The 72089-nt window shown below is 42.6% G+C and overlaps 1 protein-coding gene across 1 annotated transcript; it reads right to left on the bottom strand.

Annotated features, from left to right (window-relative positions):
• Positions 1-28457: 28457 nt before the first annotated feature.
• LOC149452766 (galanin peptides-like) lies at positions 28458-41266 on the bottom strand. Its single transcript, XM_089688992.1, has 6 exons — positions 41112-41266; positions 38770-38850; positions 35694-35748; positions 33048-33137; positions 31994-32068; positions 28458-28641 (listed from the first exon to the last, which is right to left on the bottom strand). The coding sequence occupies exons 2-6, from the start codon at positions 38848-38850 to the stop codon at positions 28583-28585; spliced, it is 360 nt and encodes a 119-aa protein (XP_089545118.1). The 5' UTR covers positions 41112-41266; the 3' UTR covers positions 28458-28582.
• Between the last annotated feature and the right edge of the window lie 30823 nt (positions 41267-72089).

Below are 72089 nucleotides of genomic sequence, written 5' to 3'. Positions count from 1 at the left end.
TACGTGACATTTTAAGGATGTCTTGCAGTGGGATGGTGGATTTTAGGAACCGCTTGACAACCAGATTGAACACGTGAGCCATGCATGGCGCATGGCACAACCTTCCTTGACGCAGAGCAGAAACCATGTTCTTTCCGTTGTCAGTCAACATGGTTCCGATTTTCAGTTTGCGCGGAGACAGCCATCTGTCGATTTCTCTGTTCATTACACTCAGAAGTTCCTCCCCTGTGTGACTACGTTCGCCTGGACCTGGCAGCAGCATGAGGAGGCGGTATAGGGGCCCATGGCAGATTAGGGGCCTGGCAGCAGCTATAGGAGGCCCGTAATCTGCCAGCACCCTATGTCAAAAAATTCAACACACCAGCAGTGTGAGGAGACCTGAAAGTGGCACATGGCATGAGAGACTGTGGACCTGGCAGCAGCATGAGGAGGCGGTATAGGGGCCCATGGCAGATTAGGGGCCTGGCAGCAGCTATGGGAGGCCCGTAATCTGCCAGCACCCTATGTCAAAAAATTCAACACACCAGCAGTGTGTGAGGAGACCTGAAAGTGGCACATGGCAGAGTGTGGCGATGGAGACAGCAGCAATGGGAGGCCGTACAGGGACCCATGACAGACTCTGGACCTGGCAGCAGCATGAGGAGGCGGTATATAGGGGCCCATGGCAGATTAGGGGCCTGGCAGCAGCTATGGGAGGCCCGTAATCTGCCAGCACCCTATGTCAAAAAATTCTACACACCAGCAGTGTGAGGAGACCTGAAAGTGGCACATGGCATGAGAGACTGTGGACCTGGCAGCAGCATGAGGAGGCGGTATAGGGGCCCATGGCAGATTAGGGGCCTGGCAGCAGCTATGGGAGGCCCGTAATCTGCCAGCACCCTATGTCAAAAAATTCAACACACCAGCAGTGTGTGAGGAGACCTGAAAGTGGCACATGGCAGAGTGTGGCGATGGAGACAGCAGCAATGGGAGGCCGAACAGGGACCCATGACAGACTCTGGACCTGGCAGCAGCATGAGGAGGCGGTATATAGGGGCCCATGGCAGATTAGGGGCCTGGCAGCAGCTATGGGAGGCCCGTAATCTGCCAGCACCCTATGTCAAAAAATTCAACACACCAGCAGTGTGAGGAGACCTGAAAGTGGCACATGGCATGAGAGACTGTGGACCTGGCAGCAGCATGAGGAGGCGGTATAGGGGCCCATGGCAGATTAGGGGCCTGGCAGCAGCTATGGGAGGCCCGTAATCTGCCAGCACCCTATGTCAAAAAATTCAACACACCAGCAGTGTGTGAGGAGACCTGAAAGTGGCACATGGCAGAGTGTGGCGATGGAGACAGCAGCAATGGGAGGCCGTACAGGGACCCATGAGAGACTTTGGACTTGGCAGCAGCATGAGGAGGCGGTATATAGGGGCCCATGGCAGATTAGGGGCCTGGCAGCAGCTATGGGAGGCCCGTAATCTGCCAGCACCCTATGTCAAAAAATTCAACACACCAGCAGTGTGAGGAGACCTGAAAGTGGCACATGGCATGAGAGACTGTGGACCTGGCAGCAGCATGAGGAGGCGGTATAGGGGCCCATGGCAGATTAGGGGCCTGGCAGCAGCTATGGGAGGCCCGTAATCTGCCAGCACCCTATGTCAAAAAATTCTACACACCAGCAGTGTGTGAGGAGACCTGAAAGTGGCACATGGCAGAGTGTGGCGATGGAGACAACCCACCGACTGTTTTGCTCGCTGCCAAGCTGCCACCCTCTTCTCCTGATGATGCGGAAGCAATAGCCTGATGACGATGAGGCTGCCAAGTGCGATCAGCCTCATCATCATCAATTAGGGTCTCCGCCTCACTACTAGCCCCCTCGGCTGCGTGTGGGTCAGGAGACAGACCTGTCTCTACACCGGCTACCGAGCCACTCTCCTCGCCACTACTTCTTCGCCTGGCTGCTGAAGAGGCGGATGTCTCCCCCCGTTCCTGACCGCCCTCTGTTAGCTCTTCCTCACTGTACTGGATGACACCGGGAGCACTAGCCTCTGGCTGCGAATAGTGCTGCCTCGACCCCTTCCTCTGCTGCCACGTCTGCTCGCTCCTAAAACATTGCCTCCTCTGCCACTCCTCTGCATGTTGTCTGACATACTCTTTAATTAAACGATTCTGTGTCCCTGAGTAACAATTCTGTGGCCCTAAGTAACGGTTCTGTGGCCCTCAGTAACAGTTCTGTGTCCCTGAGTAACAATTCTGTGTCTGTGCGAGTAACAATTCTGTGGCCCTAAGTAACAGTTCTGTGGCCCTCAGTAACAATTATGTGTCCCTAAGTAACGGTTCTGTGGCCCTCAGTAACAATTCTGTGTCCCTGTGTAACAATTCTGTGTCTGTGCGAGTAACAATTCTGTGGCCCTAAGTAACAGTTCTGTGGCCCTCAGTAACAGTTCTGTGTCCCTGAGTAACAATTCTGTGTCTGTGCGAGTAACAATTCTGTGGCCCTAAGTAACAGTTCTGTGGCCCTCAGTAACAGTTCTGTGTCCCTGAGTAACAATTCTGTGTCTGTGCGAGTAACAATTCTGTGGCCCTAAGTAACAGTTCTGTGGCCCTCAGTAACAATTCTGTGTCCCTAAGTAACAATTCTGTGGCCCTAAGTAACGGTTCTGTGGCCCTCAGTAATAATTCTGTGTCCCTGTGTAACAATTCTGTGTCTGTGCGAGTAACAATTCTGTGGCCCTAAGTAACAGTTCTGTGGCCCTCAGTAACAGTTCTGTGTCCCTGAGTAACAATTCTGTGTCTGTGCGAGTAACAATTCTGTGGCCCTAAGTAACAGTTCTGTGGCCCTCAGTAACAGTTCTGTGTCCCTGAGTAACAATTCTGTGTCTGTGCGAGTAACAATTCTGTGGCCCTAAGTAACAGTTCTGTTGCCCTCAGTAACAATTCTGTGGCCCTAAGTAACGGTTCTGTGGCCCTCAGTAACAATTCTGTGTCCCTGTGTAACAATTCTGTGTCTGTGCGAGTAACAATTCTGTGGCCCTAAGTAACAGTTCTGTGGCCCTCAGTAACAGTTCTGTGTCCCTGAGTAACAATTCTGTGTCTGTGCGAGTAAGAATTCTGTGTCTGTGCGAGTAACAATTCTGTGGCCCTAAGTAACGGTTCTGTGGCCCTCAGTAACAGTTCTGTGTCCCTGTGTAACAATTCTGTGTCTGTGCGAGTAACAATTCTGTGGCCCTAAGTAACAGTTCTGTGGCCCTCAGTAACAATTCTGTGTCCCTGATTAACGTTTCTGTGGCCCCAAGTAACAGTTCTGTGGCCCTCAGTAACAATTCTGTGTCTGTGCGAGTAACAATTCTGTGTCTGTGCGAGTAACAATTCTGTGGCCCTAACAGTTCTGTGGCCCTCAGTAACAATTCTGTGTCCCTGATTAACGTTTCTGTGTCCCCAAGTAACAGTTCTGTGGCCCTCAGTAACAGTTCTGTGTCTGTGCGAGTAACAATTCTGTGTCTGTGCGAGTAACAATTCTGTGGCCCTAAGTAACAGTTCTGTGGCCCTCAGTAACAATTCTGTGTCCCTGATTAACGTTTCTGTGGCCCCAAGTAACAGTTCTGTGGCCCTCAGTAACAATTCTGTGTCTGTGCGAGTAACAATTCTGTGTCTGTGCGAGTAACAATTCTGTGGCCCTAAGTAACAGTTCTGTGGCCCTCAGTAACAGTTCTGTGTCCCTGAGTAACAATTCTGTGTCTGTGCGAGTAACAATTCTGTGTCTGTGCGAGTAACAATTCTGTGGCCCTAAGTAACAGTTCTGTGGCCCTCAGTAACAGTTCTGTGTCCCTGAGTAACAATTCTGTGTCTGTGCGAGTAACAATTCTGTGGCCCTAAGTAACAGTTCTGTGGCCCTCAGTAACAGTTCTGTGTCCCTGAGTAACAATTCTGTGTCTGTGCGAGTAACAATTCTGTGTCTGTGCGAGTAACAATTCTGTGTCTGTGCGAGTAACAATTCTGTGTCTGTGCGAGTAACAATTCTGTGGCCCTAAGTAACGGTTCTGTGGCCCTCAGTAACAGTTCTGTGTCCCTGTGTAACAATTCTGTGTCTGTGCGAGTAACAATTCTGTGGCCCTAAGTAACAGTTCTGTGGCCCTCAGTAACAATTCTGTGTCTGTGCGAGTAACAATTCTGTGTCTGTGCGAGTAACAATTCTGTGGCCCTAAGTAACAGTTCTGTGGCCCTCAGTAACAATTCTGTGTCTGTCCCTGAGTAACAATTCTGTGGCCCTAACTAAAGTTTCTGTGGCCCTAAGTAACAATTCTCTGGCACTCAGTAACAATTCTGTCTGTCCCTGAGTAACAATTCTGTGGCCCTAATAACGTTTCTGTGGCCCTAAGTAACAATTCTCTGGCACTCAGTAACAATTCTGTCTGTCCCTGAGTATGAATTCTGTGGCCCTAACTAGCGTTTCTTTGTCCCTAAGTAACGATTCTGTGGCCCTAATTAACAATTCTGTGTCCCTGAGTAATAGTTCTCTGTCCCTAAGTATCGTTTCTCTGTCCCCAAGTATCGTTTCTGTGGCCCTAACTCTGTCCCTGTCCCTAATACAGAGCGGTCTGCCTCTGTTCAATGACTGCAGGCAAATGAAGAATTCCAAAATGGCCGCTATTTATAGCTCGACCATTACACAGTGCTAGCTGGCTGGCTGCTGATTGGCTGATGCGATCACATGTCGTTGAGGAATGCATTATGGGTCAGCGCGCCTTGTCTGCGCGCCTTCCCAGACATCCCCGCTCCGTCGCCGCACATGTCAGCCGCCATTTTCAGAAAAATTTCGATTCGCGCGTCCGAATTAGGCTATTTTTCGGATTCGGCGCGAATCGAAATTTTTCCGATATTCGACTCGAATTCCATTTCGGCTACTTCGATTCGCTCATCTCTATCTATAATATGATGACCAAACCCTCCTTATTATCACCATGGCATTAAAACACCATACAGAATCATTGGAACCACAGGACTGATGCATTGTGTTGTGTTTTTTATGTCTATATTTGTAGTTATGAAGAAATAGACATCCCGTGACCCCCATAACAGACAAACAAATGCTATTTAATTCATTTTTATTTTGCAAAGCAAACTCATCCATCCATCCATGTCTCCATGCTTTAGTTTGCTGAGAAATCACTTTGAAAAACATCCCCCTAGCATTTCTGGATATGGCTATCTTAAGTAAGGGCAGATGATTCATGTGGCATTTACTTCCTGGAATCCATCTGCCCTTATCTCTGGCATGCAGGCAGGAGGGCATGCTTATCTGAAAAAAAAATCCTCGTCCCCACCAGAAGTCCCCCAGAAGTATGACATCATTTGCCTAGGCAGGAAACCAGGAAGTTACTGAAGAAACATAAAAAAATAGTTTAAAACAAGTAAATATAATATTCTTTCCTATATATTTACAAATTCTATCAGCATAAGGATTAGAAATAGTCAATCCTGATTGAGAGGGTGAAACTCCACTTTAAACTTCAATATATTGCTTTTACATCTGATATGTTCACTTCATCCTTCAGGCATTCCACAGCTTCTTTAATTTATGGTTTTATCCAAAGTCCCTTAGTGCATTAATATTTGTGACCTTTTACTTTCTTAAAAAAATCAATTTAAAATAATAAAATGCATTTTAAAAAATTAAAATATTTTTCTCTTTTTTTTATAAGTGATTGCATGAACTCTGTTCTCAGCTGCATAACGGGCTTAGGGAGACTGCAAGGTGAGTGTCAGCAAGAGAGAGAGAAACAGCAATATGCTGATCTTCTCCATAATTAGGTGTGGGGGGGGGGCTCATCAGCAGAGGTCTGACCATTGGAATGCAGGCAGGCTGAGTTCCTAAGCAGAAGGCAAACAAGTAAACTGACCACACTGGGATGAATGTGCTTATATGCTTAGTGTGGTCAGTTTGATGTAGAAAAGCAGGGGAACTGTAGCAAAATGTAGCAATTGTACCCACAGAGATGGACGCGGTTCAACCATTTTGCTCCAACCCTCCATCTTGTAGATCTCTCTCCCCCTCTTTGCTCATCCCCCTCCCTCTCTGTTGAGTGACATGTGGTCGGTGTGTGTTTGCAGAGATCACAGGCACCAAACTCAGTGGGAGGGTTTCCTGGCTATAAAACCTCACTAGCTGGGTGCCTCTCTGTCTAAGAAACTGTGCAATCTGGGATATCGTAAAAACGTAAACCAAGCCCTTCACTGAGTTCAAAGACATTCCAGAGCAGTAATAAACTAGACACCACATTCAAAATCCATTTTCCCCTTATGATTTCATATCTTGAAATATGAGGGACTTACACAAAAAAACAGGCATATCTTCAGATTGGTCAAATTGTTTGGTATATTGCATTCCCTAGCTGAGATCAACTGGAGAGTAGAAAATAAAATCTCCTTAATCATCCCAGCAGATATGTTATATTTCATATGTAGATCTTCAGCAGACGATTCTGCATATTAATCTACCTGTTGGTGGAATGTTACATGTACCTAGGAAAAGTTATGGGCCAAAATATAAGCTATGAGAGTTTCCGAAAAACCTTTTTTTCTCACACCCAATATGCAATAAATATCCAAAGTAAGTCCAAAAAAAAGGTCCACAACTCAAATAGTCCAAAATTTCGGTTTTCCATCTTCCACATCGTGAGAATATCCCGAATACCTCAAAATAAAGAAAACTACATATAGTGCATTACCCTTAATTGTAAAAATACATACAAATTTACTCGTGAAAGAAAGAAAGAAAGAAAGAAAGAAAGAAAGAAAGAAAGAAAGAAAGAAGAAAAAAAAATCCCTTCTCTCCTTCCTTTTTTTTCCCCTTACAAATTAAATTAAAATTAAATTATATTTATATAAATAATAAATCAAATGCACTCCTATATAAAGTGATCAAAAATTACACCGCACTCAGTGAAATAACCAAAACTTCATTATAAAATTAATCAATCTGTGACTTTTCCACTCATGACAAAACAAATCACAGCAAAAATACACTCTGTGAAATTGTGTTCAAACCAGTGGCTCCACACTTTAGTAGGATAACATACAATTACCCTCTCTCAGTTGTTACCAGCAATATAAACACTCCAAGGTAATATTCCCTTCCTCCCTGTAGATGTATTCGCTTTTCAATCTCTTCCGTTCCTCATAAGGTAGAAAGGATAACTCAGTGTAGTATATAAAGGTAATACATACATTTTATTAGCACTTAGACAAAGGAACCGTCCATCTTCCAGTATAAACACAGCCAAAATCAGAACAAAAGATGGCCGCGCGCTCCTTCCGGTATTGCGTCTGACGTCGCAACCCTTTATTATTTATATAAATATAATTTAATTTAATTTGTAAGGGGAAAAAAAAGGAAGGAGAGAAAGGATTTATTTTTTTTCTTCTTTCTTTCACGAGTAAATTTGTATGTATTTTTACAATTCAGGGTAATGCACTATATGTAGTTTTCTTTATTTTGAGGTATTCTGGATATTCTCATGATTTGGAAGATGGAAAACTGAAATTTTGGACTATTTGAGCTGTGGACCTTTTTTTGGACTTACTTTGGATATTTATTGTTGCATATTGGGTGTGAAAACAAAAGGTTTTTTGTGATTTATACTTTCAAGGGTGAAAGTTTTACCTTTTTTAAGGGGATTATTGTTAGAGTATTGTGTATTATGAGAGTTTCCAGTTTTAACTTAGGTCTCCGCATACACCTCCCTCCCCAAATAAGGCAATTGGTTCTCTGTTGTAAGGAGACACCCTGCTGAGATCCTAGAAAAGGGCTGTTATGCTTGGAGTTGGTTGTGTGAGAGAAAAAAGAGTCTCCTGTTTTTAACATCGAAATTGACAGTGAGCGAAAGAAGAGTCTCCCGTTTAACATCGAAACTGACAGTGCGAGACAAGAAATCCTTTTTGGGCTCATAAGACTTGAAACTGCTTAAACCAAGGCTGATTGGCAAGTACTTTAACCAGTGGTATATTTTGGTTTTGTTCTGACCTAGGCAAGACTAAAATCGGGCCCCCCCCGCATCTAAATTTGTCCCACCCTTTCATCTGCAAACCCCACCCCTTCCTCTTTAGGCTCCACCTCTTCATATTAGAGCTCTGACCACTGACAACGATGGGCGCTATTCCTTCTACTGACACTAATGATGGGGCATGATTCCTCCCACTGACACAAATGATGGGGCACTATTCCTCACACTGACACCAATGATTGGGCACGATTCCTCCCACTGACACTAATGATGGGGCACTATTCCTCACACTGACACTAATGTTGGGGAACTATTCCTCCCACTAATACCAATGATGGGGTACTATTCCTCCACTGATACCAATGATGGGGCACTATTCCTCCCACTGACACCAATGATGGGGTACTATTCCTCACACTGACACCAATGATGGGGTACTATTCCTCACACTGACACCAATGATGGGGCACGATTCCTCACACTGACGCCAATGATGGTGCATTATTCCTCCCACTGATACCAATGATGGTGCCCTATCATTAGTGTCAGTGTGTGAGTGACTACCCCAAAGTTTATGTTGCAGGCAGGAGGGGGGAAAACTTTGCAATGGCTCACTGGAGCAGTATTTTTAGGTTTTACTAAATTGGTGAAAACATATTGGAAAGGAAACAAGCAGAATAGGGTGGCACAGTGGCTTAGTGGTTAGCACATCTGCCTTGCAGTAAATAAGTCATGGGTTCCATTCCCGAGCATGGTGCCTCCTGCCTGGAGTTTGCATGTTCATCCTGTGCTTGTGTGGGTTTCCTCTGGGTGCTCCGGTTTCCTCCCACACTCCAAAGACATGCTAATAGGTTAATTGGATCCTGTCTAAATTGGCCCTAATATGTGTATGTATGAATGTAAGTTAGGGACCTTAGATTTTACACCCCTTGAGGGTTAGGGACTGATGTGAATGTTCAATACATATATATATGTAAAGCGCTGTGTAAATTGACAGCGCTATATAAGTACCTGAAATAAATAAATTTCAGGACATCTTTAATTTTTCATTCCCTTCTACTCTGCACATCTCCTGTTTTCCCGTACTTTTTTATGATCACAATCAGGAAAAAGGATGCCTACTATAGTGAGCAACAGTAGTTCACCATGAATGCCCAAGGTGGTCAACTATGATACAATGTGTGTTTAATCTTCTGGGAATATCTACATAGGAGGAAACCACAGGACCAAGAAAGTTTTGCCTGCATAGTGATTGGTTGTAAACAGATTGTTATATTGTAACAAATCTTTTCATACACTACCCTAAGATCAAAACTGAAAGATGTTTTCAATTACATGCTGGAAAACCTTTTCTTTTACAAGCAAGAACAATGAGCAAAACAAAAAAAAAATTAACAAAACAGTTAGGTTCATGAGAGGATCGAATAGACAATGAATTCTGCTATTAAAAAATTAAGTATTTTATAAGGGTCTTTTGCATCAAACACTTGAGTGCAGTAAGTGCTGAGCACCTCCTTACGTTGAAGTATGAGAAATACTAGGTGCCATCTTATTGTTGTGTGCATCATGCTACTCTTTTATTGTCCCTATAAAAGGAACTGGGAAAAACAAGCCTCTTGGACTTCAGCTTTCTTGTCTGACACTAAACTCATCCAGAAGAACCTTGAATCCTCCACTATATTCTACACCGTGGTCTTAGCCATACAGCAGACGCAGACCTGCAATCATTTAAATGTGAGTATTGGCAGATCCAAAACAGCATACTTATATTTTAGGATGTCATAACCTATCTGCACTGCATAACTCATTTCCATAATGCTGCTGTATATTATAGGTCTGATGTATACTATATGCAATTTTGTCTATTAAAAAAATGTTGATTTCAATTAATTTAAAAAATAATATGAATTCTGCTACCAAACACATTGAAATAGGTTTAAAAGACAGATATATGGAAAAATGCATAGATAAAAAAATTGTATAAATCTCATTCTTTCTTTTCTTTTACCTTCCTCTCTTCTCCTGATATACTTTAGATATATTTTAGAAGCTTTTCTAGTTATAGTGTATTTGCTATTTTGCAAAACAATATGAAAGTGTACATAAGCAATAATAATAAAAAATAATAATACAAATTATAAACTGAAATAGATTCACTACTATTTTGCATATTTCTTGAAGTCGGCAAACAAAGATGAATGTGCAAATCTCAAATTTTTCTCTTCCGTCTTTCTGTCCTCATTGCAAGGCAAAGCAACACATTCACTTTCATGCTAGCCCTTTTAGCGGTTTATACTAAACCTTTCCTTCGCAACTCCCCTGTTTTGTTTGCCACCAAAAGCATATACTTGGAACTTCCGGTTATAGGGGTTATAGGGGAACATGTGACTCATTCACCTAGCACTCTTGTGATAACACTGGACCTGGGCAAATGGCAACTTAGGGACCAGCACTGTCACTTGAAAAATAATCCTGTATAAACTCCTTCTGGGATGGTCAAGGACAGGACTTATTCTTCTAACTCCCGGAGATGAACAAAGTGGTGGAAAAGCCAGGAATAGGTACATTTAAGCTGTTGCAGGGGCGAGCTTTAAAATAATTTTGTTGCTTCACCTTTCACTTTAAATCCTTTCTCAATATATTGCTGCATTTTTTTAAAAAAATTAGTTACAAACATTTGGTGTTTGCTATGCAGTGGGAAACTGTACATAAGCAGCTCTCTCACAGCCATGTAACTACAATTAATAACATTTTACAACATCCCTCTACAACAGTTGGAAAAGAATCAATGTGGTTTTTCAGTCAGTAGTACTTCCATATGGGATAGATATATAATCTTCCTTGTCAAAACTGTTGTTTAACTAAAACAAAAAAGCTGATTCTTTGAATAATAATAACTGTGAAAATGTTCAAAACAATACATTGATTTCCAAAAATGTATAATAGGATGGATGGGAAATATCAACAAGAACAATAATGCATTTAATGAGCAATTCAGGCAAAAACTTAAAATCAGCAAACTGATGCCATCCAGAAAACACGGTGACTGCGTTTAAGTCGCAAAGTTCTTCCAGTTTGCCTTAACCTGAGTTTTGTAATCCACTCGAGACAGAATCCAGACTGCTGATAACAGAATCACTTTAAGTGTACAGCCAATAGCCTTTGCTATGGAACCTCTTTCTTTGCTTCCCGTATCCCCAATTAAGTCTAAAACTTTCAAGGCAGGTTCAAACCTGAACTGACTGGGGACATTTTTAGGAAAAGAAATCCATCCATAAATTGCAAGACTTTTGGGGGGGATATTTTTTTATTCAAATAATTTTTTTAATTTAATAACCAACTTTCATTTCCATGAATACAATAAACACATTATAATATACACATAAACTATTTTCGCTACCCCCCCCTAAAAAAAAAAAAACTATAAGACAAATATCCTCAAATACAAAACACTATTATTACCACTAGCATTGTTATTACTATTACCATTACTAAACACAGAAACATTATCTTATAAAACCATTTTCGGATACCAGTGTAGGGGCATTCACCCATAGTTTTCACCTTTCAAATTTTCCCACACACCCCCTACACACGTAAGCAAGTTTTTTTCTTATCAACATGCTATCAACTACTTTCAACCAAGTTACATGGGAGGGTAGCAGGGGGGCATCCATTTTTGAGCAATTAGCTTCCTAGCTTGATAGAGACACCTCAACACCACTTGAGTAAGAAAGGGGGCCAGTTGGCAATACATATAACCCAATACACCTTTATTTTGGTTCTACTGGAAAATAAATTCCAAATATCATACTTATTGTACCCACCCCATCTTTTCAATACCATTACAATTTTGGGCATCTCCAAAGCATATGAAAGAAGCCTCCAGATGGATGTTCACACTTTGGGCATGATGCATCTGTTGTCTCTCAAACAAGAATAATTTCCTGGGATATTTTTACAAGAAGAACAGTAATAGTTGCTTTAGGCTATTTCTTCAATTATGTGAGTTTTCCACAGTGATACCCAAAGGGATAAGAACCGATGTTCACTTGAATGTATAGTCTTTTCAGTTACCCATATACAAGAATTTGGCTTGATATAAATATTCTGATCAATCTGTGTTAATAATGCATATTTATATATTTCATGTATATAGTTTGCAAGTATATGCAGAATGTACAGAGTTACATAGGCAGGTAGAGAAAAAGACACAAGTCCATCTATTTCAACCAATAGAATAACGTACAAATAGAAAATTTCCATATACACAATCCTATACGAACAATTGATCCAGATGAAGGCAAAACAAATGCAATAAAGCACAATCCAATTTGCTCCAGCAGGGGAAAAAAATTCTTCTTGATCCCCCAAGAGGCAATCATATATTCCCTGGAATATCTATAAATATTTAGCAATATTACCTAAAAATGTTAATGTCCAGTTATATTTTGTGCATTCAGAAATGCATCCAGTGCTTTTTATAACAATCTAGTGAGCTGGCCAGAATTAGTTCTTGAGATAGTCTATTCCACAGTTTCACAGCTCTTGCTGCGAAGAAGTCTTTCATAGTTTGATGTAGCAAACATATCCTGAGATTTAACTCTACACTACATGGAGTTTTCTAGGTTTGCTACTGAAATAAAATATATTTTTATAAGATGTATTTCTTTTGTTCCCTTAAAGTCCCAATGTTGTACTTTTCGGTATGATTTAAAGACACATATATGTGTAGGGATGTCTGTACTAATCATATCTGTAGGGATATCTGTTGCTTAAACTAAAGGTACTTCCTGTACATCTGACATATTCAGGATGATTTACTAAAGGATTTGAGAATGTTCACACAATAAATTGTGCAAATACATACTTTAATTATACAGTCATGTGCACATGAATTGGGAAAATAGGGATTTTCTTTTCACATAACTGGATAATTCAATTTCCATGCGTAAACATTATTTGCACATTAAGCAGGGAGGTAGACATTTGAACATGGCTAATCTATTCTGTGGCTCTTGCGGCTAATACAATAATCTACATTTAATACAATAACAAAAAATGTAAAAGTCTTGTCAGATAATACTTTAAAGCTCAACATAAAGGAAAACAAAAAAAAAAAATCCCCCCATGCTACAAGGGTTAAATTCTAATTTATGTCTAAGACTTTGAAGAAAAACATGCTGCAGGAAAACAATAATGCAATAAACTTAATGTCCAATATAAAAGTAAAAAAAACAAGAAAAATGTGCTATATAAAAGCATACAAAGTGTCCTTGTGAAAATAATGTGCAAAGTGCTGCATGCTCAAACATGGGTACAGGGGCGGACTGACAACTCATGGGTCCCCCGGGCAATAGGGGATCATGGGGCCCCTGTGTCCTTGCCCAAACTCAAAAAAGCCTATGAAAATGGTACCAGGGGCTCTCATGGGGCCCCCTACTGACCCCGGGCCCTCGGGCAGTGCCCGAGTTTCCAAATGGTCAGTCCGCCCCTGCATGGGTAAGAGCCTCATAAAAGATCCATTTCACAAGTGTCCATACAGTGGTGCTATCTTGTCAAAAAGTAAAGGTATAAAGTGTTCAAAATTCTTAATCCTTTCATACTTCCATAAGTGAAGAATGATTATATATTGTGTCGTCATTAACATGAGAGTGGTGGAGGCTGGGGGGAGGCAGAGCCATGGTCACGTTCCACCTTTCAGCTCCCCGCGGTCGATCAGCTGATCGCGATCAAAGGCTTGCCAACCTCGGTATTAGGCTGTCTGTCTGGAGTTCAGCTTTAACTTAAAAATGTACTTGTTTTTAAACCTAAGAAAAAAAATATAATATAATTGTGTCTAGCAGTCCTTAGATGCAGTGGCTGCACGTATTTCCCTTTTTTCTGGCATTTTTTACATGGGCGGGAGGCAGCATAGTGCTGGATGGAGAGTAAGGTGATTGGCAGTCCTAGCAACCAATCAGCAGCTTGTTATTATGAACTCCATGCTGTCTCTTGATCTCCATTCTGTACACACACTGTCAGGTAGGAAGTGCTACCTACACAGCGCTGTGCGCATGTGGGGAGGGGGGGGGAGATGTGAAGGGGAGACACTGTTGGAGGGGGGACAGAGGACACTACTGTGGGGGGCTGGATGAGAAATGGACAGAGGACAATGATTTGGGGGATGGGGAGGCAGAGGACACTGCTATGGGGGGGATGGAGGGCAGAGTACACTACTGTGGGGTGGACAGGGGCAGAGGACACTACATTGGGGGGGGTGATGTGAAGAAGACAGAGGAAACTGTTTTTTGGGGTACAGGACACTACTGTGGGGGTTGGGGGACAGAGGACACTGTTATGGGGGGCAGAAGACACTACAGTGGGGGGGGGCAGACGACACTACAATGGGGTGTGATGTGAAGGAGACAGAGAACACTGCATTGGGGGGGTACAGAACACCACTATGTGGGTAGGGGGTAAAGGACACTGCTTTGGGGAGTACAAGACACTACTGTGGGGGGGGGGCATAGAGCACTGCTATCGGGGGCAGAGGACACTACATTGGGGGGTGATGTGAAGGGGGTAGAGGAAACTGTTTTTGGGGGTACAGGACATTACTGTCGGGGTTGGGGGACAGAGGACACTGTTTTGGGGAGCACAGGACACTATAGTGGGAGGGTTGATGTGAAGGGGAGACAGGGGACGCTGCAGGACACTACTGTGGGGAGAAGGTGGCAGAGAATACTACACTGAGGGTGTTGATGTAAAGGGGGGAGAGGAGATTGCTTTGGAAGTTACAGGACACTACTGTGGGAGGAGAGGGGCAGACGACACTGCTTTGGGGGTTAGACGACACTACAGTGGGGTGTGATGTGAAGGGGGCAGAGAACACTGTGTTGGGGTGGTACAGAACACAACTGTGGGGGGAGGGGGCAGAGGACACTTCTATGGGGTACAGAGGACACTACTCTGGGGGGGTAATGTGAAGGGGGGCAGAAGACACTACTGTGATGGATGATGTGAAGAGGGGCAGAGGACACTATTGTGGGGGGGTGAGTTGAAGGGGGGCAGAGTACACTACTGTGAGGGATGATGTGAAGGAGGGCAGAGGACACTACTGTGAGGGATGATGTGAAGAGGGGCAGAGGACACTATTGTGGGGGGGTGAGTTGAAGGGGGACAGAGTACACTACTGTGAGGGATGATGTGAAGGAGGGCAGAGGACACTACTGTGAGGGATGATGTGAAGGAGGGCAGAGGACACTACTGTGAGGAATGATGTGAAGGAGGGCAGAGGACACTACTGTGAGGGATGATGTGAAGGAGGGCAGAGGATACTACTGTGAGGGATGATGTGAAGGAGGGCAGAGGGCACTACTGTGAGGGATGATGTGAAGGAGGGCAGAGGATACTACTGTGAGGGATGATGTGAAGGAGGGCAGAGGATACTACTGTGAGGGATGATGTGAAGGGGGTAGTGGGTACTGCTGTGACACACTATGTGTTTATTGTGCCATCTTCTTATTGGTAGCTTAATAGTTTGTTTGTTTGGTTGTTTTATTGGTGCCGCCTAGTACCCACCCTCCCCAGGAAACTTTGCTTTCTTCCATGTTGTCCTGGTAGATCTCAACCTCTGAAAGGTTGCCTACATCTGACCTAATACATAGTTTAAATGTACATACGTACTGTATGTGTTCTGTCAAACGATTAATTAAAGCATTATTGTGACTCATATAGTTCTGCCAGACAGAATAGGCAGGAAAGACTACATTACTTTCTGTATCAGTTAGGAGTCCCATCACCATTCACATCTATGCAAACATTGCTGCTCATTTTTCACTGCAAGGGATGATTGGAGGCTGATCTCAATGATGATTCAGGTAATGTACTTATACTATCTGTATTTAAAATACATCTAATCATTTTTAAAGGAATGTACACCTATAATAAATGTTATTTTAATGCTTTTAAGTTCAGTGTTCATATTTTGCAAATTCATTGGCTATTTATTTTTTCTTTTCACTCAACAGTAAGCATGAGAATAATATGTCTGACGTTAATCGCTCTTCTTTCATTGCTTTGTTCTGCAAATGTCATACCATTTGTACCTGGAGCTGACCTGAAGACTGCAGGTAAACAATGTTCACAAGAACTGGAACAGAATAAACTGATACTAAATGTTACTTTGGGAAGAATATAAAAGAAGATCTCTAATGAGAACCTCTTTACATTTCCTTGGCAATGAGCAAGCAAAAAATTTCGAGTGCAAAGCTCATGGTACTCAAGCACACAAATATCTGCTTAGAAAAATGTAATTGAAGGCTATCTCTACTAATTGTTTACAACCAATCCCTATATATTTAGAAATAACCAGCAGTAGTGCCTTTGTGATATTTTTATGGGTAACATATATGGTTTTCTATGATCTTACCTCTAAATAGGACCTAGGACCTAGATATCTAGGTTTTTCAAATGGCTTGCTTCAAATATAAAAGTATTCAGCAATATGTTGTGTGGGCTTCTTTGACCTTTTGGGACCCAAATCTCTCTGCTTTCCAAAATTACTACATTTTTTTAGGCCTAACATAATATCTGTGTAGTGCTCAGCCCCAAAAGGGCATGCTGATTTGGTCCAGGGGATCTTTTCCCAATAAGTGCACTAGCAGCCAGGCACACGGTCTCTGACACTCTTCCAGGTCAATGATTAATCTAGGGATATCCTTTTTAATGTTTTATTGAAAACTTGAACATGTAACTGTGGGATACTCCTATAATCTAGGAACACTTATCTTCCTCCTAAAGAATCTCAGTTCTTGCAGCAGGCAAATAATGGGCTGAGTTTTACTGAGACACCATAAATAATGTCCACTTTTAAGTACAAGCTGCCAGTAATGCAAGAGTCACTGGGATCTCACACACCAGTCTCTCCCTGGATAGATTTTGGGCTGCCAAAGAACTACTCATGCACCTGATTCTATACATAATGTTGATCCAAATGTTGCAATCTAGCTCCTGGCTTTTTTTCTCAGTAAATTATTTATGCTCCCTCCTAGCCACTTACTGGGCACCGTTCTCCAGAGATTGGCTGGGGCCACATAAATATTCGTACTGTAGATTTGACTCTCCCAGCCCACTACTTCCCAGAACCATCCAGGATGCAGGGAAACAGTCAAACCCACAGCCTATGAAACTCACAGCAGACGAGAGTAATCACAAGCAGTTCCACTGCTCCACTGATTACAGGAGAGCTAAAGAACAACATTTACCTATCCTAGCACCTATATAGGATGGTGCTACATCTGCATACCTAAACGTTTTATGACCATTTTTAATTGTATACAATGGCAGTGACCATGTTTTATTCTCCTTTTTATCTCTCCATTGTTATATGTTTCTTCATAATGTAGAAAGAAAAAACAGTTTTGTCAGTTATAGTAACCAGGTATATATATATATATATATAAATATATATTATAACCAAAAATGTAATTGGGGCCAGTCACTGGTATCTGGTTTCGACACACCTAAACGTGTATAAACGTGTAATAACTCTAGGCGTGTCAAGCACTTGAGCATTAGTTAATTTCAGTGGCCAGAAAAAATTATTAATAATGGTTGGCACGAAACTCATTTACACACTACTAGTGTTCATTTCTGCCAAAATGCTGCTGCCAGGAGGAAAGGTTTAGCAGAGCCAGGCAAATGCCCTGTGTGCATAGGGTCTTAGGAAATATATGTAACACTTGCAGACCGGAAGGTAACAGAGTTTAAAATATTGTAACTTTCCTCAATGAGGCAAGGATTCTTTAAAGCAGAATTCCAGGCACAAAATTGCAACATCACTGCATGGGTTAGCTGTTCGTTTTCATCTAGGGATGAGAAGAGCAGCAATATACTTACCTAATCCTCCCAGCAAGACCAGCCCATGCTCTTGCCCCCCCCCCCCCCCAGTCCAGTGGTCTCGTGTGGTGGACTGATCCTGATGTCATCACACCCATAGACCAGCTCTGGACATGAGGATGCCAGGAACAGTCCACCACTGAACGAGGGGGGAGTGCCGTTTTCCAGGGGATTGAAGGATGCCGTGAGTACACCGTGTTCCAAATTATTATGCAAATTATATTTTTCTCATTTACCTAGATAATTGATGTAAATAACAGTCAGCATAATTCTCATGTTATCAACTATTAAGAGTACAATTCACATTTTATTGAACAAACCTCCTAATGATAACAGTATTTTTTTAAACATAAAACTCTTACAATGCACTGTTCCAAATTATTGTGCACAGTAAGTTTCAAAACACTTTATAGGTTGTAAAGAACTGAAAATTGTCATTTGTTGTGTTTGCAGCATATTTACTGAAATCAAAAGCTATTTCAATCAAACTTTTAACAACATTTTAACTTTTTAAACATTTTAACAGATCACATTAATTGTAACATAGGACCCCTTATTTGATAGCAGCTTCACAAGTCTTGCATCCATTGAACTTGTGAGTTTTTGGACAGCTTATGCTTGAATTTGTTTGCAAGATGTCAGAATAGCCTCCCAGAGCTGCTGTTTGGATGTAAACTTCCTCCCACCCTCATAGATCTTTTGCTTGAGGATGCTCTAAAGGTTCTCAATAGGATTGAGGTCAGGGGAGGATGGAGGCCACACCATGACCTTCTCTCCTTTTATCCCCATAGCAGCCATTGATGCAGAGGTATTCTTTGCAGCATGAGATGGTGCTGTAACGGACCACCTGACAGCACCTCTATCAGTCCCCTGATAGAGCCTCCCCAGAGTGCGGAGTCTAAGTAGCGGAACACTTGTTCACCAGGGCCCCTGATGGTGGGGATGGACTTGGAGCGTTTCGGGACCAGGTCGCAGCTACCGGGTATCTCTACCAGAGGTAGAGGAGTCTGCCAGAGGCTCCTGTGGGTTAAGAGTCTGATGTGAGGGAGCCCGGGGATCCCTGAGGGATGGATGGATGAGCAAGATCAGAGTCAAACAGGCCGTGTCGGTAACTAGCGGGTCGGTGCGGTACAAGACGGTAGGCAAGGGATAGTCGGGTCACACGTAGGGTCAATACCAGAAGATCAGATCTATAAGGGAGCATCCAGGAGCAGAGTCAGGCAAGCCAAGGGGTCAGGACAGGAGAAGGCAACAAGGTCAGACAATCCAGATCAGAGTACTCACAACACAGGCAACAGGATACGCAAAGACCATTGGGCAACAAGTGTCTGTGCAGGGCTGGTTTAAGTAGCCCGCCCTGCACCTGACAGGCACAGCCTAGGTCCTAGTGCCTGCCCAGTACTGTCATAGACGACAGGTGCGCCTGGGTCCTAGTGCCCTGCTTCCTGCATGTCTTGACAGAGACCTACGCATGTGTAGACCCATGCATCGCGATGGTCCCTGACAGGTGCATTGTCATGCATGAAGATGATTTTATTACGGAAAGCATAGTTCTTCCTTCTGTACCAGGGAAGAAAGTGGTCAGTCATAAACTCCACATACTTTGCAGAGGTCATCTTTACACCTTCGGGGGCTCTAAAGGAGCCGACCCGCTCTGTTCCCATGATTCCGGCCCAAAACATGACTCCACCACCGCCTTGCTGACGTCGCAGCCTAGTTGGAACAGGGTGGCCGTCCACCAACCATCCACTACTCTTAGTCTAGTCTTCATGTATTTTTCTGCCCAATGCAGCCGTTTCTGCTTGTGAGCATTGGTTAGTGGTGGCCGAATAGAAGGTTTATGCACAGTTGCAAGACTCTGGAGGACTCTACACCTTGATGTCCGTGGGACTCCAGAGGCACCAGCAGCTTCAAATATCTGTTTGCTGCTATGTAACGGTATTTTAGAAGATGCTCTCTTGATCCGATGCATGGATCTGGCAGAAATCTTCCTCAATGTGCCTTTATCTGCACAAACCCGGCTGTGCTCTGAATCAGCCACAAATCTCTTAATAGTGCGATGATCACACTTAAGTTTTTGTGAAATATCTAATGTTTTCATACCTCGTCCAGGAAGTGGATAGAGCAAGGGGGGGGGGGGTTATAGCCCCTGTCAGATTTCCTTTCACCATCTGTGTCTCATTGCAGAGATTTCCCTTCACTTCCTGTCCCAAAGCCAAACAGGAAGTGAGAGGAAATCCCTGCAAATTAAGGGAATTCCTTGGGGACCCGCAGGTCACCAGAATTATTGTCCACATTGGAAGATTTCCCCTCTGTTACTTTTTTGGGGACAACCTAAAATTAGGATTTTCTTTCAACTCTAATGGTAAACTGAACAAATAGAGAGTGTGAAACTCCCTAGAGGGGGCACAGACAGCATTAAAAACTAACAGGGGTTTGAATCCCTCTCCACTCTATCCAAAACTAAAAAAATGTGTTGCTTTTAGTTATACTTTAATATGTGTGTTCTGTTGCAAATGCCACTTTGTACATTGACATACTTCCATAGATCCAGTTGGTCTAGAAAGCAAGGTCACCTGCTGACTTGGCACCATCCATAGGCAGGCATAAGTTGAATCCGGCACAATTTTACTTTAGATAACTGCAGTACAGAGGATGTTTTTTTGGTCTTTTGAAGAGTGAAATGACAATGACCTTCCTAAACCCTGTCTCTGCAAAGAACTAACACTGACTGTGGCAACATGGAAGACACAGGAAGAGTCTAGCTAGGAGTAAGCTACCTAGGATAGGAGGACAGAGGAAGATACCAAATAACATGTATAAACAAGCCGCCAGATGCCAGCATGCATCAAACAATAGTAACCTTATGCAGAAAAAATACATTTAGGTGAGACAGAACACATGTGCTTGGCTCATTATAATATACAGTAGATTTTTAAAAATGTTGTTGGTGCATTGGTCCTTTAACTGTTATTTTTTCAGAGTAATTGTTGCAGGTAATGCTGTACTTTCTTTTTCTTACAGTAAACACACTGTTTGATGATGACATGGGCCAGTCAATGGATATGTGTGAGCTTTTCGAAGTTGTTAGAAGATCTTTAGACCTGGAATTTCAAAACCCCAAGTATGACACAGATTTCAGCTCTATCAGAGCAAAAAAATTGAAGAGATTTATAGGAGAACTGCTGACCAATTATCCCAGCGGTCGCCAAGCAAGGCAAGCTCAAGTCGGCTATAATATTAACTCTTTTGGTTTACGATTTGGCAGACGAGCAGCCAACTTGAATATGGACACCTTCTGGCAGCAATTAGACAGAAATCCAGAACTTTCCGCTCCTCTCAGGGTCTTGCAAGAGACATTCTGCTCCGACTATCCTCAGATAGAAGAAATTGATCGCAGTTTTTGAATAGTGGACATTAACAAGGAAATTGCTATCATTCCCTTGTGTATGATTATCTTCAGTCAGCATATTTCAATTCATGTTAATTGCTAACACTTGTTGCTTAGCAACATTTTTGCAGGCATATGTTCCCTTGAAGAAACAATGAGCCACTTTCATCATAGTATCTCAAGAACTGTCTGTGTTGCTCATAGCAACCATTCAGGTTCCAGTGGTGTCAAGAGATTTGAAGATGAAATCAGCCCTTCTTTCAGGGCTGTCTCAACAAAATTTGGAGCTTCTTTAATTGCATTCTATATTGCTGTACTTTGGTGTCTTTAAAAAATAAAACTTATAATGCCAGCCTTTGGGCTCATGTGCATGGACGTTTGAGAACTGTTGCCCTTTAGTGTCTGTAAAAAAAGTATAACACCAGCTCTTGTTGTCAGTAAATGTATAATGCCAACTTCTGATATCTGGAAGCAGAGTACGCCAGTACTGCTAACTGTAGCAAATATACACCAACCTCTGATGCTTGTACATTCTAATTCTAATTTTTTCAATTACGTATATAAAATGCCAACTTTGTTATCAGCTAATGTTACAGTCTTTATTGAATCAAAGGTTCTACCAATTTGAAGTCTAATTCTGCTCTTCAGCAGGGATTATATGACCAAATACCTAGGATTTTGGCATTGGAAGGTACATAGAACAGCTTTTTCCCCTACATGGAGAAATGGTTGTTTTACGTTAAAGTGGATCTTCACCCCCCAAGAAATAATTGTTTGTATCTGGTTTCATGCCCACTCCCTCTCCCACAGTTGGATATTTTTATTTTCTTTTAATTTATTTTTACTTTTTCTTTGTATGCAGGGCAGCACTTCCACCCTTCTTGCCTAGGCGAGATCTATGCATGCACAGATGTGCTAAAGGGTTTTGTCCAGCCTTCAATACTCGGCAGAGACCTTTGGACATCTGCAAACTCAATGCAGTTAGAAAGGTATAGGACTTTGTGTTTGGTCTCCACACACGCCAAAGAATAGACACCTGCGCAGACTGAACAAAATGTTCTCTAACTTCCTAGTAACTGCACATGTGCAGATCTGCCACAGTGCTCTGTCAGGTCCCAAAGGACAGGCGGGTGCTTCTGTACATCTGCGCATGTGCCAAACATCATAGATGATGGTGCAAGAAGCAGTGGTTTTGCTAGGAGGGGGCAGACCGCACCTGGGTGACACCGGCCAGAGGGCAGGCAGCAGGGGCAGACACGGACCGACCATTCGGCGACAGTGAGGGGAGCGAAGCATGAGGCGGCAGAAGCCTCTGATCCCGGAAGTAGAGCCCCAGGATGTGATCGTGCCTCACTACCAACACTACAAAGCTGGAGATGGAACCAGTGGGCTTTGGGAAGGTGAACCTTAATAATATAAGTGCAAGACTGGACATTGACTCCATCACCACAGCTGATGGTGTGAACCCTTCTGATAGAATTATACTGATAACAGTATACATTTTTTTTGGGGGGAGGAGTCTCCTGGTGTAATATGTGGGGGCCTCTCTCTCCCACTATCTCTCTCACCCCCCTTTTTCTCACCCCCTTTGTCTTTCTCACCCACCTCTCTCAACCTCCTCTATTACTCACCCTACCCTTATCTCTCACATACCCCTCTCTCTGTCAACCCCTCTCTCTCTCACCCCCCTTTCCCCCATGGTGACACCGTGTTTTGCTGCACCAGGTGATGCTACTGGCTAGCAGTAAGGGGACTGAAGTTCCTCTTTAAGGTTTAAATGGAGGTCCACTTTTAAACAAGCTTGTCCTTACTGTACATCATCCTAGTAAACTGATAGCAGTTTTGTACGGTAGGTACACACACATTATTGTGTGTATTTTTGTGTGAACATCCCAAAAATCTTTTATGATGCAAATACTAAAAATACTAAATTCAGTTTTTAAAATTGAGTTCTGCCCACCTGGTTCCACCTTCCATTCTTCACCCACTGGAGCCCCACCAACATCACTGTGTAAGTTCTGACCAAGGTCTGGCTTGAAGCAAAAGACCACTACCCCCCTCACATGACAGCAGTCTGGATTAAAGAATGGTCACTTAGGCATGAAACATTGCTATTTTTTCAGACACAATGAGAACGTATGCACAATGGAGTTGATGTATAACAATAAGATAGACACTAAGGGGGATTTACTAAAACTGGAGCATCCAGAATCTGGTGTAGCTGTGCATGGTAGCCAATCAGCTTATAACTTCAGCTTGTTCAATTAAACGTTGACAATAAAACCTCAAACTGATAGGTTTCTATGCAGAGCTGCACCAGATTTTGCACCCTCCAGTTTTAGTAAATCCCCCTTAAGTGAATATACTGTCTTTAGCAATCAGGTTTTTAGGTTTTACTTTTTTGTGCAGATGAGAACATAAAAGACAACTCTTGACTGGTTATTTCCTTTCATGGAGATTTGTTTTAGGAACGTGCTCCAACATCTCTAAATTACACTGTATGAGTGTTATAATAGCATAGGTAGATATAAAGTTAGCAAATGTATTCCAATTTTGTGGCTGTTTAATACAATATCTATAATATCTGTTTCCACATGCAACAATAAAAATGCTTATTTCACAGTTATCTCCTGGTCACATGTTTTTGGATGTTTCTAAAATACCATTTCTTCAGGAATATGGCATCAATCAGAAATTCTCTATTAACCACTTCAATACTGGGCACTTTAACCCCCCTCCCTCAACTTTCAGCACTGTAGCACTTTAAACGACAATTGTGCGGTCATGCAACACTGTACCCAAATTGTATTTTTATCATTTGTTGAGACAGATAGAGCTTTCTTTGGTGATATGTAGTCACCACCGGATGTTTTTTATTTTTTGCTAAATCGTCAAAAAAAGTTTCTGTTATAAACATTTGCAAATAAGTACATTTTCTTCACTGATGTGCGCTGAGGAGGCTGCACTGATGGGCACTGTGAAGCTGCACTGATGAGCACTGATAGGCTGCATTGATGAGCACTGATGCTGCTGCATTGATGGGCACTGACTAGGCTGCATTGATAGGCACTGATGGGCACCAATGAGGCTGAACTGATGGGTACTGATGAGGCTGCACTGCTGGGCACTGATATGCTGCACTGATTAGGCTGCACTGATGATCAGTGCCGTGATTACCAGTGTAAACATTCCCTGTCACAAGAAAGCCGATTAGGAATTTGTTTACATGTTATCAACTATGATTGGACACAGCTGCTCACATGGTAAAGAGCCAACATCATTGGCTCTTTACCCTGATCTGTGATGAGCTGTGTCCGAGGCGCAGTGCACCAATAGCAGATTGATGGTCGGGCAGACCTTTCCTCCCTCTGGGTGGACATCATATGACATCCTCATGGTCACCCGCTCTGGCGCACCCCTATGTGTGTTCACCACAGCGATCTGTGGTGAGCTGTGTCCCTAGGGAACTGTGTTGTCATTTTCCTGTTTCAACCTTTTTTTATAGGGAAAACCAAGCATACAAGACTGTTTCTTGGGCTACATGTGGCCTCCCACTCCTTTATAACCATTTGGTTTAAGTATTTAATTTGAATGAGGCCACAGTTATTCTGCCTTGATTAAAGTACACTGCCATTAAGTCCTGCTAGATCACTTCAGGCTGCCCCTTTTGCAGGTATAGCTTTGTAAAATAATAAAAATAAGTGGCTGTACTGTTTAAAGTCCAGCAATATACTGTCTCACACTGCTCTGCATATGCTCAGTTGCTCTCTATTTTTGGTACTTTGCTCAAAATGTAGAGGCCAATCTGCTGACAGCCTAAAGATTTACTGCTGCTCAGGGGCTCTGGGCTTCAGCAAAATGGCAGCCTCCAGCAAGAAGAAGCAGGAACAATGTTAGAGGCAATTTTCAGCACACACTGATTTTGTTAGCAGAATTATTCATGTGGAATGTATGATCCTTGCTAAAGAATATATATATAATAATAACTTATTAAGTTATTATGAGTAAAGTTCAGCTTTAATTATTATATAACTATATACTACAGGAAAAGTTTTATGGTCACCTTTTCAGGGAAAAATGCATGCCAACCAAGACCAGGGAATGTATTAAAACTAAAGCTAGCCATACACATAAAATGTTCTCATTTAGTCCAAGGGCTGAATGAGAGAACTTTAATAGACACCTCTATCCATACTAAACATTGTGGGATGAAGGAATTTCCTCTGCTGGCTATTGTATTCTGAACTGCAGTCAATGGTCCAAGATGGACCAAAGGAACTAAAAAAAAATCACTATACCAGAACTTTAACCATTTGATGCCCTGAGCCTTTTTTGCCCTTATAACCCCCTTCAGTCCCAGCACATTTGTTTATATTAAGAAGATGTTTCGGTTCCTCTCTTTATACCTTTTAGTTTTACTGATTATCCTAATATATTATGCTTATTTGTTTCAGGACAGATATTGCTTTAATTTGGTGCAGACTTGGATACATATATTTTTATTTCTAAGGTTTTAATTAGGAACAATTCTGAAAAATTAGAAAAAAATGCAATATCCTGTCATTTTTTTCCCCAATGCAATGTCTTTTGCAGTGTTAGAGATTTATGCCAAATTGTAATGGACAGTTTCTTCTAAATAAAAGTATAACAGATAAGTGGGGTTTCTACGTGGCATAACAGTGAACTTTTCAAAGTGAACAATGTAAATGTTTTCATTTTAGTGCAAAAACGAAAGAAAAACAAAAATTTGAGAACTAGCCTCGCCCCTCTCCTAACTTTGTAAAATCCATCCACATGAGTTAACTGCTACAGGAATGGCATCAACTGAGCGGGTCCATTTAAGCGTCATTGTCACGGTAAAACGCGTTACTGTTGCAGTGCCATTCATTTTAAATGGAGCCTCAACACACTTAGGGCTTGTTTACACTAGTGGTTGGGGGGGGGGGCAGTAAAAGCATGTAGCTGCCTTAACTGTATCTCTTTTAGCTGGAAAGGCAAGGGCTAGGGGTGTACACATGCCACAGCCATGGTGCATTGCAGCCTTGGCAGGAATTATACCTCTGTTCCATTTGGCAGACACTACTGCCTGCTGAATGGGGCCGTGCCACAACCGTTCCACATCAGTGCATTGCGATGCAGTAGTTGGGCATTTTTGGGGGTTAAAATATGCAGTGAGTAGGCAATACTACACCTTCTCTTCACCTGTTCTCTCAAAGTGGTTCTAAAGGCTAAAGGTTTTTTACTTTCACGCATACTATGCAGTAAGGTAAAAAACTTTCAGTGTGCATATCCCCGCTCAGCCCCCCTCTAATACTTACCTGCGCCTGATCTCGATTCAGTGATGTGCATGAAAGCAGCAGCTCTCCTAGATCTCTCCCTCCTCATTGGCTGAGACACAGCAGCAGGAACCATTGCCTCCTGCTGCTGTCAATCACAGCCTGTGAGGAGGGAGCGGGGATGGGGATGAGCCACCCTCTGTGTGTCTTATAGACACAGAGAGGTGGCTCAGAGAGAGCATGCACGAATGCCCCCAGAGCAAACAGCTTGCTCTGGGGTCACTCAACAAGAGAAGTAAGGAGCGCCAGTGGGGTACCTGAGAAGAGGTGGAAAGGGGCTGCTCTGTGCAAAACCATTGCACAGAGAAGGTACTGTAACTATGACATGTTATTAAAAAGAAAAATATTAACCTTTAGTATCACCGTAAGAGCAATCTCAGCACAAATCACTCTTCATAGAGCAATGCAAGTGTAAATAAGACTTAAGGCACCTGCATTGTACAGCACCACAATGCAAGAAAACAAATGTTAGCGCACTGTGGTGCATCGTTTTACAAAACAAAGGGTCACATCTGATTTATAGCACATTAGTGTGTGTTGGCAGATTGTTCGTTTCAATGGGCTGCCTTAGACCCATTTTAGATGGGCGATCCGATCAGTTCCGCCTGTCAGCTGTTCAGGTGGACCTAATTAGAAGGTCCATTCATGCCTATGGACAGGCGGGTTGTGTCCTCATGTATTTAGGCGGAGAGGATAGGAGGTAGCCGAGTGTAAAACGAACAGTGGAGTACATTTACTGAATGTACAGAATGTGCTCTGCCCATGTCTGCTCTGTAGATACTGATTGGACATGAATTCACCCCCTTTGCTCCAACCAGCAAAGAATCTGAGAGCGGATCCCCTGCTGATCAGAATGGAATCCACCACATGTGAAAAGGGGCCTTAATGATACGCATGTTAAAGTGGTTTTAAATCCAAAACCAAATATTTATTGTATTGCAACTTACCAATTCTTAGATGAGATGGCTGCATTAGTTTTCTTTTTAATTTTTTTTTTCTTTGTTTTCACCTGGTAATCCAGCCAGTAAGTCTGTTCTTTTTCAACAGACCAACTCTCCAGTAAATACACTGTATCAATTAGAGGGATGAGACAAACCTTATACCACTGACAGGGGTACTTACAATGATCAGTTTTTATTTATTAATGTATAACCTTTGTCCTGAAACTGTTGCTGTAACTGATTGTGTGACTACAGTGTGAATTGGAATTTGGCTTCAATTTGTTTGTGTGCCTAAATCTTCTAGTGCATCTAACACCCCCCCCCCCCACACCTAGACTGACAATGCTGCTCTCCAAAGGTGCTCCTTCATCCAGAGTGTGGACACTCTAATACAGGAGGTGTGTTACTGGCCAAATCAACAGGTGAAAACAGAGGAAAAAAGAATAAAAAAGAAAACTAATGCAGCCACCACATCTAATGATTTTATGGAATAATTTTTGGTTTTGGGTTTATTACAGCTTTAATGTGTGACAAAACTTAACACACCGCAAAGTGCATGTGGCGTAAGTGATTTTCAGGCAGTATTTTTTTTTGCACCTACAATATGTGATAACTTTACATGTAAAACATGTTTAGAGAAAACACTGTAGCTTAGTTAAAGAAACATATAGGCTGCCATTGCTGACTTTCCTTCTTAGCACTTTCTGGGGGACGGCAGCAATTATAGCTCCTAGATTTCTCCTATGAAAGGTGTACTTTAACCTGATCCAAAATATGGATTTGCTATTGCTGTAGCACGCATCTGAAATACTTCAACATCGTTTAATCTGCTCTAAAACACCGATCATTTGTCACATGTGACAGATTTATTTTAAATTGCCACTAAACAAGAGAAAGCTAATCAATTGATATCTTTAAACGCTTATGGACCAGCTTGAATTTTACTTTATTTTTTCATTGTTTTGAATATTGGACCGTAAAATAAAGGACAGAAGAAATCTCATTGTTTTCTATGCACAGGCCAAGCTCCTGGGATGCTCAGGGACACTAAGCTTGTGTTGACTCTTCCGAGACGAGCAGAGCCATATGATCCAGCGCTCCTGTTTCTGAAACAAGGAAAGTTTATTAGATATTCTGCAAATACGTACTATTAGTCATTGAGAACGTGTTAGGCAGGGAGAGTAAAGCAGCTAGGACATACAAGTAGGCCAGCTCTCTGTCCTAAAACCAGCAGAGCAATAATGTTTATGATTTGCACTTTTGGTGACTCAGAGCTGTTGAAGGGTAGGATGAATATATGCTGCACTAAAGAGTGTTCTTATTCACTGAACCACCTGAGGAAACACTCCACGGCTACCCCCTGCTTCCTAACACTTAGCCCAATGGAGCAATAATGTACAGTAAATGAATTGTTACCTTTGATGACTCAGTATTGTTAAAGGGCCATAAGGCTACACATACAGTCATGGCCGAAATTGTTGGCACCCTTGATATTTCTCCAGGAAATCATGTATTTCTCACGAAACGTATTGCATTAACACATGTTTTGCTATACACATGTTTATTCCCTTTGTGTGTATTGGGACAAAACAAAAAAAGGGAGGAAAGAAAGCAAATTCGACATAATGTCACACAAACCTCCAAAAATGGGCTGGACAAAAGTATTGGCACCCTTTCACAACTGCGGATAAATAAGAATGTTACAAGCATGTGATGCTCCTGTAAACTCACCTGGGGCAAGTAACAGGTGTGGGCAATATAGAAATCACACCTGAAAGCAGATAAAAAGGAGAGACGTTCACTTAACCTTTGCATTGTGTGTCTGTCTGTGCCACACTAAGCATGGACAACAGAAAGAGGAGACGAGAACTGTCTGAGGACCTGAGAACCAAAATTGTGGCAAAATATCAACAATCTCAAGGTTACAAGTCCATCTCCAGAGAACTAGATTTGCCTTTGTCCACAGTGCGCAACATTATCAAGAAGTTTGCAACCCATGGCACTGTAGCTAATCTCCCTGGTCGTGGACGGATGAGGAAAATTGATGAAAGATTGCAACGCAGAATAGTCCGGATGGTGGATAAGCAGCCCCAAACATGTTCCAAAGACATTCAAGCTGTCCTGCAGGCTCAGGGAGCATCAGTGTCAGCGCGAACTATCCGTCGACATTTAAATGAAATGAAACGCTATGGCAGGAGACCCAGGAGGACCCCACTGCTGACACAGAGACATAAAAAAGCAAGACTACAGTTTGCCAAAATGTACTTGAGTAAGCCAAAAGCCTTCTGGGAAAACGTCTTGTGGACAGATGAGACCAAGATAGAGCTTTTCGGTAAAGCACATCATTCTACTGTTTACCGAAAACGGAATGAGGCCTACAAAGAACAAAACACAGTACCTACGGTAAAATATGGTGGAGGTTCAATGATGTTTTGGGGTTGTTTTGCTGCCTCTGGCACTGGGTGCCTTGACTGTGTGCAAGGCATCATGAAATCTGAGGATTACCAAAGGATTTTGGGTCGCACTGTAGGGCCCAGTGTCAGAAAGCTGGGTTTGCGTCCAAGATCCTGGGTCTTCCAGCAGGACAATGACCCCAAACATACGTCAAAAAGCACTCAGAAATGGATGGCAAAGAAGCGCTGGAGAGTTCTGAAGTGGCCAGCAATGAGCCCAGATCTAAATCCCATTGAACACCTGTGGAGAGATCTTAAAATTGCTGTTGGGAAAAGGTGTCCTTCCAATAAGAGAGACCTGGAGCTGTTTGCAAAGGAAGAGTGGTCCAAAATTCCGGGTGAGAGGTGTCAGAAGCTTATTGATGGTTATAGGAAGCGACTGATTTCAGTTATGTTTTCCAAAGGGTGTGCAACCAAATATTAAGTTAAGGGTGCCAATACTTTTGTCCAGCCCATTTTTGGGGTTTTGTGTGACATTATGTCATATTTGCTTTTCTGCCTCTGTTTTATATTTGTTCCAATACATACAAAGGGAATAAACATGTGTATAGCAAAACATGTGTTAATGCAATACCTTTTTTGTGTGAAATACTTGATTTTCAGGAAAAATATCAAGGGTGCCAACAATTTCGGCCATGACTGTATAAGAATTCCTAATTATAGCATGACCTTAAACACTCAAGAGCTACCACTTGCTTCTTATTGCTTAGCACAGCCATCCATCAATTAACCCTTTTATCTGCAATCCTAGCCAATCCTAACCTATACACACTAAGGAAACCACACAGATCAGAACATCTTTTTATATGAACAAACATACAGTATATATAGAATATGCCATACAGTCAACTTGCTAACCAATTCAAAGCCCCCCCAAAAAATTATGTAGCTAATCTTGTGTTATTTGTAGTTTATAATGTTGCATAAAACATAAAAGCAGTACTTTAAAGTGGTTGTAATCCTTTGAAATGAAAAATGATCAAAGCAATCTCTCTATAGTGTGTACTTGCCTCAAACCAAAGTGTGGTTTCTGTCTGCGATCTGCTTCCCCTGCTATCTGCATGAATCACGTCTGATAGGTCAGGCAGACTTCAAGTGATTTAGAGGGATAGAGTAGGGGAGCTCCAGGACACAGCCTATGATTGACAGCATCAGCTGTGCATGTTTCTCTCTGAGACAGTGTGGGGGGGGGGGATTCCCCCCACTCAAGTCCCAGATTAAATTTGGCTGTCTGCTCTATGCTTTGCAGTGTGTGACATCAGATCTTTGCCCTCTGCCATCAGAAATGCTGTATAAACGGTATACTTTGAATGGCTGTGGATAAGATATGGCTACAGGTAAACAGGTACAACTTATGTAGGAAGATATGTTTCATCTCTGTGTATCACCTGAGGCTAGTCCCTTCATGAGGTATAGGTAAGGGTTTACAAGCGCAATCAGTGAAGTTAACATTGAGGATTCTATGTATACTTTATATGAGTTTTAGGAATATAATATGGCCAAGTCTTTTAATAGCAACCATTTCTATTGTACTAGATGCTTGTAATTTCCTTCCCCTGCACCAGATTTACAGCACACCAGTGAGAGAGGCAGGAAAATAATTTCATCGCTATCAAAGAAATTGGATGTATTATGATTTATTTCTAACACTTAGAAGTTTCAATTTGGATCATATACATTATGTATTTGAACAGTGTATCTATTGCCTATATTTTACTTCCTTTACTGTAACAGTTCTAGAATCCTTCTCTAGGGTGCTAATTCACCTTTTCTTTTTTTCTGAAAAGGTGATCTTACACTTTAAGAGGAAAAAAACTGCGGAAATGGCATGCAATTCACAGAAAATATGCTTTTACATATGCTTTAAACCAGGTAGATATCACTTTAGCCAAATATCCTACGGTGGGCCTGGTTTAATAATATTAGTAGGCAGCAGCCAATACATTATTATTGCTTAGGCAAAATAAAACAACTTGCATATTCCTGCAGTTCAGTATAAAATTACCTTTGAGGCGCAGATATGCCAGGAATTCAAGGACAGTCTGAATGGTACTCTCATCCAATGAATGTAGCAGTGTCCCTGTAGAAATAAGAAATATTTAACTTTTATTTTTAAAATTGATCAGTTTCTTTTAAACCATTCAGTGCCTAAGAGATAGGAACATTTTTCACTAATATGGTAATATAATGCAAAGCATATTGAAAAAAGCAAACTGCTGTGTGTGTCCTTGACAAATTTGAAGCCTTTTGACATAAATGTTCTAATAGTAAATGCTGCAGGAATTTACCGTATGAAGATAGGAAGATGATGATACCGTAGGAAGATGATGAAAGAGTTATGCGGTGAGAAAGTAGCGTAAAGAGAATAGATCCACTAGGTCCCTATAGAAGCCATTCTCCTTAAAGTGGGTTAAAGTTTAATCTCAGCCAGGGTTATAATAATATTATTTTTTTTATTTCCCATATTGTTCCTTCAAGGGTGTTAAATGCCACAGTTTCAATATGTGGATGATGAGGGGAGGAAAGGCATTATGCAGATGCAATGTTTGGCGTCTGCTTATTAAGGGGGTTGCTACCCTATGATAAGCCTTGCTGTCTGCAATTGCCCCTTAGACATTAGATGATCATTTGATGTAGCCAAACACAGTTGAATCTGGAGACTAAGAGTGATATAGAGACTGACATTTCTGACCTGCTTCGGAAAATGCTAGCTTCCTGGATATTATACGAACTCCCTGTCTTCAGCACTTTTTAAGCCACTGACCCAAAACAAGTATGCAGATCAGAAAAGTCAGAGGAAAGCCTGGATCTTTGTTTACATACTTATTCTTAGATTCATAATCCCTATTTGTCATGTTTATCATCAAGAGTGATAGAAAATCCAAAATTTTGGGTTGTCCCCAGAACATTAATAGAGGGGAAGCCTTCCAATAGGGAAACTAATTCTACTGACCCTAACTGTTGCCTTTACAGTAGTTCTACTTTAACAATGGTGGCCTCTCCCATGAAAGATTTCTGAAAGAAGGGAAGGAAAATGATTAATAGATAGATGGACTTACCATACATGTCTTTTCCACTCTTGAACAAGTCTTCCGCTATCTCCCTTTTACCAGGTATACCACCTTTATCAGGCAAAGTCCGATGAGCATCTGTTGGAAAAAGATAACAGCCATATACCGGTAGTTAAATTATTATTATTAATAGCAAATGTGTTGAAATTTCTCTAGGCTAGCTAGCAAGATCATCACAGCACACAGAGCTATATTCGGACATTACAACACCATTTTTCCAACAACATCCCACATAAAGCTGCACCAGTGCAGTTGGTGCACATTCCTTCCAGCTCTACTTCAAGCAAGGTAATATTTCAGTTATAGGTGAAGGATGATGGGCTAAGTCAACCTTAGTCTCTATTGGTCTTAAATTTCCCAGCTGAGATAGATACCAACTGTTTCTGTTCCCCTAGAAAGTTTGTTTTTTATCAACCGCCTTTCCATACATCTCCTTATACTACATTCTCTATGAGGAATAATACATAAAAGTCCAACAGGAAGTGTTACCCTCCCTCATTTTGGGCAGCAGGTGTGTAAACCTAGGATCTCGCCAATACACTCATGAGATATAAACACTATCAGACTGACTCTCCAGCATATACCGGAAACTAAAATATATGTTTTTGGTGTACTGACACTTTAGGAAAATAACTCTCTCCAGGTCATTTGTATTTATCACATAGATTTTAGCAAACTTCATTACAGATCTTTACCGGATTCTATTCTGTAGATATTGCAGTGCACTTGCTGAGCTCTTTGCAATTTGGCGATAACTGTGAGTGTCCGCTTTTAAATTTAGTTTATTCTTGAAGTTTATCTAAAGACGTTCTCTTTCATGTTGGATAGAGGGGAATGGTTAAAACCCTGACAGATTTTTTTATTATTTTTTGCCATCAGTATCCCATTGGGAAGAATTCTGTGGACACAACAGAAGTGAGAGGAAATGTGATGACGTCACCATTTGTTTCTTGTATGGGTATCAATATCATCACTCCACAGAAGGCTACGTATGATAAATCTTCTATTGTAAGCTGCTTCTGCATGGGTTTTAATTCACTAACCGCAGGGAACCTTTAAATTAAATTTGTCATGAGACTGACATTGCTGACCTCTCCCTTTGAAAAAGCTAGCTACATGACTTTCATTCTGATCATTTTGCTTCAATACTTTGAATCGCTGACCTGGAATAAGTATGCAGATAAGATATTTCTCCAACTTTCCTCTTCTACATTCTTGTTCCTGTTCAGTGAATCATAATTACTGAAACCAATGGCTCAGCATAACAGCAAGAAAATTTATATTTTTCAGGAAAAGGCCAGAACCTGTAACTCTGTCATGACAAGTTTTTATTTTTAAATACAAAGGTCATAAATAGAAAGTAAAGGGTTATGAATATAAAAATAATAAAACAAGTAAAAAATTATAATTATAAGAGTCAAAGGATATATACAAATTTGCATATATTATGTTTTTTACAGTGAATACCAGCATCAAAGATAATAATATTTTACATACAGACACCAGAGATCACAATACTTCATTAGCAAACAGTGAAACTAATAGAATGATAGGTAATATAATAAAAAACAGGACAATATTATATTCAACATACAGTATATTAAACTAGATTTGTCATTCAGTGCTTTTTCATAAGTACATGATCAGTGCTGTAATAAGGTGATCAGTCTAAGTTCAAGGGCATTACAGTGGAATAGTGTGCATTACTGTGCAGAATTTTGGGAGTGGCACTATGACAGGAGCAGATGAAGGGATGAGGGTTCAATGAAAACTTGTCTACAGAGTAGTGTTGCTTTGGTTGGAAGGAACAGACATTCAAATGTTTCTAAGTTTTTGAATACTATGGTTATAAAACTGCAAATGTAGAAATGACATGCTTTATCAAATGTTTAACACAAATGGCCCCTTCACACAGGCGATTCGATCAGGTCTGCCTCTCAGTTTTTCGGGCTGACCTGATCGAAAGGTCAATGCTTTCCTATGGATCGCCGTGTGTAAACAGACTTGTGTCCATTTACACCAGATCAGCTCCTTGTCCAACCATGCCCGCTAAAAAAAATAGAGGAGGATGGCTCCTTTCACATGGAGGTGAGGGTCCGATCAGGTCCGCCCGTCAGTGTTTCAGGTGAACCTGATCGGACCCTCTATTCACCTCTATGGACCAGCGGGTGTAAACGGACATTTGTTAGTTTACACTCGCCTACCTCCAATCTGATCCAGTACAAAAAAAATAAAAATGAAGGGCATCCTTCCTCCATCCAGGCAGATCAGAGGGTAGTCAGGTGTAAACGGATAGTGCAGTCAGTTTACACACAGCCACCTATAAAGCAGAGGGCTCTGTCTATGTCTGCTCTGCTTACAATGAGCAGACACAGACCTGTCATCTGCTCCAATCAGTACAAGGTCAGTGGACAGATCCCCTGCTGATCAGAACAGAAGGTGCCTGTATGAAAGGGCCCTTAATGTAGCTAGTTGAGAAGGCATTATTACAGTTCTTATGAACCATTCTTCATTAATCAAAAAAAAATCTAAATAAATGTACTACGTGTTACTTTACAGAGATGGGGCTCCTTTAAGTCTACGCAGAAAACCCCTAAAACACACAAAAGAAATCAGGTGTAAAGCTATACTTACGAGGTCCAAGAAGATACCCAGCACTGTTCAAGGTCCATCCTCGCTTGTCTTTGGGCTAAAAATACAGGTGGAATACATGGAAGAGATCAAATAATAGAGATCCTATAGGTGTAGATGCATAGATGTAACTTTCTTACCCATAAATACTTTTTGTTTTTTGATCATCACAAAAAGCCCTCCTTCCCATGAGCAAGATGACAAATGTTATATCAGTCATCTTCAAGCAATGATGTACTTTGCTCCATGGCTTCCAGTTGGATCTTTTGGAGCATAGGATATTGGCTATAGTTTCTTGCCTTATTTACCAGGGCCCAATACTCTTTTCCATTGATATGTTAGGAAGAACAAGAGCAGGTGCAGCGTTCACAATGGAGAAACTGCTACTCAATCTAAGATCAGGTGCTCTGGCTGAAAATGTCCTCCATCCATTAAATACAACAATAAGCAAAAGGTAGATCCGGCAACACCAAAATCCATATTTACATCTTTATTGGTTACATGGTAGTGAAAGAAAAAGAGCTAATGTGTTCTGGCAGATAGCCTTTGAAAGGATCTAGATAACCTCCATTTTGTTAATGTACGCCATTTTAAGTATTAAGTTAGCTTTTTGCAGATATATTAGAAGTTTAATGAAACTGTTTTAGTTGCTCAAGGATATATCAACAGAAGCTAACATGACCCTGACAATGTCTTTGTCTGGTTGTTTCTCAGAAAGCTAGCCAAAACAATTTATACCAAGAAATGTATATGTCATGTTTCATGTAGTTAGCTCATGATGGAAAGTTACAAGTTACAGTTTTTGAAACTCGCTCCCCCCTCCCTTATTTTTCTGTATCCTATATAATCTTAGTAATGTCTAATAAACTTTGAACATCTCTGAACATAAGCTGCCGTTATTTCCGTGTTCAAGGGGTGTTCCCAGAATTCTGCTGATAAACCAGGAATCTCTCCACAGACCGGGGGTCTCTGAGGGGATAAAGAAAATCATCCTTTCAGCCTTGATCGAGGCTATCTGGCAAAACTCGTTAGCTGTTTTTATCTCACTACCATGTAAGCAATAAAGATGTTCAAATGGAGTTTGAAGTTGCTGGATCTACCTTTCTTTTACCATTGATATGTTAGGCTACAGGTTCATGTTAGCAAGTAAACGGTGTATAGCTACTGTAAATCTCTATAGAGATTACCTGCTAGTATTAAAGATTAGTGTTAGGTTTAGAGGCAAATGTATAGTTAGAATATAGAAAATTACCAAATACACAACTGAAACACAAAACAAACATTTTTAAATATGAACCTCTAATTGGTGCAAAAATATTATATGCTGAAAACATTCTTTCAATGTGCCCATGCCCTAAACAACTGTTTAAATTTGCAGAAGCTGCAAATCAGTGTATTCTTCCCATGCATCTTCTTGATAATTATAGACAATTGGGGCTTTAGACAGTCCTTAATTCAGGATTGTTTCACAAAATTAGAGACCATTGACAAATGTGTATACTATAAAAATCATGAATAATAGACAGGAGGAGGGGCTTATCAGGAGGTGGACTCTAACTGTTGGTAGTGGGCAGCATTTATTTTGCTTTAATTACTGTACATTACCATTCTACATTGTGCCTGCAATCATTTTTTAGTGTGGAGGTTAGTGGTAAGTTGAATACAACTGACAGAGATGTGTCAACGTCTTGAATAGCATCAGCATGTTGAAAAGTAAAATGCCACCTAGGCCAGAAAAATTGCCTATTCAATAGCCAGGTACTGTACATCGCACACCATCTGTCATTGTGGTAACCATAGGATTCATGTTGTTGGTTGCCTGCATGAATGCACAGATGAAAAATAATGCATGTACTTCTAGAACAAAATATGTTAAAGTCAGCTGTTAAAGTGTTAGTACAGCTCAGAAGAAATATAGTATTTCACATGAGTAGATGTTGGTGAGTTTGCTCACCCAAAGGTTTCTTCTATCTCAGCTCTGCTCTGTTTGAAGTATTAAACTACTGCAACTCCATGCTGATTCCATAACTCCGTTGATACACTCAATACGGTATCCATCTTGACATCAATCTGGAAATGTATGTGTATAGCTTTCTGATGATGCTATAAGGCTAACCTCGGTCAGCAATATCTAGCGTGATTGCTTAACACTGCAATTTAACACTGTCACTTGCAAGAGATTTATAAGTACATTTTTAAATTGCTCATGATCTGCTGACTTTGATGTCTAACTGTGGCCAATTATAGAGACTAAGATTTCGAGCTTCTTTTTAATTGGACTTACTGGCTGGTCCACAGCAATATCCCTAGCATGGTAATCATATTTGCTTGGGAACAGTTGAAGTAGTGACAGTATTTTTATACTGCTTTTGACAATTACCCAGGTGCTACATGGGGTATATTTATGGGCTGGCACTAGTGCACTAGGTGAGAGGAATGGCTCTGAGTCTATTAATGTGACACAACGCGGTTGGTCCCACTGCATGCACTAGTTTGATAGGTGATGGTTTCAGGGTGCCTCTTTAGACAACGTCGTCTTTATTTTAGTGGTGGGAGAGGAGGGTTACTATTTATTTTTTGATAGTATATTTGGTGAACTTTTTGATAACAATAAAGCTTACATTTTTAGTCAAAGCCACACGTTTCCTTTATAGCAATGACTATATGCCTAAGGACCAAGGTCTTCAACTTGATCCTTGAGCCATTTTTTGTGAATCCCTTGCACATACTGTAGATCGGGATATCCTTGACTCCGAAGACCACTCTACGCCCTTCCCACTGTCTCCATTGTGTATGAGGGTAAGAGCTTTTCCGCTAAAATGTCAAGGTAAATCTCTAAGCGCGATTATAGAAGAGTCCTAACAGAAAATACTAACTACAAATGGGTAAAGTATCCTGTATAATGAAAGATGTGACAACGAGATAAGAACTGCCCCTGCTCCATTTTTTTAGTCTTGACCGTAATAAAAAATTATATATGTACAAACCACCATGTATTTTATTTTAAAAATGATATTCTTTAGCAAAAAAATGTTGCAAACCCAATACATGGACTTAAGTCTTTTGGATATTTTCTTACCAGTAACGTGTAGCCAAAACATTCAGTTGCCATGGCACAGAGAAGAAAAGAAACGCACAACAGAGTCTGTGAATTCCGCATCTACAGAAGAACAAAATCATGTGAAATCTGGTTGGTTCAACTTTCACAAGGTGTACATAATGGCCTTTATTTATTAGGGCAAATAGAAGTGTAAAAAGTGCAGCCGTTATGGTAAACAATTTAAAATTATTTTTCATTGTACTCACAGCTGCTGTAAATTTAATTACCTAAACGTAGAATATACTTGTGGGGATTTTTCTGTTAGCTGAACCCCAGACAGATAAATAAAAATGAATGTAATGAAATCAATTCATATAATTTTAAATAGCAACAAGTGTGAGTCCCTCAGTTAGTCTTCATATCACCCCCCTGTGATCATCTGCACAACAGGACTCAAACTGAGAGAGGAAGGAATAGCCCCAGTAGCCGATCAAGCTGTTGCATTGCACACATACTAACAGACAACATACGTACGTACAGTATAAGAGGAGAGTGCGCTTTGAGCAAAGTGATGCTACTCCTACATCATCCAATCAACAGGGTGGGGACTGGTTCTAAATAAACTGGGATGCCTCTTCCGAGCAAAAGAGAGACTCAACAGAATTTTTACACTTTTGAATTTTATTTTACATGTATTTCAACTATATTTTGGTCAGGACAAGAGGGTACTTTTTATATCTGGAAGAAAAGAGTTAACCTCTGCATATGGAAAGGCTTCTTCACAGTTGGAGCTGTGGAAATGTGGAATAGATTGCCTCAAGAACTAGTTATTGCAGCTCAGCAGAATAAACAGAGCTGGATGCATTCCTAAATGCACAACATAAACTGGATATTAATATTGATAGATAAGAACACCAAAGATTGTTGATCCAGGGAATATTTGATTGCCTTCTGAGGGATAAGGATGGAATTTATTTTTCCCCCATTGGATTGGAATTCAGGCAGTTCATCAGGGACATGCCAAATTTAAATCCATGTATGGGTTGGCTGGTTGTACACAAGTCGATCTATCGATTGACTTGTGTACCACCAGCCTATTGCTTTTTTTCGCAAAAGATTAGTGCGGCTGGCTATATTTAATCTCCAAATATGGAAAGGTTTCTTCATAGTAAGAGCTGTGAAAATGTGGAATAGACTCCCTCAAGAGTTGGTTCTGGCCAGCTCAGTGGATTGCTTTAAAAAGGCCTGGATTCTTTCTTGGATACACAACATTTATAGGTAAAGTTGATCCAGGGAATATCCGATTGCCTCTCGGGGGATGAGGAAGGAATTTGTTCCCCTGCAGGAGCAAATTGGATCATGCTTTGCTGGGTTTTTTGCCTTTCTCTGGATCAATTGTGGGTATAGGATTATAACTTTTTTTTTTCTATGGTTGAACAAGATGGACTTTTGTCTTTTTTCATCCAGACTAACTATGTAACTAAACACTGTATTTTGCCGGCGGGGACGTCTCCCCTTCAGAAGAATACAATAGCCCAGCAGGAAGGATTCCCCATCCACATTGAATGCGTAGTGAAGGAAAAAAAAATTAATCATGCATGGCCTGCTTTAGATTGCCTATAGATCAATGAATACAAACAATACTCCTATTTTCAAAAATGGCTTGTAATAAATGGTTATTTCTGATGTCCGAGGGTAAAAGCCTGTTGGAAATTGCTTTTCTATACTACGAAGCATATAAAACATCAATATGTCAAAGGGATATTGTGCCAGCACTTACACACGTGTGTAAGGATCAACAGTTATGTTTCCACCTATCGGTTTCACAGGATAATATAATATAATACAATACGATATAATATAACATCTGATTTTATGTGGTCATCCTTAGCAAATTGTTATTTGATTGTTTGTTGTGGATTGTAGCACACCATTGCTCTTTAGACAATCTCATTATATCATCTGCATAATAAATACATAAAAAATAAACTTAACAGAATTATAAAAGCATTTGATAATAAGCCATGCAGGAAAAAAAATCTATGTAGACATAGAACCCATACTTACAGTATTACTGAAAAGTGGCAAAATTTATTTACTGTCAGTTAAAAATTTCTATTATTAAAGCTGTGCTTTAAAGTTGTGTTCAGAACAAAGCAATGTAACACATAAATCTTACTGAGTAGAATGTGTGATGTGCAAAAGGCAGAAGTCAGCATCAACCAAAAACTTTTCATTACTGATTAGTTGCTATGAGTAACTACATGTTGTTCATTATGACTCCTAGTACTGCATTATGAAACAGGTTACTGACTTTACACATTATATTATTAAGAGTTCACACAATACAAGCTAAATGAAACACAGAAAGAATAACTTACCTTTAATATAGAAGGTATTGTCTTGGTCTTGAATGTTTTAAAAAAATATATGTTCTTTTACTTTTTTTTGGTCTTGTATTCAAATATAGATGGTGGCCAGAATCTTGCAAGCTTGATGTTACTCAGCCACCCCTCAGTGTCGCAAGATCTCCGACGCTTGCTGGGTATTTATGCAGCAAGCGCAATTTTTTATCATTATCAAGGAGGGAGAAAAGGAGGGGATACAAAATGACAAATACGCATAAAGGTTTGTGATTAGGTAAATGCTATTATTTGCCTTTTCAGCAAGAAAATTAGTTTGATAGGCGTAATTGCCTATAATTGACTTCCTCCTAATGCCAGTAACCTTAGGTCAAGGGCTTGCTTTCTTCTATATGACTTCTTTTTTAACCCCTCCCCTTCCATTTCACCCCTAACTCTTTTTTTTTTTTTAAACAAAATCAACTTCACGCAACTTGGGATTTACCATTATGTTCTTTCCTCTTAGATATACTGTCCATTTGCATTGCAGTAAACAAGGTTAAACAAGCATACTGAATTAAAAAAATACTATTTTCTTTTGAATTTATAGGGTCACAGAGATATGCAAGTACCTTATGTTCAGATGAAAGTCACATCAATTTCAGCATGTTCAAATGTTATAGAGCAGCACCTACAGTGCCTTGAAAAAGTATTCATACCTCATTTCCACATTTTATCATGTTACAGCCAAAAACATAAAATGTATTTTATTAGGATTTTATGTGATAGACCAACACAAAGTGGCACATAATTGTGAGGTGGAAGGAAAATGATACACACGAAAAATAAAAATGGCATGAGGTCCCACCAAAAATCCATACCAGACCCTTTTTCAAGCATGCGGTCCAGCAGGCCAGGAAATGAGGAAGGAATAAGCACATACCCCTCCCCCTCAATCATGCCAGGAAACATACTCAACTTGGGGAATGCTTTGCCAGAGGGGATCCCCCCTGGCAAAGCACTTCATCTCCATGTTGATTTGGACAAGGGTCTCTTCCCCACAACTCTGGTCCATTGGTTGTGGTGGTGTGGGTGGTGACTTATCAGAGATAAAATTCTGCTCCCCCCATATGTGAATGAGTATAGGGTACATAGAACCCCTACTCATTCACCAAAAAATTACAAATGTAGAATAAAAACCACACAGTTTTTGACAAGTCTGATGTACATCCATCATCGATTCCAATGACCACTGCCTGCTGTCCTGCATGAGAAAAAAAACATGACTGCTCAGCTTAGCTCCCATTGACTGACATTCCACATCCCCCTGCCACTAAAATAAAATAAGGGGCAAGGTCACCCAGTGACGTAATTGACCATACATGGACATGTCCATATATGATCAACGATGTCTTAAAGGGGTGTGGTCACCCAGGTGAGCTCACTGGGTGATCCCCACCCCCTTATGACATCATTGGCCAAATATGGATGTGTACATTGTAAGATCAATGATGTCACTGGTTTGCCGCACCCTTTCATTTATTTCAGTGGCAGGAGGAAATGGCATGTCAGTCAGTGGGAGCCAAGCAAGGAGCGGTAATCTTTTTTTTCTCATGCAGGCAGTGGTCATTGTAATTGACGATGGATAACTTGTTAAAAAATGTGTGGTGTTTTTATTTACATTTGTAGGGATAGGGATTCTATGTACCTCATACTCATTCACATGGGGGAGGGGCAGAATCTTATTTCTGATAAGGTACCTTTACATTTGCAGGTTTTTGGTGAATGGCGGGGGGGAGGGAGCAGCATGTCAGTCATCTGGAACCAAGCAACAGGGCAGTCATGTCGGCCGGCAGTGTTCGTCATAATAGACAATGGATGTACATGGGGGACACCCTTTTTATTTAATTTTTGTTATAAAGGACATGCCAAAAGTTTGGTGTGCTTATTTCTATGGCACATCATTTTTTTGGGAGTATGAGTAGGGGTACTATGTACCCTTTACTCATTCACAAAGGGGACTTGGCATCTTGGGGCCCCCTTGTAAGTCACCCCCCCCCACAAAGAACCATGTTGAGGGCATCTGGCTTGGTATGGATAAGGACAGGAGGTGTAGAGTGCACCCCCCTCTTTTCCTGGCCTGCTGGGCTGCATGCTTGGGTAAGGGTCTGGTATGGATTTTGAGGGGAACTCTCTTGCCTTTTTTGTTTTGCTGTTAGGCCCCCCCAAAATCCATACCAGACCCAAAGAACCTGGTATAGATTAGGGAGGAAACAGACCATTTTTGTGATTTTTATTTTACTGGCTGCTCTTTTGTTTACATTTAACTGACAGCAGGGATGAATCATGGTTGTTAGGACACCAGGGGGCGCTGGTTCTTTAAAGCAGACCTTCACCCAAAACGGGGCATTTCCTCACCCTCCCCCCTGTATTTAGAATGTTTTGTTTTGGGGGGGGCAGGAACTTTTTGACAGGTGCCTGCTCCCACTTCCAGTCAAAATGCCACAGTGATCTGAATGAAAGTTCTCCCCCCCCTTCCCCCACAGGCTCTTGGGAGGCGTCACAGGTCCCAGGAGACTGTGAGACCATTCTAGTGGCGCAGCATGGCTCGTGCATGGGTAGTGGACAGCCGGCTGCGAAGCCGCCAAGAAGTCACAGTCGGCTGCACACAATTAAGATGCTGGCGCCTGGACACAAAGACCGAAAAAGCAAAAAGGTCGGGTGAGGTATTGCTGGATCCTGGAACAGGTAAGTGTGTGTTTTTTAAAAGGCAGCAGCTACAGTATTTGTACATTTTTGTTTACAGGGTGAAAATCCTCTTTAACAACCAGCATCTCTGATTTGAACTGTCACATTTAGCAATGGCATGAATACCACTGCTAATCGTTTCACTTCCAGCTGTAGGCAGAGGTCTGGTATTTATGTTCTGTGAGCACATGGGTTCAGCGTCTTTCCTGGGAGAGGATTGAACCAAGCCAGACTAGAGGCAGGCTTGCCTTGCCTGGCATTGGCTGCCATGTGGCCCCCAGTGGGTCGACCTGAGGGCCTGAAGATATAGAAAGTGCCCCTGGTTCTACAGTAAGCTGAATGAGAGGAGCTGTCTGCCAAAAGCTCTGTCTGATATCCCTGGAGAGTTTCGCTTGGAAGATTGGAAGGAGGCAACCATTCTGTCCTTAGGCCTTGTGAGTACAGACATTGATAAACTTGGGGACTCTGTGTACTTGTGACCTCTCCTGGTGCTTGATAGTCAGTATGGGTCTGGAAAGGAAAGGGAACACGGGCTAGTGTCCCTCAGAGCTTGTCCAAGTGTTACTACTGGAAAGGATTTTATTCAGCTACGTTACCTCTGGGCTGTCGCAGTCGGATGTAACTGGCTTATTCCTGAGGAGCTCAGCCCTGTAAATACTACTACTGCAAAAAGGGACTTTGCTCACTCCTAAACTACTTGCTGCTACAATGTAATGGGAAAATTGCTGTCTGCAAGACATCAAAAGTACTCAACTAAGAGATCAATCAGATGTCCTCATTGTGATTAGTTCTAATTTTGGAGTTTCCTACTGAATGCCCCATCCCTATCCCCAGTTCTACAATAAAACTCTAAAAACAAACATCCCCTAGACTAGTCATTGAAGTCAATGAGCGAAAGTGTGTGTGTTTCTGGCTGTGGAAAATATTGTGCTCCTGCCTGCGAGGTGAAGAAGGGGGAAACCTGGACAAAAATACCAGTGACCCTTATGAGGGTGGTGCTATACTTGCCTACTAGTCTTAAAGTGGTTGTAAACCCTTCCATATACCCAGTGAAGTGACTGGCCTCAGAGATAAAACAAATCCTCTTACATAAGCTGTACCTGTCTATCTGCAGTCTTCTCTTCTCCACATTTTTCTTCAAAGTGATGACTTTAAAAAGCTTGTCTGAGAGTTCAGAAAAAAGGGAGCGAAGAGCTGAAATTACACACTGCAGAGCTTGATGGGGAGAACTCTGAGAGCTCACAGGAACAGAGCTGTTGGAGGTCCCTCCCCTGTCACCATTTTTCTCCTGGTGTCAGGAAAACTTGTCAGAAGTGATTTATGCTAATAGCAGAGGAATAAAGCAGAAGACAGAAATTACACTTAGTGCTCTCAATTGAAACAAGTACACAGTTTTCAGTCCAATGTCCCTGCCACAACAATACTTACATTAGGACTAAGATGTATTAACCGCTTGCTGCCCTGCCACTGTGTATATACGTGTGCAGGGCGGCAGTGGAGCGCAAAACCACGTTTTAAAACGGGTTCCGCGCTCCCGACACTTTCGCCGGCAGTGGGCGCGCGCGCGCGCTCCCGCCAACCCGCGGGTGACACGATTTGATCCAGGAGGGATCAATCATTAGATTTCAGCCAGTGATTTCTGGCTGAAATCACATGATCGGTCCCTGTCCTATCCTGTCCTGTGTTGACAAATACACAGGGCAGGATATGATGTCATTCTTCTCTGCCTGGACACATTCCGTTCCAGACAGAGAAGAAGACATCCAAAAAGTGAGTACACAAGCACTACACTACAGTTAGAACACTCTAGGACACATTTAACCCCCTGATCGCCCCCCCCCCCAGTTAACCCTTCACTGCCCTGTCCCCAGTGTCACTGATCAGTGAACCGATTTTTACTGATCAGTGTCGCTGGCGACTTCCGATAGAGTTAGCGCCCCTCCCAGATAGCGCCAGATTGCCCGCCAGTACACCAGTAATCCCGTTTAACCCCTTGATCGCCCCCCCCATCCAGTTAACCCCTTCACTGCCCTGTCACCAGTGTCACTGATCAGTGAACCAATTTTTACTGATCACTGTATCAGTGTCGCTGGCGACTTCCGATAGAGTTAGCGCCCCTCCCAGATAGCGCCAGTTTGCCCGCCAGTACACCAGTAATCCCGTTTAACCCCTTGATCGCCCCTCCCCCAGTTAACCCCTTTATTGCCCTGTCACCAGTGTCACTGATCAGTGAACCAATTTTTACTGATCACTGTATCAGTGTCGCTGGCGACTTCCGATAGTGTTAGCGCCCCTCCCAGATAGTGCCAGTTTTCCCGCCAGTACACCAGTAATCCCGTTTAACCCCTTGATCGCCCCCCCCCCCCCCAGTTAACCCCTTCACTGCCCTGTCACCAGTGTCACTGATCAGTGAACCAATTTTTATTGATCACTGTATCAGTGTCGCTGGCGACTTTCGATACAGTTAGCGCCCCTCCCAGATAGCGCCAGTTTGCCCGCCAGTACACCAGTAATCCCGTTTAACCCCTTGATCGACCCCCAGTTAACCCCTTCACTGCCCTGTCACCAGTGTCACTGATCAGTGAACCAATTTTTACTGATCACTGCATCAGTGTCGCTGGCGACTTCCGATAGTGTTAGCGCCCCTCCCAGATAGCGCCACATTGCCCGCTAGTACACCAGTAATCCCATTTAACCCCTTAATCTCCCCCCCCAGTTAACCCATTCACTGCCCTGTCCCCAGTGTCACTGATCAGTGAACCGATTTTTACTGATCACTGTATCAGTGTCGCTGGCAACTTCCGATAGTGTTAGCACCCCTCCCAGATAGCGCCAGATTGCCCGCCAGTACACCAGTAATCCCGCTTAACCCCTTGATCGCCCCCCCCCCAGTTAACCCCTTCACTGCCCTGTCACCAGTGTCACTGATCAGGGAACCAATTTTTACCGATCACTGTATCAGTGTCGCTGGCGACTTCCGATAGTGTTAGCGCCCCTCCCAGATAGCGCCAGATTGCCCGCTAGTACACCAGTAATCCCATTTAACCCCTTAATCTCCCCCCCCCAGTTAACGCCTTCACTGCCCTGTCACCAGTGTCACTGATCAGTGAACCGATTTTTACTGATCACTGTATCAGTGTCGCTGGCAACTTCCGATAGTGTTAGCACCCCTCCCAGATAGCGCCAGATTGCCCGCCAGTACACCAGTAATCCCGCTTAACCCCTTGATCGCCCCCCCCCCCAGTTAACCCCTTCACTGCCCTGTCACCAGTGTCACTGATCAGTGAACCAATTTTTACCGATCACTGTATCAGTGTCGCTGGCGACTTCCGATAGTGTTAGCGCCCCTCCCAGATAGCGCCAGATTGCCCGCTAATACACCAATAATCCTGTCTAACCCCTTGATCGCCCCCCCCCTGAGTTGACCCCTTCACTGCCCTGTCACCAGTGTCATTGATCAGTGAACAGATTTTTACTGATCACTGTATCAGTGTCGCTGGCGACTTCCGATAGTGTTAGCGCCCCTCCCAGATAGAGCCAGTTTGCCCGCTAGTGCACCAGAAATCCCATTTAACCCCTTGATCGCCCCCCTCCCCCCCCCCCAGTTAACCCCTTCACTGCCCTGTCACCAGTGTCATTGATTACAGTGAACAGATTTTTACTGATCACTGTATTAGTGTCACTGGTGACTTCCGATAGTGTTAGCGCCCCTCCTAGATAGCGCCAGTTTGCCCGCTAATGCACGGGATTTTTTTTACCAAAAACATGTAGCAGAATACATTTTGGCTTAAATTTATGACTAACTTTGAGTTTGCGATATATTTTTTATAGCTGAAAGTAGAAAATATTGTTTTTTTTCAAAATTTTTGTGGTTTTTTTGTTTATAGCGCAAAAAATAAAAAGCGCACAGGTGATCAAATACCACCAAAAGAAAGCTCTATTTGTGTGAAAAAAAGGACGTAATTTTCATTTGGGTGCAGCATTGCATGACCGCGCAATTATCATTTGAGTTAGTGCAGCGCTGTATAGCAAAAAAAGGCATAAATTACAGTATCTATACCATAGTTTGTAGACGCTATAACTTTCACACATAGCAATCAATATACACTTATTGGGATTTTTTTTACCAAAAACATGGAGCAGAATACATTTTGGCTTAAATTTATGACTAACTTTGAGTTTACGATAGATTTTTTATAGCTGAAAGTAGAAAATATTGTTTTTTTTTTCAAACATTTTGTGGTTTTTTTGTTTATGGCGCAAAAAATAAAAAGCACACAGGTGATCAAATACCACCAAAAGAAAGCTCTATTTGTGTGAAAAAAAGGACGTAAATTTTATTTGGGTACAGCATTGCATGACCGCGCAATTATCATTTGAATTAGTGCAGCGCTGTATAGCAAAAAAGGCATAAATTACAGTATCTATACCATAGTTTGTAGACGCTATAACGTTCACACAAAGCAATCAATATACACTTATTGGGATTTTTTTTACCAAAAACATGTAGTAGAATACATTTTGGCTTAAATTTATGACTAACTTTGAGTTTACGATAGATTTTTTATAGCTGAAAGTAGAAAATATTGTTTTTTTTCAAAATTTTCGTGTTTTTTTTGTTTATAGCGCAAAAAATAAAAAGCACACAGGTGATCAAATACCACCAAAAGAAAGCTCTATTTGTGTGAAAAAAAGGACATAAATTTCGTTTGGGTACAGCATTGCATGACCGCGCAATTATCATTTGAATTAGTGCAGCGCTGTATAGCAAAAAAAGGCATACATTACAGTATCTATACCATAGCGTGTAGACGCTATAACTTTCACAAAAAGCAATCAATATACACTTATTGGGATTTTTTTTACCAAAAACATGGAGCAGAATACATTTTGGCTTAAATTTATGACTAACTTTGAGTTTACGATATATTTTTTATAGCTGAAAGTAGAAAATATTGTTTTTTTTCAAAATTTTCGTGGTTTTTTTGTTTATAGCGCAAAAAATAAAAAGCGCACAGGTGATCAAATACCACCAAAAGAAAGCTCTATTTGTGTGAAAAAAAGGACGTAAATTTTGTTTGGGTACAGCATTGCATCACCGCGCAATTATCATTTGAATTAGTGCAGCGCCAAACAGCAAAAAAAGGCCTGGTCATTAAGGAGGGTAAATCCTCTGGGGCTCAAGTGGTTAAAGCTAAATGGCCTAAAAATATATGTTTGTGGTAGGAAACCCACATAACCACAGGGAACATGTAGATCAGTGATTCTCAACCAGGGTTTTGTGGAACCCTAAGATTCTTCCAGAGGTTGCTAGAGGTTCCTTGGGCAATGAGCAATTTCTGCCTCCCAGATAATTAGCCACCAAAACAAATAATCACTTTAGATCTCTGTAATAGGAAGATTCTTCCATTGGTTAGAAATGTAAGGAGCATTCTTTCCAGTGAACATCTGGCTATTGTACCATGAGCTGTAGATATTGTAGTTACTAGGAGAGGTTCCCGAAGACCAGAAAGTTATTTCAAGGGTTCCTCCATGCTAAGGCTGAGAAAGCTTGATGTAGATAGTCCAAGAGGATAGTGTACATCGTAGTACTCTTACACTGCTTAGGTACTTTGATATTCAAGTGTTTTACTGGCAAGCCATATTACAGGGGTGTGAGCAGAATCAGGACCCAACAGAAGTTCCAACTGCTATTTTCACTGACCAGTTTGTCACTGCCAACAATGCCCCTGCAGCTATTCAAAATTTTGCATGCATTTCTTCTCAGACATTTTTAAAGGAGAAGTATGGCCAAAGCATTGTTGGCCTCACTTCTGTGGATCAAAGGAGTGCACTTAGTTCTGCACTTCAGTGACCCATTTCCATTCACTCACTGTGATAAAATATGTACCGGTTCCTACCCTCCACCCTAAACCTGATCCTCTTGTGCCCTGCAGCAGCTGCAGACAACAGAAGGGAGAGGAGGAGAGCCAACAGTGCTGTGCGGAGGGAGCGGGCACAGAGGAGGATCAGAGAAGCAGGGGAGGTACATGGGGGGTAAAAATTAAAGTGGAGGGGTAGGGGGGCACTGGGTGCAGACATTGTAGATTGGCCTGCAGCACAGCCAGTGGAAGGAAGAGGAGAAGAAGCTGGCTGTACTGCAGGGGGATCTGAGCCAGACTGGAGCAGGGGACTAGTGGATCCCAGGGATTTATCCTGGATCTGTGGGAAACCAGGATTTCAATGAAATCTCAGGACAGTCCCACCCATTCAAGGATGGTTTAGAGGTATGGACACTTTGGGCAGAATGTAATTTTTCTGCAAAAGGCTTGAAAATTAGGGCAAAGCCAGATAACATATGCTCCTTGTATTTAGCAAATATGTTTCATTTTAGCAAATCCTCTAAAATTTAACATCAAGAATGGCACATAAGTGTGACCATTAATGGCACAGATTAGGCTGCTGATTCCCTATCTCCATCCATCATCTTTCTGGTTTCCTAATGTTGTTCTGTTGAAGGAATACACTTGACTGCATGATAGTAATACATAGAATTAATTAATTGGAAGATGTTTCTCAATTAGGAACTTTTATCTTAATGATGTTGCTTCAGCAAGAGGCTACTCTGTTGAATTAAAAGCCTCTCGCCAGTCTAAGAAAAGCAGCAAACACAGATTAAGGACATAATTACCAATGTCGTTTCTATAGAGCCATTAATAAAGATGTGGAGAGTAGGGAAGTGAATTCACAATCTGGCAAGGCCAATTATCACATTTTAGATTAACCCTTGTATCTTTTATTTCAGTTGTTTGGTATCCTCTTTCATGGCCTGTGGTCTTACTGATGTGGGCAGCACAGTGGCTACATGGTTAGCACTTCTGCCTGGCAGTACTCGGGTCGATGGTTTGAATCCCAGCCACAGTACCACCTGCCTGGAGTTTGCATGTTCTCCCTGTGCCTGCGTGGGTTTCCTCCAGGAACTCCGGTTTCCTGCCACACTCCAAAGACATGCTGGCAGGTTAATTGGATCCTGTCTAAATTGGCCCTAATATGTGTATGTATGAATGTAAGTTAGGGACCTTAGATTGTACACCCCTTGAGGGTTAGGGACTGATGTGAATGTACAATATATATATGTGTAAAGCGCTGCATAAATTGAGGGCGCTATATAAGTACCTGAAATAAATAAATAAAATATATAGAGTTTATTCTGCACTAGATAAACACAAAAAAAGAATGCCTGAGTCCATAAACTTTTCAGCACCCTGGAAAATTTCTGGAAAAAATTCTGTCAATTGTACACTACTCAGTTAATGCTAGTTATTTGGTTAACATTATCACAACCATGTTTAGCCCCTCTAGGCCACTGTAATAATGTGACTCCATGACCAAAAACCTACACCGATCATCCATAACATTACAATGAATCACCTAAAATTGAGTAGTCCCCTTTCTGCCACCAAAGTAGCCCCTTCTGCCACCAAAACTGCTCTGACCTGTTGTGGCATGAACTCAACTAGTCCTTTGAATGTATGTTGTGGAATCTGGCACCAAACCATCAGTAGCAGATCATTTAGGTCCTGTAAGTTGTGAGGGGGGTTATAGTGATCAAACTTGTTTTTCCAGTGCATATCACAGATTCTCAACAGATTGAGATCCACAAAATGTGGATGCCACGTCAACACCTCAAACTCATTGATGTGTTCCTCAGACAATTCTTGAACCATTTTTGCAATGTGGCTGTGCACATTTTCCAGCTGAAAGTGGCCACTGCCATCAGGAAATACCGTTTACATGAAGAGGGGTACTGGGTCAGAAGCAATGTTTAAGTAGGTGGTACATGTCAAAGTAACATCCACATGAATGGCAGAACCAAGGTCTCCCAGCAGAACATTGCCCAAAGCATCACCACTGTCTCCCCCAGCTTGCCTTCTTCCCATACTGTAACCTGGTGTCATCTCTTCCCCAGGTAAGATATGCACACGCACCTAGCCATCCACATGATGTAAAAAAAAAAACATGGTTCATCAGATCAGACCACTTTCTCCCATTGTTCTGTGTTCCATGTGCTCATGTGCCCCTTGTAGATTCTTTTTGCTGTGGACACTGGGCAGCATGGGCATCCTGACCGGTCTGAGGCTATGCAGCCCCATACACAATAAAAGGCAGTGTCTATTTTTTTCTGCTTTTAATACATTAACTTCATTGACAACTTGTTTACTTGCTGCCTAATATATCCCACCAACTTCCATATGTCACTGTATGAAGATAATCAATGTTATTCACTTTACCTATCAGTGATAATAATGTTATGACTGATCAGTATATATGGTTGCACATTTTTCAGTATTATGTACCTAATAAGTGGAAAAAAGTGTGCACTGTTTGAAAGAAAAACAAACTAGCCTTGAGATAAGATATATAAAGAAGTAAATAAAGACAGGCAAAAACTTGACCATGCCAATACTGTAGCCACCTATGCCTACAACACATATACTAAGTATAAATGGTTAAAAAAAATTACATAACTTTAAAGCTGAACACCAAATGAATGGCAGACGGAGCAGATGAAGCAAATATATAGAAGCTGTTTTACCTGCCAAAAAATATGCATTTCTGTCCATCCATGCTGTCCTACTGACAGTTATCCAACAGCTAGCTAACAAAACTGTGATCTACTAAGACCCCCAGATCTTTCTCCATTCTGGAATCCCCAATGGCTCTCCTCCTAGCGAACTTGCATTCTTATTTTTGAACCCTAACTGCATTACTTTGCATTTTTCAATATTAAACCTCATTTGACTTATAGCTGCCCACCCCTTTATTTTATTGAGCTCTTCTTGTAAAGTTTCCATATCCTGCTGTGAAGTTATTGCCCTGCTTAGCTTTGTATTGTCAGCAATCACTGAGATTGAGCTATTTATACCAACCTCAATATCGTTTATGAAGAACAGATTTGGTCCCAGGAGCCTTGGGGTCCCAACTTACCACTGCAGACCATTCTGATTACTCGCTATTTATCACCACCCTTTGTACGCGCCCTTGTATACAGTTTTCTATCCAGGTACATACACTATGGTCTACTGTTTATACTTTCCTTTAATATTGGCCTGTTATGGGTGTGTATCCCTCTGACCAGTCTCAGAACCTTCAGATATACAGTTGTGCTCAAAAGTTTGCACACCCTGGCAGAAATCATGACATTTTCACATTTATATTGAAAATATGACTGATCATGCCAAAAAACTGTCTTTTATTTAAAGATAGTGATCGTATGAAGTCATTTATTATCACATAATTGTTTGGCTCCTTTTTAAATCATAATGATAACAGAAATCACCCAAATAGCCCTGATCGAAAGTTTACATACCCTGGAATGTTTAGCCTTGGTACAGATGCACAAGGTGACACACATGGGTTAAAATGGCAATTAAAGGTTAATGTCCCACATCTGTGGCTTTTTAAATTGCAGTTAGTGTCTGTGTATGAATAGTCAATGAGTTTGTTAGCTCTCACATGGATGCACTGAGCAGGCTATATACTGAGCCATGGGGAGCAGAAAAGAACTGTCAAAAGACCTGCATAACAAGGTAATGGAATTCTATTAAGATGGAAAAGGATATAAAAAGATATCCAAAGCCTTGAATATGCCAGTCAGTACTGTTCAATCACTTATTAAAAAGTGGAAAGTTTGGGGATCCCTTGATACCAAGGCAAGGTCAAGTAGACCAAGAAAGATTGCAGCCACAACAGCCAGAAGAATTGGTCAGGATACAAAGAAAAACCCACAGGTATCCTCAGGAGAAATAGAGGCTGCTCTAGAAAAAGATTTGTATTTTTTCAAGGAGCAAAATACAATTCTTAAACAAAACTGAGCTGTGTGGTCAAGTAGCCAGAAACAAGCCTTTACTGTGCCAATGCCACAAAAAATCCCAGTTACAATATGCCGAGCAACACATTGACATGCCTCACCAGGCTTTGATCACTATCCTTAAATAAAAGACAGTTTTTGGCGTGATCAGTCATATTTTCACTATAAATGCCAAAATTTCACGATTTCTGCCAGGGTATGCAAATGTTCTTACAACAGAGGTTTGCATTTCATGTTTGTGTGATCACTCAGAGCCTTTACAGCACAGTCTCTCCTTAGCATTGCGATTTGCATTTTACATCACATATCCCCTTCACCTCACAGCCCCCCTTTCCATCACAGACCTCTCTTCATATCACAGTCCCCTTTTACATTACAGCCTCCCCCCCCTTTACATTACAGTCCCCCCTTTTACATCTTAGTCCCCTCTTCACATCACAGCCTACTCTTTGCATCCCAGCCCCACTTCCCCTCACAGTCCCTTTACATACGTGTCCTTAGCCCTTCTTCCAGTCACAGTCCCCTCCTTTCCATCACAGTCCCCAATCCCTTTACATCACAGACACCCCCCCTTTACATCTGTGTCCACAGCCCCTTCACATCACAGCCCCCATTTTATCACAGTCCCCCTTTTACATCAATGTCTTCAGCTGAGTGGTCCATCAAGTCTGCCCATTTTTTTGTTTGCTTGTATTTTTTGTTTTTTGTGTTACATTTTTGTCTGAGTGTAGATCTATGCTTGTACCAAGCATGTTTAAAGCCATTCATTGTTGACTGGCTCACTACCTCTGGTGGAAGTTTACACCAAACATCAACCACCCTTTCAGTAACATAATACTTTCTATTATTAGTTTTGAACTTTCCTCCATTTAGTTTGAGGTCATGTCCCTGTGTTCTTGATTTTGGTTTCATATTGAAAATACTGCCCTTCTGAACCTTATTTGCCCCCCTTGATGGATTTAAAGGTTTCAGTCATGTCCCCCTTCCCTTCTTTCCTCCAGACTGTACATATAAGTTCCCAAAGTCTCTACGGATATGTTTTTTCCCCCAGACATTTTTACCTGTCTCTGGACTCGTTCTATCTTATCAATATCTTCTCTTAAGTGAGGTCTCCAGAACTGGTCTCACTAAAGATCTATACAGGGGAATCCAGACCTCCTTCCTCCTGCTGGTGATCGCTTTAGTAATGCATCCTAGAATTCTATTCGCTTTCCCCACTGCATGGTCACACTGTTTGCTCATTTTGCAATCATCTGAAATAAGTACCCCCAAATCCTTTTCCTCTGTAGTGCTGGCCATAACTGAGCCCCCAATATTGTACTCTCTCAAGGGATTCTTTTTCCTTTGGTGAGTTATTTTACATTTAGGAACATTAAAACATTTGACTAAAGGAGTGGCTCGATAGTGGAGATTTTACTACATAAAGTTTTTCTATCTTTTTATTGATTAAAGAGTAAGTTCAGACTGGTGGGTTGTTCTGATCATGTACGTGTTGATTTGAAGAATATTGCTTAAATATGAAATTACTAAGTGAGATCTCAGATCATTGGTGGATAGTTCAAGAGTATTCTATACAAACGTACACTATAATTTGTGTACTTATGTGTTTTGACATTATATGCATATACTGATATTTATATTTAGTTTTGGGAGTATAGTGTAGTACTATGAATAACAGGTTTGGGCAGAGGGCACTGCATGTTAACTCAGTTGTAGTTATACTGTTTAATAACGTATAACATTAAAAAACCAAACCCAGACCATTAGAGTTCCCTTTATATTTTTTTCCTTATACTTTAAAAAAAAATAAAATGTTGAACATAAAGATTTTATTTTCACTGTAGCCAGTGTGGAACACTAAACTAGTTTGAATAATGGTAAGTCTGAAATTGCAGCTCTTCTCTGCTTACAGCAACGTCTTAACTAATGGATGAACACAATCTGCCATAAAGTATAGTGATAGACTTGGTTATTAGAAAGCTTATATAAAGATTAAATAAAAATGATTAAAAACATGGCATTAAAACAAATTAAAAACTTGTAGACTTATACAAAAAAAATTAAATTGACCAAAGCTAACATTGCTTCCATTAAATGTGGAGGAAATTGAAAATGAATTCTAAAATCTATGACACAAAGCAATTTCTATTCAATAATTGTTTCACTGACATTATACTAGAAAATCTTTTATTTCTTATGGTCCTATACTGAATGAATATTACTTCCCCAATCATGTCTTTTCTTATGGTAATAGCATTGTACAGGATGCAGCATTTCCTTTGAACTTGCTGTTAATGGGAAACTGTCAGACTGATCATCTGCTATTTTTTTCCACTTGTATAAAAATCACATAATCACTAATATATTTGTGCTAAAGCAGACCTTTCTCTCCAAAATACCTAATGTGCTGGCGAATGGTAATAAGTATGGTGTTTCACAATCATCCACTTTTTTTAATAAATGTTGTTTTCCTACCTATTCTTCTTTAAGACATCTGGGTTCTTCTAGGCAGTGGTGATATAGCCCAGGTTGCAAAGCTGCAAGATCCCACAAGATCTCACAGTTAGACTGAAAGATGTGAGGAATGGGGCCAGGGGCGGACTGACCATTTGGAAACTCGGGCACTGCCCGAGGGCTCGGGGTCAGTAGGGGGCCCCATGAGATGCCCCTAGTACCTTTTTCATAGGCTTTTTTGAGTTTGGGCAAGGACAGAGGGGCCCCATGATCCCCTATTGCCCGGGGGCCCCATGAGTTATTAGTCCACCCCTGAACGGGGCAGTTACTTGGTTATGAAGAATAAATTAACAATTCTCCCATGAGAGTTCATTAATTCATTCATTGCTATGTGTATGCATCTTACTCATATTCAGCTGAGAATTAGTGCACGTGTGAGATTTTGCGCATCATCTCTGTGCCGGCAAAGGGAATCCTGAAGAGATGTCAACCTACGACGACATTTTTTTTTTAATGGTGGCACAGGAGCAGGTGGATGAGGCAATAGAGGAAGTAAGGTACAGCATATTGAAAAAGCAAACAGGCACAAGTAAGTTAAATGTTTGGACTGAGTCTATTTTAAGGGTGTATTCAGAATTTCAAGGGGGGAGGTCAACTTTAAACTCAAGTCTTTATTAGTTTTTCTCTTCTGAAGATCCTTCTAGTAATATTTAGTTCAATTCCTAAAGAAGAACCCTAGCAAAGATTAAATAAATCAGCAAATTTACAGCAAATAATATCAAACTGTGAGCACCAAAGGTATGGTTTATAAAGAAATTCCAGATACAGACACACAGTATTTAATTATCCTAGATTTGCCTTTTTCCTGCTTTTTTCACAGTCATTTTGCATAAAGTTGTGAATGTGGTTAGCACTTCTGCCTGGCAGTACTAGTGTCGTTGGTTCGAATCACAACCACGGTGCCACCTGCCAGGAGTTTGCATGTTCTCCCTGTGCCTGCATGGGTTTCCTCTGGGTCCTCCAGTTTCCTCCCACACTCCAAACCTACATGCTGATACGTTAACAGGATCCTGTCTAAATTGGCCCTAGTATGTGTATGAATGAATGTGAGTTAGGGACCTTATATAGTACGCCCCTTGAGGGTTAGGGACTGATGTGAATGTACAATATATGTATGTAAAGTGCTGCTTAAATTGATGGCGCTATATAAGTACCTGAAATAAATAAATAATAATGCAAAAACCCTAAAAGTAATTGCTAAAAAGAATCATGATAAGGGAGACGAAGAGCATTTCACACAATAAAATAATACCAAATTCGAAAAAATATATAATTAATTAGGTATTTAATTATGTGAGTCATATTTTTATTAATTTGCTGGTGCTCTATTAATATTTAGAAATATATAATAACATTGAATTCTATTAAACCTATACCCACAGTTGATCCAGAGGAAGGCAAAAAACCCAGCAAAGCATGATTCAATTTGCTCCTGCAGGATAAAAAATTCCTTCCTGATCCCCTGAGAGGCAATCGGATATTCCTTGGATCAACTTTACCTACATGCTGGTACGCTACCAGGATCCTGTCTAAAAACCAAGCAAAGCATAATCAAATTTGCCCCTGCAGGGGAAAAATTCCTTCCTAATCCCCCGAGAGGCAATCGGATATTCCCTGGATCAACTTTACCTCGCGGAAATGGAGGAGCTGATCTCAGTGGCGAAAGAACACCCCGAGCGATTCAGGAAGACATGGGCATGTTGGACTCACTTCCTATCTACTGAGTCTTATCATGGCTTAATGAAGGAATGAGCGAGAAGATTTGGTAAACTGGAGAACCTCTAGAACTTTCACCCCAGGAATAATTCCTTTACTGGACTTTAAAGAGATTATAACCTTAATTTAAGACAGCATCTGTTATAATAAGGCCGATACTATGTGATGTGATTGGTTTAGTTATACTTATTTAATTCTAATCCCCAACTCCCCCCCCCCCCTTTTTTTTTTTTTTTTTTTTCTCTCTCCCCCTATTTATATGTCTTCCTTGTCCCACTCCTCCTCACTCTGATATTACTTCCCATACTCCTTTTCCATTTCCACTCGAGTCTCTTTCTTTTCTTTTCTTTCTCGTTTTAGCAACCCTTTTTCTCATATTCTAAATAGCAATATTATTTACAAGGATCAGAACACTTCTAGATGTACAAGTGTGATAATACTTTAGAAAACTAACCCACGATTTTTGGATACGGATATAGCAGACATATGTGCCTTGAGATAATACGTTTGTCTTGCGCCTCATAGTCTTGCTGCTTGAGCTCTCTCTACATAGAGACTAATGTATACCATATTTATCGAACATTACAGATGGTAAATATTATTACTATGGTTATACTTTTTGCATATGCTTTATTGTGGGAATTGGATACATGTTGCTCTAAAATATATTCTAACGTCCTATTCCCGTCTGCGATACGGGAGAACATATATGAAGATGTGCACGGACTGCGATCCGTATCTGTCTATGATCTGTTTTGTCTTTCTTACTTCAATAAAACTTTTTTGGAATAAAAAAAATGTTTAGAAGTGAACTTTACCTATAAATGTTAGTATCCAGTTGTATTCTGTGTATCTAAGAAAGAATTCAGGTGTTTTTTAAAGCAATCCACTGAGCTAACCAGAACCAACTCTTGAGGGAGTTTATTCCACATTTTCACAGCTCTCACTGTGAAGAAACCTTTCCATGTTTGGAGATTACATTTCTTTTCCTCCAAATGTAAAGAGTGCCCCCTTGTCCTCTGTGATAACCTCAGGGTAAATAGCTCTACACCGAGTTCACTATATGAACCACTGATGTATTTATACATGTTGATCATATCCCCCCTTGTGTATTATACATGTTGATCATATTCTCCCATAATCTCCTCTTCTCAAGAGAGAATAAATTCAATTCCTCTAATCTTTCCTTATAGCTGAGCTCCTCCATGCCTCTTATCAGTTTGGTTGCTCTTCTCTGCACTTTCTCCAGTTCTCTGATATCCTTTTTTGTGAATTGGAGCCCAAAACTGAACTGCATATTCCAGGTGAGGTCTTACTAATGATTTGTACAGGGGTAATATGATATCTCTCTCTCTGGAGTCATATAGTGAATGCAGGGTCCTGGGTTTAGTAACACTTTAAGTGTTAATGTCCACATTCAGAAAAGAACTAAGATTAGATATTAGGGTAAAGGTATATTTCATTAAAAATGTAAATTTAAACTTGAAAAGGAACACAGAAAGCATAGCCTACCACTGTGTATGTAATCTAATATTCCAGGAAGGCACCTGACAGTGATGACCTTCCTTGCTGTCTGTCACATTACAAGAACACGTATCGAATGAAGGAGGTCCAGACCAAATGATAGTCCAACTCCAATATACTCAGAAAAGTGAAATACTACAATCATAAAATCAATCCAGCCAAGATATTTGAACAGTACTCATCCACAAGGGTGTTTTTCAAGGGCAGCGCCCTTTTCATTGAAGCTAACTGCAACACCCTAACTGCCATGTAAAAATAGTGATTAATGAAGACATCATTGCATATAAAGCCCACCCCTACAAAGAGGAGGGGCTGTGTTGCCCAATAACCACTCAAGAAGCATTTTTCAGATACGCTCTTGCGGATGGGCATTGTTCGAATATCTGGACTGGTTTGTTTTTATGCACTTTTGTAAGTATATTGAAGTTTCCTATCCTGTCCTAACCTGTCTTTTCTTCAGCCTTTGGTTAAGGATTGCCCCTGTCTAAAGTGCGCAGCAAGGCCTAGACATTTCAGAGTTCCTCAAGGTTAGACTCTTCTTGACTTTGATGAGATCGGAAGATCGGAAGAGGAGCACTACCCAAGACCATCTCCATAGACTTGAGATTCCTATTTGTGTTCCTATGTGTGTTTGTTACTATCTGTCCAGTTGTTGCAACTATCCCCGGTCAGCCACGCTGCCCCTAGTGGGAGTGGATTCCCAATTCATCAGCCACACAGGGATTTTGAATGATTTGTAAGAGAAGGAGTAGTAATGTATCACATCCTAACAACATAAACAATAAATATTATTTCTTGGCACTTTTGTACTCTTTGGAAGAAACAGGGCTGAGTCATTAAAACTGCAGAATGAGTTTAATAACTGAGCACAAAATCAGAGATGGGAATAGGAGTAACCAATCAGCTTTCATTTATGATTTTCTGGAAAAATTTGGGATTCTGATTGGTCTACAAGGGCAACAATTCCAGTTGTGTGCTTATTTTCTTTTTTTTTCTTCAGTTTTTAAGAAATAACTTCAATAAGTTTTGAATTCAGAGTGCCCATATCATGGGTGATTTGTTTTGGGAACCTAGATTAAAATGTTGCACCCTAGATGTCCTAACATCTAATTTGTCACCAGGGCCCAGAAGAGTTTATCTGCACCCTTGGATTGTACAGTAATATTTCTTAGAAAGGATGGACTGCAATATTTTCTACCTAGTTTATTATGGTAGTATGTATGTAGCTCCTCACAGGGTCATGTGTTCCAAGCTGAAGATAAGTGGGTTTTTTTTTGCTATGTCATTAAAACAAATTAAAATTTCCTATTAGGAGGAGATGCTAAAGTGATATCATGTTGCATCTCACCCATCCTTGTCACATAAACAATGACAGGACAAAGAGGTGGGTTGCAGCTGTGAGGATACAATATATCAGATGGAGGATTGTCCTTATAATGAATTCACATATTCCCTGCTATGTGGTCGTTCAGAGCTCCTGGTTTTCATTCTGCCTCTTGTCTGCAGACATCTTACTATAAAGTATCATATGAACCTCAATGTGCTGCTTTTTATTATAGAAGATGTTTATGTAACAGGCACATCAAATGTAATATAATTTGCCAGCACTGGAGGTTGTTAAGCTTGATTGGAACAGATTGAGATTCTCAAGCAGTCAGGGTACTGACCTTGTACCTGCAAAAAGGTTCTTTGGTACAGGATTGTTCCTTGCCTAACACTAGAGGATACGCTTAAAGTGTAATCAGGGGCATATTTGCAGCGAGGCAAACAAGGCGTTTGCCTAGGGCGGCACTTTTTAGGGGGGCATCGCGGCGTTGCCTCCTTTCACACGGAAGGGCCATTAGAACAGGGGCTGCTGTGTCTTACTTGTCTCCGTGACTCCGTGTCCCACTTCAATCGGTCCATGAGGCGCTGCTGGAGGAGGAGTACAGAGGTTGTCTGGTCTGGTGTCTTCATCTCCCTGGATCTTGGATTGGATGTGGGCAGGATGACATGCTGCCCCTCTCATCTGGCCACACCCCCAGGATCACTGGGCAGACTATGGCAGCCTGTCCCTCCCTCTTCAAGCTCCGCCTACTCGTCGGTGATTGGCCGCTGGATCTGTAGCTCAGGGAATGCACACAGGCGGCCAATCACTGGTGAGCAGGTGGAGCTTGGAGAGGAGGACCTGAGCGTCAGCGCGAAGATTGAAGAAGCTGATCAGAGTGAGGGACCAGCCGGTGCTGGTGAAGAGAAGGAGAGCGGCCGGAGAAGGAAGAAAGCTGATTGGTAAGTTTCTGTGCAGCCAGGATCTGAGCAGAGCAGATGGTGCTGCTGTAGCCAGGTATGCTGGCTGTGGATGGGAGAGGGAGGGAGCCCAGGCTGGAGCAGGGGTGCAATGTAAGCATCATTGGTGTCAGTGGGAGTAATAGTGCCCCATCATTAGTTTAGTGTGGGAGGAATAGTGCCCTGTCATTGGTTTCACTGACACCAATATTGGGGCACTATGCCTCCCACTGACACCAATGATGGGACACTATTCCTCCCACTGACACCAATGATGGGACACTATTATTATTATTATTATTATTATTATTATTACTACGAGTTTATATAGCGCCAAAGGGTTTTCTCAGCGCTGTACAATAGGGGGGGACAATACATGGCACAGTACAACAAAGACAGACAGCGTACGAGGGGTAAGAGGGCCCTACTCTTACGAGCTTACAATCTAGGAGGGAGGGGGTAAAGGTACAGTAGGAAGTGGCTGGGGGGGATGAAGTGGTAGGAGGAATGAGGGAGGATGGCCGTTAGGTGAGGGTGGGGTAGGCTTCCCTGAAGAGATGGGTTTTGAGGGAGCGCCTGGAGGGAGGAACACTATTCCTCCCACTGACACCAATGATGGGACACTATTCCTCCCACTGACACCAATGATGGGGCACTATTCCTCCCACTGACACCAATGATGGGGCACTATTCCTCCCACTGACACCAATGATGGGACACTATTCTTCCCACTGACACCAATGATGGGACACTATTCCTCCCACTGACACCAATGATGGGGCACTATTCTTCTCACTGACACCAATGATGGGGCACTATTCCTCCCACTGACACCAATGATGGGGCACTATTCCTCCCACTGACACCAATGAAGGGAAAATATTGCTCCCACTGACACCAATGATGCGGCACTATTTCTCCCACACTGACACCAATGATGGGGCACTATTCCTCCCACACTGACACCAATGGCGGGGCACTTTTCCTCCCACTAACACCAGTGATGGAGCACTATTCCTCCCACTGACACCAGTGATGGGGCACTATTCCTTTTACTGACACCAATGATGGGGCACTACTCCTCCCAATGACACCAATGGTGGGACAGTATTCCTCCCACTGACACCAATGATGGGACAGTATTCCTCCCACTGACACCAATGATGGGACACTATTCCTCCCACTGACACCAATGATGGGACACTATTCCTCCCACTGACACCAATGATGGGGCACTATTCTTCTCACTGACACCAATCATGGGGCACTATTCCTCCCACTGACACCAATGATGGGGCACTATTCCTCCCACTGACACCAATGAAGGGAAAATATTGCTCCCACTGACACCAATGATGCGGCACTATTTCTCCCACACTGACACCAATGATGGGGCACTATTCTTCCCACACTGACACCAATGGCGGGGCACTTTTCCTCCCACTAACACCAGTGATGGAGCACTATTCCTCCCACTGACACCAGTGATGGGGCACTATTCCTTTTACTGACACCAATGATGGGGCACTACTCCTCCCAATGACACCAATGGTGGGACAGTATTCCTCCCACTGACACCAATGATGGGACAGTATTCCTCCCACTGACACCAATGATGGGACACTATTCCTCCCACTGACACCAATGATGGGGCACTATTCTTCCACTGACACCAATGATGGGGCAGTATTCCTCCCACTGACACCAATGAAGGGGAACTATTTCTCCCAGTGATACCAATGATGGGGCACTATTCCTCCCACTGACACCAATGATGGGGCACTATTCCTCCCACTGACACTAATGAAGGAAAACTATTGCTCCCACTGACACCAATGATGGGGCACTATTTTTCCCACACTGACACCAATGATGAGGCTCTATTCCTCCCACTGACACCAATGATGGGACACTATTCCTCCCATTGACACCAATGATGAGGCTCTATTCCTCTCACTGACACCAATGATGGGACACTATTCCTCCCACTAACACCAGTGATGGGGCATTATTCCTCCCACTGACACCAGTGATGGGGCACTATTCCTTTTACTGACACCAATGATGGGGCACTATTCCTCCCACTGACACCAATGATGGGCACTATTCCTCCAAATGACACCAATGATGGGGCACTATTCCTCCCAATGACACCAGTGATGGGGCACTACTCTTCCACTGACAACGATGGGGCACTATTCCTCCCATTGACACCAGTGATGGGGCACTATTCCTCCACTGACACCAATGATGGGGCACTGACACCAAATGACACGGATAATGGAATAAAATAAGGGGTGGGGCTCTAACAGGAAGAGGTGGAGCCTAAAGAGGAAGGGTGGAGTTTACGGATGAAGGGGTGTATCTTAAACAGAAAGGGGAGGGATGAATTTAGATAGGGGGGGGCAATTTTAGTCTTGCCTAGGGCAGCACAAAACCAAAATACATCACTGAGTGTAATGAAGCAGCAAATGACGTGTTCTTTTAGATGTAACAGCCAGATGAATCAGGCAGCATCTTGTTCAGATAAAGAAAGATGGAATATACAGCAAATGACCAACAGGCACCACAAAGCAGCACAACTGAAACATACTTGTTCACACTACTCGATCCATTGGGCAACAGAGGTTCCCTGTCCATAGAACAACAGAGCCCTTCAGGCCTATCTGTTTCTGTGACAACTAGGGCAGTCTTCCTCCTGCCTAAAGCCCACTGCACCTCTTCATCACCTCATTTCCACTACAGCACCCCCCATCTGAGAGCCACCAATATCCTGAACCAAGTCTATGCTATTGATAAGAACATCAGCAGCCTTAACTACTCTTCGCTAACCTCCACTTCTTTTTCTGTGGCTTAGCAGTGACACCGTGGGGTTGACTTGGACAAATAGGCTCAGTTTGAAAGAGAATTTTTCCTAGAGCCTAGTGATGCAATGAAAACTCACTTTGCATAGAATACCCAATAATATACAAGAAAAAAAACAGCATTTGTGCTTGTGCATGCTTGGATTACGATGATTACGGAAGTCATCAGATCTTTACCATTCATTAAGCTAAGCAAAATTTCCCTTGAATCTCTGGGAGTGTCATTTAACCTGCTGTGAGGACATGCCTTGCCTCCTCAAATGGCTATAGGATATATGGACCAGCAAGTGCTGGTGGTAAGTTTGGGATAGGATTTACGACATCAGCTCACCATCCTTGTCATGGCAAGTCCAAACACTGCATGACTGCAGTGGGTGGGATCCATACAACCATTTTCCTGTCCCTAGGAGATTCTGTACAACCAGGACTTACCTATATAATATATATTTTATATCTGCACCAGGGGCGGACTGACAACTCATGGGGCCCCCGGCAATAGGGGATCATGGGGCCCCTGTGTCCTTGCCCAAACTCAAAAAAGCCTATGGAAAAGGTACTAGGGGCATCTCATGGGGCCCCCTACTGACCCCGGGCCCTCGGGCAGTGCCCGAGTTTCCAAGTGGTCAGTCCGCCCCTGATCTGCACTGCACATAGTTCACAATGCATACTGTCAGAAGAAATATATCACTTTTATCTCCCTGGAGCTACTATATTGAATTTGATTAAAGATGAAACATAAATACCTACAGGATGTGTCAGAAACTCATTGGAAGCTAGGAGTCAGTTTCTCAAATGTATAGGGCCAGCTGCCTATTTGAATTCCATATATTAAAGCTTGTCCACTACTGACCATTGAAAAAAAAATGTGTAATAGCAACTTATTTTTATATTTTGTCACAGAGAGCATTCACCAGAGCAACTCTTTAATGTTCTAATTAGAATAGACGTAGTTTCAGCAACTGTTTAAAAAAGGACAGACCTTACAGAATATCTCAAAAGAAATGAATCTGCTATAGCAGGGGAGGCCTAAAATGTAACTTGCATCTCAGTGAAGACTTCTAGCAAAAACAGTGAGACAATCACACAAGCAGTAAATGAGATTTCTATAGCAGGGGCGGACTGACAACTCATGGGGCCCCCGGGCAATAGGGGATCATGGGGCCCCTGTGTCCTTGCCCAAACTCAAAAAAGCCTATGAGAAAGGTACTAGGGGCATCTCATGGGGCCCCCTACTGACCCCGGGCCCTCGGGCAGTGCCCGAGTTTCCAAATGGTCAGTCCGCCCCTGTTCTATAGTCATTCTATATAACGGCAGTGTACAGAACACCTTCTGGTTGCCATATAAAAAGAAAGTTACATTTGACAGTTTTAAAAAAAGAAAGTGCTTGATGATGGGAATGCAAAGTCATTTTTAATAACATTCAGCCTGGGTTCACATTTATGCGGTGCAGTAAATCGCATGTGATTCGCACAGGAACCACACCGCATTCCTGTGCGAATCACATGTGATTTGTTTGTGGTGCGATTTGTATGGCTCTAATCGCACCGCATCCGCACCAGAAACGTGCAGGGCGCTTTTTTTGTCCGCACTAGAATCGGAAAGCCTGGGTATTCACACCTATGTGATCCAATTCTGCACATCGCACCGTGTTTTGTGGACCGCATTCGGGGTGCTGTTAACTTAACATACACGCCCACAGCGGTTCGCATGAACGGGGTGCGATTCTGATGCAGTGCGGAATTTGCACTGAAAATGCTGCGAATTCCGCACCGCATCAGTGTGAACCAGGGCTAACATGTACATAAAGCCACTAATAAAAATGTAATATTTTGTAGATCACAATCCTTAAATATTGTGGCTCTATAGATTTTCTTTTTTCAAGCTTTTTTTTATTTTCACCTGGTATTCCTGCCTGTAATACAATGTACACTTCCTGTCAAAGGGTGACAATAGTCACTCATCATGGTTGCTCACTAATTTATATCTACACTCACTGGTCACTTTATTACTAGGTACACCTTGCTACCTGGTGTGGTCTTCTGCTACAGTAGCCCATCTGCTTCAAGATTCTACATGTTGTGTGTTCAGAGATGGTATTCTGCATACCTTGGTTGTAACGAGTGGTCATTTGAGATACTGTTGCATTTCTATCATCTCGAACCAGTATTCCCATTCTCCCTGACCTCTGACATTAACAAGGCATTTTCGGACCATTCTCTGTAAACCCTAGAAATAGTTGTGTGTGAAAATCCCAGTAGATCAGCTGTTTTTGAAATACTCAGACCAGCCCATCTGGCACCAACAACCATGCCACATTCAACCTCACTTAAATCCCCTTTCTTCCCCATTCTGATGCTTGGTTTGAACTTCAGCAAGTTGTCTTCACTACATGTACATGCCTAAATGCATTGAGTTGCTGCCATGTGATTGGTCAATTAGCAATTTGTGTTACCAAGCAATTGAACAGGTGTACTTAATACAGTGGCCGGGGAGTGAATATAGAACTACAGAACACCTCCCCTTCTCCTTTTCTCCATAACATGAGGGGGTGTCAACATGAGGTATCAACAGGTATTTTCCGAACTTATTAAACAGATATAACAAAATGCTCTTAGGCTCTAATTAGAGATGAGCGAATTATTCAAAAATTCGATTCGGCTGATTCGGCGAATTCGCGGAATAAATTCGATTCGAGTCGAATATATTCGCTGCGAATTTAACTTATAAAAGGGTGTTTCTAGGCTTCAGAGAGCCTTTATATTAGTGCAGAACACTGTACCTTTAATTTAAATGCCCTTGGAGTCTGCTGGGGAAGAGAAATAATACTGTCAGTCAGTATGACATGCAGATGAGTGCCGTCGATCTTAGAATCACCGCACACTTCACTCATTTGGGCAGTCACGGGGCCAAAACCAGAGTGTGGAGCCACAGTGTGGCGGTGGAGGCAGCAGCAATGGGAGGCCATACAGCACCCTATGACAAAATGGAACCCACCAGCAGTGTGAGGAGACCTGAAAGTGGCACATGGCAGAGTGTGGCGATGGAGACAGCAGCAATGGGAGGCCGTACAGGGACCCATGACACACTCTGGACCTGGCAGCAGCATGAGGAGGCGGTACAGGGGCCCATGACAGATTACGGGCCTGGCAGCAGCATGAGGAGTCGGTACGGGGGCCCATGGCAGATTACGGGCCTGGCAGCAGCAATGGGAGGCCCGTAATCTGCCAGCACCCTATGACAAAATGGAACCCACCAGCAGTGTGAGGAGACCTGAAAGTGGCACATGGCAGAGTGTGGCGATGGAGACAGCAGCAATGGGAGGCCGTACAGGGACCCATGACACACTCTGGACCTGGCAGCAGCAAGAGGAGGCGGTACAGGGGCCCATGGCAGATTACGGGCCTGGCAGCAGCAATGGGAGGCCGTACAGGGACCCATGACACACTCTGGACCTGGCAGCAGCATGAGGAGGCGGTACAGGGGCCCATGACAGATTACGGGCCTGGCAGCAGCATGAGGAGGCGGTACAGGGGCCCATGGCAGATTACGGGCCTGGCAGCAGCAATGGGAGGCCGTACAGGGACCCATGACACACTCTGGACCTGGCAGCAGCATGAGGAGGCGGTACAGGGGCCCATGACAGATTACGGGCCTGGCAGCAGCATGAGGAGTCGGTACGGGGGCCCATGGCAGATTACGGGCCTGGCAGCAGCAATGGGAGGCCGTACAGGGACCCATGACACACTCTGGACCTGGCAGCAGCATGAGGAGGCGGTACAGGGGCCCATGACAGATTACGGGCCTGGCAGCAGCATGAGGAGTCGGTACGGGGGCCCATGGCAGATTACGAGCCTGGCAGCAGCAATGGGAGGCCCGTAATCTGCCAGCACCCTATGACAAAATGGAACCCACCAGCAGTGTGAGGAGACCTGAAAATGGCACATGGCAGAGTGTGGCGATGGAGACAGCAGCAATGGGAGGCCGTACAGGGACCCATGACACACTCTGGACCTGGCAGCAGCATGAGGAGGCGGTACAGGGGCCCATGACAGATTACGGGCCTGGCAGCAGCATGAGGAGTCGGTACGGGGGCCCATGGCAGATTACGGGCCTGGCAGCAGCAATGGGAGGCCCGTAATCTGCCAGCACCCTATGACAAAATGGAACCCACCAGCAGTGTGAGGAGACCTGAAAGTGGCACATGACAGAGTGTGGCGATGGAGACAGCAGCAATGGGAGGCCGTACAGGGACCCATGACACACTCTGGACCTGGCAGCAGCAAGAGGAGGCGGTACAGGGGCCCATGGCAGATTACGGGCCTGGCAGCAGCAATGGGAGGCCGTACAGGGACCCATGACACACTCTGGACCTGGCAGCAGCATGAGGAGGCGGTACAGGGGCCCATGACAGATTACGGGCCTGGCAGCAGCATGAGGAGTCAGTACGGGGGCCCATGGCAGATTACGGGCCTGGCAGCAGCAATGGGAGGCCCGTAATCTGCCAGCACCCTATGACAAAATGGAACCCACCAGCAGTGTGAGGAGACCTGAAAGTGGCACATGGCAGAGTGTGGCGATGGAGACAGCAGCAATGGGAGGCCGTACAGGGACCCATGACACACTCTGGACCTGGCAGCAGTATGAGGAGGCGGTACAGGGGCCCATGACAGATTACGGGCCTGGCAGCAGCATGAGGAGTCGGTACGGGGGCCCATGGCAGATTACGGGCCTGGCAGCAGCAATGGGAGGCCGTACAGGGACCCATGACACACTCTGGACCTGGCAGCAGCATGAGGAGGCGGTACAGGGGCCCATGACAGATTACGGGCCTGGCAGCAGCATGAGGAGTCGGTACGGGGGCCCATGACAGATTATGGGCCTGGCAGCAGCATGAGGAGTCGGTACGGGGGCCCATGGCAGATTACGGGCCTGGCAGATGACGACAAGGCTGCCAAGTGCGATCAGCCTCATCATCATCAATTAGGGTCTCCGCCTCACTACTAGCCCCCTCGGCTGCGTGTGGGTCAGGAGACAGACCTGTCTCTAGACCGGCTACCGAGCCACTCTCCTCGCCAGTACTTCTTCGCCTGGCTGCTGAAGAGGCGGATGTCTCCCCCGTTCCTGACCGCCCTCTGTTAGCTCTTCCTCACTGTACAGTGGGGCTGAGCCCACAGCATGCGATACTTCGCTTGGTGAGGGAACACCAAAGGACAGGGGCAGGTCGAGGACACGTGATTTCAGTGGGCTTGCTCCCGGGCCATGCCAACTAACGGTTGTGTCTGACGTACCCACCGACCGTTGGCTGTAGGTGTCAGAGGTGACCTGGGAAGAGGAAGACGACCGAGCCAACCAATCGATGACGGCAGGGTTGTCGGTGGAGACACGACCGCTGGATGACACCGGGAGCACTGGCCTCTGGCTGCGACTAGTGCTGCCTCGACCCCTTCCTCTGCTGCCACGTCTGCTCGCTCCTGAAACATTGCCTCCTCTGCCACTCCTCTGCGTGTTGTCTGACATACTCTTTAATTCAACGATTCTGTGTCCCTGAGTAACGATTCTGTGTCCCTGAGTAACAATTCTGTGTCCCTGAGTAACAATTTTGTGTCCCTGAGTAACGATTCTGTGTCCCTGAGTAACGATTCTGTGTCCCTCAGTAACAATTCTGTGTCCCTGAGTAACAATTCTGTGTCCCTGAGTAACAATTCTGTGTGATGTCCCTGAGTAACAATTCTGTGTCCCTGAGTAACAATTCTGTGTCCCCGAGTAACAAGTCTGTGTCCCTCAGTAACGATTCTGTGTCCCTCATTAACAATTCTGTGTCCCTGAGTAACAATTCTGTGTCCCTGAGTAACAATTCTGTGTCCCTGAGTAACGATTCTGTGTCCCTGAGTAACGATTCTGTGTCCCTCAGTAACAATTCTGTGTCCCTGAGTAACAATTCTGTGTCCCTGAGTAATAATTCTGTGTCCCTGAGTAACGATTCTGTGTCCCTCAGTAACAATTCTGTGTCCCTGAGTAACGATTCTGTGTCCCTGAGTAACGATTCTGTGTCCCTGAGTAACAATTCTGTGTCCCTGAGTAACGATTCTGTGTCCCTCAGTAATGATTCTGTGTCCCTCAGTAACAATTCTGTGTCCCTGAGTAACAATTCTGTATCCTTGAGTAACAATTCTGTGTCTGTCCCTGAGTAACAATTCTGTGTCCCTGAGTAACAATTCTGTGTCCCTGAGTAACGATTCTGTGTCCCTCAGTAACGATTCTGTGTCCCTGAGTAACAATTCTGTGTCCCTGAGTAACGATTCTGTGTCCCTGAGTAACGATTCTGTGTCCCTCAGTAACGATTCTGTGTCCCTCAGTAACAATTCTGTGTCCCTGAGTAACAATTCTGTGTCCCTGAGTAACAATTCTGTGTCCCTGAGTAACGATTCTGTGTCCCTCAGTAACAATTCTGTGTCCCTGAGTAACAATTCTGTGTCCCTGAGTAACAATTCTGTGTCCCTGAGTAACGATTCTGTGTCCCTCAGTAACAATTCTGTGTCCCTGAGTAACAATTCTGTGTCCCTGAGTAACAATTCTGTGTCTGTCCCTGAGTAACAATTCTCTGTCCCTGAGTAACAATTCTGTGTCCCTGAGTAACAATTCTGTGTCCCTGAGTAACGATTCTGTGTCCCTCAGTAACAATTCTGTGTCCCTGAGTAAAAATTCTGTGTCCCTGAGTAACAATTCTGTGTCTGTCCCTGAGTAACAATTCTGTGTCCCTGAGTAACAATTCTGTGTCCCTGAGTAACGATTATGTGTCCCTAAGTAACGATTCTGTGTCCCTAAGTAATGATTCTGTGGCCCTAAAGTCTCTCTGGCCCTAACTCTGTCCCTAATACAGACAGGTCTGTCTCTCTTGAATGACCGGAGGCTAATGGAGAATTGTAAGATGGCCGCAATTTATAGCTCCACCATTACACAGTGCTGGCTGCCTGGCTGCTGATTGGCTAATGCGATCACATGTCATGAATGAATGCATTATGGGTCAGCGCGCCTTGTCTGCGCGCCTTCCTAGAGATCCCCGCTCCGTCGCCACACATGTCGCCGCCATTTTTGGGAAAATTCGATTCGTGCATCCGAAGTTTGCTAATTTTCGGATTCGGCGCGAATCGAATTTTTCCTGATATTCGAAACGAATTCCACTTCGCCATGTTCGATTCGCTCATCTCTAGCTCTAATATAGTGGTATATTTAGCAGACCAGAAAGGAGCAAATAAGAGAAGTTCATTTTTGAAGAGCACACAAGCTTTAAATTACAAAATGGCTTGTCTGTAAGGTCCGGAAGCAGACACTTCAGCCAGAGTACATAGCGGGTGAGTATAACTTCACCTTTAGCATCCCTCTTTCCCTTAAGGCAAGTGTGTCTACTGATATTGGGTTGCCCAGAGATGGTCACTAGTGGATCCAAGGTAGAAGAAAGTAGATGTACCATACAACAATGGGAGAAACAAGGTAGAAGCCACTGTGGGAAAGTCAAGACTAGCAACCGACAGCAGG

This window comes from Staurois parvus, unplaced genomic scaffold, assembly GCF_062004578.1.
Source record: "Staurois parvus isolate SC_StPar_1 unplaced genomic scaffold, SC_StPar_1.0 ptg000465l, whole genome shotgun sequence".
NCBI classification, from domain to species: Eukaryota; Metazoa; Chordata; class Amphibia; order Anura; family Ranidae; genus Staurois; species Staurois parvus.
The sequence above is the reverse complement of the archived record's forward strand: the minus strand, read 5'-3'. Positions and strand labels throughout refer to the sequence as shown.

Excerpts from the sequence above, each read along its gene's own strand:
- LOC149452766 (XM_089688992.1), bottom strand. The coding sequence starts at position 38,850 with ATGCGGAATTCACAGACTCTGTTGTGCGTTTCTTTTCTTCTCTGTGCC. Across the intron at positions 35,749-38,769 it reads GTTTTGGCTACACGTTACTG|CCCAAAGACAAGCGAGGATG; the intron begins GTAAGAAAATAT and ends CTGTATTTTTAG. Across the intron at positions 32,069-33,047 it reads GAGTGGAAAAGACATGTATG|GGACACTGCTACATTCATTG; the intron begins GTAAGTCCATCT and ends TTATTTCTACAG.